The sequence below is a fragment of the Neomonachus schauinslandi genome, chromosome 2 (assembly GCF_002201575.2).
Source record: "Neomonachus schauinslandi chromosome 2, ASM220157v2, whole genome shotgun sequence".
Classification (NCBI taxonomy): domain Eukaryota; kingdom Metazoa; phylum Chordata; class Mammalia; order Carnivora; family Phocidae; genus Neomonachus; species Neomonachus schauinslandi.
This window is the reverse complement of record NC_058404.1, coordinates 14,221,345-14,292,819: the sequence shown is the minus strand read 5'-3', so window position 1 is coordinate 14,292,819 and position 71,475 is coordinate 14,221,345. Positions and strand designations below refer to the sequence as shown.

Here is a 71,475-nt window from a genome sequence, read left to right as displayed (position 1 = left end):
GAGCCTTGATGCTAAAAATATGACCTAGCATATGTCACACTGGTTTTCATGTGATCACTAAGCTCATTATTTTCCCCGACATAATCTTTTATTTGATGACTCGAGTGCTAATGAATTCAATACAATATCTCTTATTGTCAGAGAAAAATCCTGGTAGAATCTTCGTTATTATCTCAGTTGATGATGCAGGTCTGAATTTAAAAATGTAATTCAAATTTTTTTGAAGCTGTGTCAGATCTGTTTGCTTCACCTTCTGTTCAGTGCACGAAGCAATTAGCTTTGGCTATATTAATGTAATACTTTCCTATAACAGCATATGAAAATTTGAGAAGAAAAGTTATTCCAACTTTTTCAAACAAACTTTCAAAAATATTAAAATCATCGACCCAGGAGTATCAAAAATAGTGGAAGGCAGAATCTGGCCAAGAACAAAGCAACAGAGATATTTAAAATTGCTACCCATCAGCCAACTGTTGGTGCTAAATTAGGGGGCGGGAGAGTACATTATGCTCTATCTCTTGATGGAAAGGATCGGTGCCTAATGATGAAGGCTGTGTCTACACAAGGTGAGGAATTGGAATGGATTTTTCACATTATGTAGACCATGGTTTATAATAATCTAGAGTAGTAAAGACATCATTGGTAATGATAGATTACAAAATGACGCTACAATAGCTGAATTGAGATCCATTGCATTAACTGAAATAAAAGTACATTTCCAGGTGGTGGGAGTAGCAAACACGGAGACAGGAGAGTGAGCATGAACACACAGTGGTTGGCCACAGGATGGAACCCCAAGGGGTCAGGACCCCCAGACTGGCATTCCTTATGGGGGGTGCGGGAAGGGAAGGCGTGCTGACAGAGCTCTTCTCTGAAGAGCCCCCTTTGGAGAGTTTAAATGCCCTCACAATAGTGGTCATTGTGCATTTTGTTGACCCTCAGGTCTATGATTTTTATCTGTGAGGTTTTTTCTTTTTTCTCCCTTAAAAAAAAAATCTCAATCGTTCTGTATTTTTTGGTTTCACCTATTTCTTCTATTGTCACAATAGAAGAGGCAGGCTTTACACCCCTTGTACATAGACTATGGATAATGGCTTGTATTTGTATAAATATCTGAAGACTGTTTGCACACAGAACTCACATCAGGTGTTCAGTAAACGTATGTGATGCTTACGCTCTTCAAAGCACATATGCTTTTCCACATCTTGTCTGAGCCTCAGAACAGCCCTGTGAAGAAAGCAGGGCAAATACTTACGCCATTTTTCAAGAGAAGAAATTGGAACAGAAATCGAGAAACAGGAACAGGTCCCCAGAGTTGTTAGGAGTGAGACTAGAATTTGACCCTTGCTGACTTCTCTTTTGGCAGCTTCTCCTCCTTCTGAGGCATCCAAAACACATCAGCAAAAATTCGGAGTACGTCACCCTCTCCCAGACACCGCCAGGTCTTCCTTGCTTCTGAAATAAGATTCACACTAGTGTGGGCTTTGAGTCTCCACAGCAGAAGCTCTTAACCACGAGTCCGTGGATCCCGACAAGGCTTACAGATGGGCTTCTGAGAACACTCTAAAGTGAATGCAAACTGTGTGTTTCTGTGCCTATTTTCAGAGCTATCAGCGAATTCTCAAAGGGCCCATCAAATCATCCATCTGGGTCACTCTTACACCTGAATCTGTTGAGGGTTTCCAGACTTCTAGTCTTTTCTTCAGCAGAAGATGCAGGTTATTAGTGAAGCCCCATTATTTCAAATATATGAGTTGCTTCTTTATGCTGCAACCTTATTAAAATAAATACCTGAGAACCTCCTAGTGAACAGGAATTTGGAGATAAATAAAGCCAATGCTTGGCTTCCTAGAGGTTTAGCGGGAGTTGCTGCTCTGTCTGATAGATGAATCAGATCTCCAGGAAGAGGCTCAGGTCAGTCAGTATTAGTGCTTCTCAAATGTTCCTAAGACCCTTCTAGAGAGCCCATGCAAGCTCCGGTTTCTGAGTGGGCATCCAGACCTACTGACTTAGAACCTTGGACGGATCCTGTCATCTGCATTTTAACTGATGACCCCATTTAATCCTGACGCCTGCCAGTGGTCCACACAAGGAGAAAACAATGCTATGAAGACTGGCACTTTCCCATTTCAGGAATCTCTCTCTCTTACACAGAAAGAAGTTTAATTAAAAGAAAAAGTTATTGAAGCAGAAGCCACACACACTGAGAAAGGCGCACAACGTAAGTGTATTCGTAGCCCATGTGACTTCTCACCTGGGAACACACTCGTGTAAGCACCTTGCAGGTCAGCCGACAGCATGGCCGGCTTCCCGGGAAACACCCCTCCCAGGGACGACTCCCTCCTGTCTCTGTAAAGGTGCCACTAGTTTTGCCTGTTTTTGAACTTCATACAAATTGAATGAGAGACTTTTGTGTTTGGTAGCATCGGATTATAAAAGCCACACCAGTTATTTTAACAGAGATAATCTCATTTACTACACGAACTGTTGGCATGGGGACTGGAGAAGGCAAAAAGGGACACTAAGGTGGCGCGTAGGTAGCAACCAACCTCAGGATGCAATTACCCCTCTAGGACTGGGGAGCGAAGAAAACAAGTTGCTGCTTTTTCTGAGACGAGTGAAAACCAAAAAGTGGAAACCCTTGACGGTGCGTTGGGAGCAGGTCCATTCCCTCTTCTAGCCTTGCGGGATCCCGCTAGTGCCCCCTAGTGGCGGAGCCTGGCGGGGAGCTAGTTTGCTGAGCACAAACGTGCTTCAGAGGCCCAGCCCAGCCCTGGGAGCAGGGAATGGAAGGATGGGCTTGAAGCTGAAAGCCGACAGCTAAATAACCTGCAGAGATCCTTCAGCTCAAGATGATGTTTGTGAGATCCATCCGTGTTATGGGCATCGATTGCACATTGTTGTGCAATAGAACTCTTTCATTATCTGAAATGGAAACTCTATATCCATTAAACACTACCCCCTCCCCTTTGCACCCAGCTCTTGGCAACCACCTTTCTACTGTCTGTTTCTGTGGTTTTGACTTTAGGTACTTCACATGAATGGAATCATCTAGTATTTGTCCTTCGGCGACTGACTGATTTCACTTAGCATAATGTCCCAGAAGTTCTTAATTTTAATTGAGTACGATGTATCACTTTCTCTGTATGGTTAGTACCCTTCATGTCGTATTTCAGACATTTTTTCCTAACACAGGGTTATGAAGGTATTACCTTAAATTATCTTCTAGATCTGTGCTAATATAATAGCCACTGACCATATATGACTATTAAATTAAATTAAATTTAAAATAGTTTCTCAGTCGCACTAACCACATTTCAAGTGCTCAGCAGCCGCATGTGACTAGTGGTTAACGTACTGAACGGTGTAGAAAGTTCTATCGGACAGCACTGATCCAGAAGTTTTATTGTTTACTTTTCACATTTGATTCTGCCATCCACCTGGAATTTATCTTTGCGTATGTGTTTGGTAGTGGTAAATTTTAATTTTTTCCACATGCATCCCCACTTAATCCAGCACTATTTATTTTCCCCCCCCGCTGCTCTGCAGTGGCTTAGTAATTTATGAAGTCTCTATTTATCAGTGAATCTGTTTATGGATTCTCTATTCTGTTCCGTTAACCCACTTATCTCCCCTTGTGCCGATAAGCACCACATGATCTTAATTACCATACTTAAATATGTGTTGACATCTGGTAAAGCAACTCCTCTCAACTTGGTCACCTTCTTCGGCAATGTCTTGACTATTCCCGAACTGTTACATTTCCGTGCATACTTCTATTTTATTTTTTTAATTTAAAATAATCTCAAACTCACAGAAAAGTTTCAAGCACAGAATAATCACTCTTTTTTCTGAACCATTTGAGAGTAAGTTGCCCCATCACCCCTGAACACTTTGGTGTATTTCTACAAAGACACCCCCCTGTAAAATCAATCCTCAAAATCAGGAAATTGACACTAACAGAGTTTTACCATTGAAACCTTAGACCCCTTTCAAGCTGTCCCAAGGATTTAATCTAGAGCCATACCCTGCATTTATGGTATGTCTCTTTAGTCCTTAACCATCTAGAATATTTCTCAGTCTTCCCTTGAATGTTGTGCCCTTGACACTTTTTGAAGATGAGAGATCATTTACTCTGTAGAATGTTCCCCCCGTCTGGGGTGGTTCGTGTTCCATCTTTATTAGATCCAGGTCATATGTCTTTGGCAGAACTATCACAGTGGCGATGCTGTGTTCTTGAATCTTCTCAAGCGGTACATCAATTTGATTTGGGCCATTATCGGTCATATTAACTCTGAACACTTGAGTAAGGTGGTGTCTGCAGACTTTTCCACTATAAAGTTCCTTTTTCCCCCTTTGGATTAAATATCCTTGGGGAAGTTACTTTGAAGTTATGTGAGTACCTTCTATCTCTATAAGCTTTCAATGAATGAATGAATTAATTAATTTATATCAGGATGAACTGATAGTTTCCTGTTGTACTCAATGGGCTGGACTATGTTACTATCATTACTTATTTTGATGCTCAAATTATCGCTGATTTGATTGGATATAGACATTAATATAGATGTAAACGCGAATGTTGTATGTCTGTGTATGCATGTATTCTCAAGTTTTGTCATCTGGGAGGTTCGGGGAGCAGGGACACTCCAATAGTAATAAGCACCAAACTCTAGGCTCCAGTTGTAATAATTTCTTTTTTTTTTAAGATTTTATTTCTTTACTTGTCAGAGAGAGAGAGAGAGGGAGAGAGAGCACAAGCAGGGGGAGCAGCAGGTAAAGGCAGAGGGAGAAGCAGGCTCCCTGCTGAGCAAGGAGCCCGACGTGGGACTTGATCCCAGGACTCTGGGATCATGATCTGAGCTGAAGGCAGACGGTTAACCGACTAAGCCACCCAGGCGTCCTTCCAGTTGTGCTGATTTCTATATTTGTTTATATATTTAAAATAATGAGTTTGGGGTGCCTGGGTGGTTCAGGTCATGATCCCAGGGTCCTGGGATAGAGCCCCACATTGGGCTCCCTGCTCCGCGGGAAGCCTGCTTCTCCCTCTCCCACTCCCCCTGCTTGTGTTCCCTCTCTCGCTGTGTCTCTCTCTGTCAAATAAATAAATAAAATATTAAAAATAAAACAATGAGTTCACAGTGATATCTTTAATTGCTATTCAGGGTCCATCTAGTTTCCCCTTTGCTCATTTGTCATTCCTTTCTCCAACAGTGAGAAACTAGGCTCCTAGTATTTTTTTTTTAAGATTTTATTTATTTATTTGAGAGAGACAGAGAGAGCATGAGTGGAGAGAGGGAGAAGCAGACTCCCTACTGAGCAGAGAGCCTGGTGCCCACATGCTCGATCCCAGGACCTTGAGATCATGACCTGAGCTGAAACCAAAAGTGGAACGCTTAACCGACAGAGCCACCCGGGCGCCCCCACCCCTGTATTTTTAATGTATTTATTTATTTGATCAATCACTCAGTAAATAACCAATCTCCTGTTGTCACTGTCAGCCCCCTCTCCCCTCCTCATGGGCGCATTCCTTACCCCACCTGGGTTTCAACACCTGTGCCGGGGCATGCACACACCTGTCCTCCCCTCGGCTGACACTCGTGTCAGGTGCCCCTCTTCACAAGTGGTGGCTTTCCTTACCTCAATTGAGACCACCCGTCCTCCCAGCCTGCACCCCCTGCATGGCCACGCTCCTCATCCTGCTTGGACTTTGGCACCCCATATGGGGCCCATTCCTCAATGTGGATGCCCTCCTTACCCAGAAATGTTCTTGGTAATATGCCCCATCATTTGTAAATACTTCTTATGCTTACTTGCATATCTATCATGCCGTTCCAAAAGCAACCATCATTCTATAAACAAAGCACATTGGTGGAGCCATCCTTTTCCACTCGGCATTTCCCTCCCTAGGGAAATTTGGCATCCATGTTCATCAGGGATATTGGCCTGTAATTCTCCTCTTTGGTGGGGTCTTTGTCTGGTTGTAGGATCAGTAATGCTGGCCTCATAGAAAGAGTTTGGGAGTTTTCCTTCCATTTCTATTTTTTGAGACATTTTCAGAAGACTAGGTATTAATTCTTCTTTAAATGTTTGGTAGAGTTCCCCTAGGAAGCCATCTGGCCCTGGGCTCTTGTTTGTTGGGAGATTTTTGATTACTGCTTCAATTTCCTCACAGGTTATGGGTCTGTTCAGGTTTTCTATTTCTTCCTGGTTCAGTTTTGGTAGTTTATACGTCTCTAGGAATGCATCTGTTTCTTTCAGATTGCCTAATTTGTTGGCATATGGTTGCTCATAATGTGTTCTTATAATTGTATTTCTCCGGTGGTGGTTGTGATCTCTCCTCTTTCATTCATGATTTTATTTATTTGGGTCCTTTCTCTTTTCTTTTTGATAAGTCTGGCCAGACTTTATCTTTTAAAGAACCAGCTCCTAGTTTCATTGATCTATTCTACTGTTCTTTTGGTTTCTATTTCATTGATTTCTGCTATGATCTTTATTATTTCTCTTGTCCTGCTGGGTTTAGGCTTTATTTGCTGTTCTTTCTCCAGCTCCTTTAAGTGTATGGTTAGGGTGTGTATTTGAGACCTCTCTTGTTTCTTGAGAAAGGCTTGTATTGCTATATACTTCCCTCTTAGGATGTCTTTGCTACATCCCAAAGGTTTTGAACAGTTGTGTTTTCATTTTCATTTGTTTCCATGAATTTTTAAAATTCTTCTTTAATTTCCTGGTTGACCCATTCATTTCTTTAGTAGAATGCTCTTTAGCCTCCATGTATTTGAGTTCTTCCCAAATTTCCTCTTGTGCTTGAGTTCAAATTTCAAAGCACTGTGGTCTGAAAATATGCAGGGAATAATCCCAATCTTTTGGTACCTGTTGAGACCTGATTTATGATCCAGTCTGTGATCTATTCTGGAGAATGTTCCATGTGCACTCAAGCAGAATGTGTATCCTGTTGCTTTAGGATGGAATGCTCTGACTCTATCTGTGAAGTCCATCTGGTCCAGTGAAACACACATCTTTTAAAAAGTCACATTCCCCTTCCCCAGTTATACCTAGACCTGGGACTTCAGACTGTCAGGGCAAGGCTGCTGGGGATGCAGAAAGGGGAAAAAAGGAGATGTGAAGCTTCCAGAGCCAAGATCTTGACCTTGACAATAGATATGGAAGATTTCTCATGAGAGAATTGACATTATCCTCTAGGGGAAAAAACAAAGCTGGGGCAGGTGGGGGTGTGGGCGAACTTCTTGTGGAGGGAAGGTTGAGTGCTGGAGGGGAAGGGAGTGAGCTAGGTGCTGTGAGTTAGTGTCCTTCACCTGTCACCAGTCGTGTGCTTATGCATCCTTAAGTTTGGCAGCTCGGGGATGGTGGAGTCTGTGCCTGCTTTCTGGCGTGGTGCAGGGATGAGAGCAGGGTCCTGGGTTGTCTGGCACAGGGCCAGCACAGTGGGGTCACGCAGTAGGGAGGACGTGGGACTGCCTGATGTGGCTGAGCAAGGAAGCCTGAGCAATGCCTGGTGGGGCGAGGAAGTGGGAGTCACACAGGAAGGACCTCTGCACTGGCATGAGGAAGACCCAGGGCTCCTGGAGGTGGAGGAGACTTGCATCTCCCCTGAGGTGGGGACCTCTGCCCGCAATTGGAGGCAATAGGGGGCCAAGCACCTGCGTGGGCAGATGCCCACCGAGGACCAAACACCTGTACTCTGAGGCTGCAAAGTTACCTTCCACCGATCATTTAGAAGGAAGTTTTGCTTCCTAGACAGGAGAGGGACAGGAAATGCTGATCTGACTGATTTTAAGCCTTCAGTGACCAAGTCTACATTTCTTTCACTAGACAACATGAAAGCTCAAGGTAGATTTTAATCTAAATTCTAGAAATATCAGAAACTGCACCTTTTTGTTTTGTTCACCTGGGTTTTGTGGCTTGCAACTGTTGTTCAGACTATGAATGAGTTAACACCTGACACCTTTGCATGCAGGAGACCTGTCCTATGTTCCCCGGGGGTCTCTCTCCAAGAAGCAACGCTTGCTACGCACATTTAATGGTAAAGATGATTGGATATACACCTGTGAGTTTTTTGTTTATGTTTCCATGAATTTCTAATGTGTTCCCTATATGATATGATGTCTTTTGAATTCAGGAACTGTGCCTTCTTTGTGATTCAGAAATGTCCACAAGGTCTTATATAGAGGTCTTCCAAGAAGGCACCAGACGCATTTCTTCATGCCTACTTGGCTTCCTTTGATGCCAGATTTTATTTATTTATTTGGGAGAGTGAGTGAGCACAAGCAGGGGGAATGGCAGGCAGAGGGAGAAGCAGGCCCCCCACTGAGCAGGGAGCCTGATCCCAGGACCCTGGGATCATAACCCGAGCTGAAGGCAGACGCTTAACCAACTGAGCCACCCGGGGGCCCCTCCCTCAATGCTTTTATTCTTCCTTTCTCAGTCTTTGTCTTGGCGTTTTCTGGAGTTTTCTTTCAATTCTTCTTTTTCTTAAAACAAAACAAAACAAACAATCCCAAGAAAATAAATTTTACTCTGGCATTGATGGCAGGAAGAGGTCTAAGGTAGTAGAAATGGAGGCACAGTTCAGCACAGACTGCAGATAGGCTGGTTTGGCTGCTGACGTCACCACTCACACGCTTGTGGATTGAGACTCAGTTTCCTGATCACGGGACTCAGCAAACTCTGGCCAGTGCACAACGCCACTCGCTGTCTTCGGATGCTACCTATTTTCATATGGCCCGTGAGCTAAGAATGGTTTTTACATTTTTAAATGGCTGAAACGAAACCAAAAGAAAACACGCTATTTTGAGACTTGTGAGAATTACATGAAATTCACATTTCAGCACCCATAAATACGGTTCTATTGGGATACAGCCACTCTCATTTATTTGTATACGGCCCGTGACCACTAACATGCTGTAATAGCAGAATTGTGGGCTTTACTCTCTGGCCCTTTATAAAAATGTTTGTCAACCTCTGCCTTATCTGGGAAAAAAAACGGATAATGATTCCTACATCAGAGAGTTATTTTTGTGTGTGAGGATTGAATGAATACTAGAAATAAAATATGGTGCTGCACCTGGAATCTGCAGGTGCTTGAAAAATGATTCCCTTCCACCAAGCCTGATACTTGAACCTTATCACATTCGGTAAAACGGTGACTTTTGCTTTCGAGATGGTTTTGAAGCATGGTACGGAGCATTTGCATAGCCAGATAGACGGACAAATGAAATGTACTTTGTATTCTGTGTAGAAATACCTTTCACTAATGAACCTCCCAGAAGTGCCCAAGGATTAATTCAAACCTAAATGCTTCCCCATTAATTTGATAAGCCTCTAATACACGGTATACAAATTACACAGTGGAGTTTAATAATTTAGAAGTGTTGTATGGGTTGCCACACAATAGCTGGAAAAGGCAAGTTTGCTTGTAAAACATTCCCTTGGGTCCAAGAGATGCCAATTGCAATAGAAAGGGTCTCTACCTTGCCTTTCCAAGACAACTGCCAATTTTTTTTTTTTTTTTTTTTTTTTTTTTTAAAGATTTTATTTATTTATTTGAGAGAGAGAGAATGAGAGACAGAGAGCACGAGAGGGAGGAGGGTCAGAGGGAGAAGCAGACTCCCCGCCGAGCAGGGAGCCCGATGCGGGACTCGATCCCGGGACTCCAGGATCATGACCTGAGCCGAAGGCAGTCGCTTAACCAACTGAGCCACCCAGGCGCCCGACAACTGCCAATTTCTGAATCCTCTCCCCAAGTGCCTCCAGTGCGTCGGAAATTTTATGTTCATCTGGCCACTAGAGAGCACTTTGAGACTAACAAAGCTGGGGCCGGGCACCCAGGCCTCGCTCTGTTTGCACCCCGGTCTCCCGTGGCGGAGGGGCCGTGTGCTCGCTGCGCCATCTAGCTTAGGCAGTGACTTACAAAGGGCCATCAAGGCTGATGGATGCATTTTGTGAAGCTTAGTGACCTGTGGTAGTGATAATGAAGTATTCTGCAGCCCAGATAACATTTTATTCTGTCACTACGGTTTTCTGCCTCTGGTGACCACCTAATTTGTACTGCTTTACAGGGTATTTTTAAGGCAAGCGTTTTAGCCAAGGTCCCAGTTTCCTTACTGCTCGGTCTCTTCTCTGTCAGACTGAATTTCTCTCCAAGAGAAAATATTGCTTGATATTGATTCCCGTGCAGGAGATAATTTCAGGTTCTCCCTCTGCAGTTCATCCGAAGCCCTGTTTAAAATCTTGAAGAGGTTTTCCAAGGCTAAGGGGCGCAGTTCAAAAGAACAGTTCTTAAATGTGTTTAAAAGACCCTTGGCTACATTTTCTGATGTCTCATCAGCAGTTTGCACTGATACACTTTCCATTGTTATTACAACTGAACCATATCATAGGGAATTGTACCAGCAAGACCATCAAGTTTTCTAAAAAGCTATAAAGCTTTGATGTTTTCTGGCCTATTTCTTACTGTGCTCTTAAAAATGTTTAGCTTCTGCTGAGCCAAATGTGTACCTCTAAAGGCGTATGCAGTGAAAAACTCTTCAAGCATCTCCGGGACTGCTGTAATATCTGTCTCTACAGCAGGAAGAGGAGATTCTGTTTGGTGAAGCAAGGGGGGAGTTCTTTGTGGCGTGCACTGTGAGTGAATACCACCGACCTTCAGCTGTGCTCCGGCCCATCAGCGCTGGGGTCTGGCTGTGGAGATAGAAGAAGAATCTACTCTCCTGGCCACTGCTTATGAGCATTTTGCGAAGACATTCCATTCTGGTATTATTGTTTGCATCAAAGAGAAATCAAAGGCATCAGTTCTAACCCCGTTTCCTAAACCCATTGAGGTGTTTATAAGGATCGGTTTGCAGGGGACTTCTTTGATGTTTTCAAAATTCTAAATAATTTCTCCCTCTTTTGAATGACACTTGACTTTCAAGCAAAGAGTATTTCTGCATGTGAAATGTCGGTTCTAATAATAACCTGCTTAATGCGCCACTGAAATCACTAATAGAATTTGCTACCGTTTTTACAAAAAGAAGTATCTTTGCTCTATCCAGGTGCCTGGCACAGCGCCAGACCGTTGCAAACAAACGGACGGCTTCGTAAGGAAATTACCCTCTAAAATGTAAACTTGCTATCTCCTCTTTTGCCAACACAAACCATTTGCAACGTGCACGCAAAAAGAGCAAAGGAGTGAATAGGCTATTAACAAAGACTTTCAAGAGATAGATTCCTCTGCATTTCACGGGGAGCCATGAATATGACAACATAAAGGAGTGGAAGGCAAAGATAAGGCGTTTACATGGGGGTATAGGCATTATTGTGTAGATATTGTTGGTTCTCTGCAGCCAGACTTTCGTTGTGAGCTCAGTGTTTTCGCCAGATCCAGGCACCTGGCCCGGCAATCCTAGAGGGTCTTCCTTTTGCACACGCTGATTTATTTCACAGAAGCTTTCTGTGTGGGTGAAAGATAGTAGAACTCTATCAAAAAGGTAATGTTATCCCTGGGATTTCAACAAGGATTGAATTAAATAGTACAAAGCAGAAAGATTGTATACTTGTTCCTATGAATCTATTTTCACTTGCCTGAAGCTCCTTGGTTCTCAGGGGCTACGATTCTGTGGGGGATATATTCCCATTGAATATTTAGTGAACGCAAAGAGGTGACATCACTCTTCCTTGTCTGGGCTTCACCACAGCTCTAGAAGGAAATTCGGATTTCTTCAGATGGACTCTTTTCCCTCCGTTGTACGGCACCGTACTTAGGGCAACCTCTTCTACTCGGTGAGATGCAGATGCTTCTCTATGTCTGTCAGACTCTCGTTGTTTTTTTTGTTTTGTTTTTATCTTGTGGATCTTGCACTTCTTCCGGAAAACAAAACAAAACAAAAACCAAACTGGGTTATAAACAGAATATTGTACTAAATGGAAGTAATACTGAGGGGTACAGGGGTACCGCTTTGTCCGTAAACTACATCTTGAGTGGGCAGAAAGGGCTTTTCTTGAAGTAGAAGACACTCACGACAGATCATGTCTTACTTGGGGACAGCTCTTTACTGTTGTTTTACACGCTGTTTCATCAGCGAATGTTGGTTAACCTGTTATGCGGTTTTATCTCCTCCCTGGAAAAGACTCAGAGAAAGCTGGTTTAGCTTTTTATTTTTTAGCAGAGCATCTTCCACAGAAGCTCTCAATAAACACTTGGTGGTTTGATTCATAGGCCCTAAGACTGGGGACAAACAGTGTGGCGTGGAGGAAATCACAGCAGATCAGCTATGTGAATGGGGGCATGCCAAGTAATCTTTCTGGGCCACTATTTAGTTATCTGTAAAAAGAAGGGGTTGGACACAGTGATGGCCAAGGTCACTTCCAGCTCTGTCAATTCTGTTTTTAAAAAATACTTGGATCCTGAAAGAAGAACATCTTCTCGAGTTTCCAGACAAAAGAGCCCAGGGTATGTTTGTGCCCGACCTCCTACCACATCCTGACTTTCTACTTTAATGAATCTGGGTTTATTCTTCAGTGAAATGGCTCAGCTCCAAGAGTTCTCAGTGCGATTCTAACACCATGTCGGTATTGATTTTTCTTGCAAGCTAGTGGTTACTGTAACCACCAAACTATTAAATCTCTCTCCTTCTCATAAGGATGACTTCACGAGTGTCGTTCTACTCTCTTTGTTTGATATTTAACTCAGTCCAGGGCTAATATGAAGATAGCATTACTATCAAACTCTCTCAAAATGCTTCATGGCTGAGAGCTTTCTACCTTTCCTCACCTCTGGGTTGTCGATCGAACACTTGAGCCGATAGAGGTTGATAAAAAATGGGACTTTTGGAGGACTCTGACCTTTTTCCTGCCGTGTTGTTCTCCGTCACCTCGTGCATCAAAGCTTCGAATTTCTTACCGTGAATAATGTCAATACTTATTCAAATAAGATAGGCTTCCTTCCTTATTTTGTTTGTTCGTGAGTGCAGAAGATAATGTTTCGCCTCCTGGCATTGATCGTTGTCATGGTCAGACCCCAGATGTTACCTTCCGTAGACATGTACACAGGGAGCTGCAATACTGAAATATTAATTTAATTCTTAATTTCTCATTTTAGAAGTTTACCCTTCATGAGCTCTCTGGTTAACTGGCGGAAGACACAACATGTCAAGCAGGTTATGATAGCCATTAACTTCCGAAAACAGTTCAACGGTGGCTTTCATTTACAATGGTTCTTGGGCACTCACCTTGTTACATTAGTTAGAACATACACTACAAATTGAGCAGTGACTTTGATGTTAATAAAGAATTCTATATCCAGGACTATAATACCTTGCTGATTACCTTTCAGTAGATTCCATGGTGACCCCCCAGTAGAGGGACAATTTAATGAGGTCATTAATATTTCCATAAAACCAGCAATCTGATAAATTCTCTTTCGGTAGGCACTTTTGCAGAACTAGCGTAAGTGACTGTTCCACATGAAGCATTATCTTTTCTTGTACAACATTGAAAGCTTACATGCTGCTTGACAAATTTGAATTTTAAAAAGTAAGAATGATTGGCACTTGGTAACTTACACAGAAATATAAAGTGGTACAAGAAAATTGCCCATTTCTTTTAGATTTACATTTTATGTATTTTTTTTCTTTTAAGAAGTGATAAGACATGTAATTTCCATCAACTTCAACCAGTTATGTATGAAAGAGGCTACAAGTTCAGCTCTGTAGAGGAGAAGCAAGTCATGGGGAGAGCTGACATAACCACAAAAAAGCAGACAGCCTTCCCAGCTGCCGTTCATTCTGGTTCTAGAGATGGTTATTTGCAGGCAAAGATGAAAATCCTAAGACTGAGATACTACATGTCTTGAAAGCAATTCTGCTTGCCCTTGCTTCTTAATCCACCAGCCCCAAGATGTCACTTATCAAATGTCTTCCCAGGTCCATTAAATGCAAGTGGAAAAAGGAAACAGATAGAGAGGTATAACTAGAGTTTACTGATGAAGACTTCTCTTTATGTGTTGGGTGCTCCAAAATTTTTGGCGTAAAGCAATTATTGTCTATTCCTTAATTTGGTCAACTAACATTTACTGACATACAATAGCAAAGCCCCCGGCTCTGTGCATCTGCTAAATTAACATTTCCTCATTGAGCTTCATCATAATTTTGAAGATGTGTGGCAATAAAGATAATTGGGCCATCAACTTATAACAAAAATCTTGTTTAGGAATCCTGAATTTTTAAAATTTTTTAAAAAAGATTTTATTTATTTATTTGAGAGAGAGAAAGCGACCAGGGGGAGGGGTAGAAGGGGAGGGAGAGGGAGTGTGAAAGAATCTCAAACAGACTCCCTGCTCAGCGTGGAGCCTGATGCAGGGCTTGATCCCATGACCCCCGAGATAATGACCTGAGCCGAAACCAAGAGTCAGATGCTCAACCAACTGAGCCACCCAGGTGCCCCAAGAATCTTGAATTTTTTTGATATTAATATTCTGACAACAGATGAATGGATAAAGAAGATGTGGTATATATATACAATGGAATATTATGCAGCCATCAACAAAAAGAAATCTTGCCATTTGCAACGACATGGATGGAACTAGAGAGTATTATGCTAAGCAAAATAAGTCAATCAGAGAAAGACAAGTATATGATCTCACTGATATGAGGAATTCTTAATCGCAGGAAACAAACTGAGGGTTGCTGGAGTGGGGGGTAGGGTGGGAGGGATGGGGTGACTGGGTGATAGACATTGGGGAGGGTAGGTGCTATGGTGAGTGCTGTGAATTGTGTAAGACTGATGAATCACAGACCTGTACCCCTGAAACAAATAATACATTATGTTAATTTAAAAAAAAATAACATTCTGATATATCAATCTGTGGTCTGTATGTCTTCCATTGTGAACAACTGACCTCATGTTCTAACATACATATAAAAATATATATATATCCAACAACACATATGTAATTTCTTTCCTAGAATTTTCATTGACTTCTTTTCTGGTTAGCAAATATTCTAGTCATCCCCGTACTTAAGGTTTAAACAGTTCTCTCTAGTTTGGATTGCTTCATGGAAATATAAACAATTATTCCTCTGAAAAATAGAAACCGTGGTACTTTGCTTCTAAGTATGGTTGTGGAGCTATGAGAAGCAATTTTTGACCCTGATGACTACTGGATTAAGAACCAACATATTCCAACACGAAACTTTTATCATAACATTAATTGTGTTCACTGAGCCAGCAATGAGGTTCATTTATTTGGCATTTGTTTGAGAGAGGGGGGTAAGCCCTGTGAGGGTAAGGGCTGGCTTATCTTGTTCAATGTTGGTATTCGCAGCACTGAGCACATAGAGAATTAACAAAAAATGACTGAATGTTACTGATTTGGCAGTTGAGGAGACAAACACCCCCAAGAACGTGAGTCCCTTCTGAAGGTCCTTTGGGTAGTAAGAAATGGCACTAGAATTCAAACTCTGGTTCGAGTCCAAGTGTGCCCTTCTCCCATGCCAACCCCTGATGCACACACTGGTTGCTTTCCAGACTCCCTGCCTGTCTCCGGGCTGCAAGTCACATCCTTTTCTGGGCAAGAGGTGGTGGGGGAAGTGGTAAGTGGTCTCTTGGGAGAGCAGCCATCCATGAATGCCATCAAAGCCCCATTTGAGGGAGCCCCCAAAGAATCTCACCTTGATGTTGATTTTTTTATTGGGATCCCCCACCTTCGAGGTCCTGAAATATATTCCAGGTTATGCTACAGATCAGGCAGAGATAACCCACAGTCTCATAAATAGAGAAGCCAGGCCCAGCCTGGGACAATGGTCCTTACAAACGTCTGACTGTGTTCACCCTTAGGTGAAGCCCCCTCTCCTTGCTCTTGATTTGGCTGAAAACCTAGTGAGCCTCTGCATCTGTGGTAGGTGGAGAAAGAGCGTCAATTATAAACCAAAATACAAGGTATTAGCAAGAGAGATTTAACACACTCACACTTGGAGTTACAAGGTGTTAATGAGCAAGATAAACCAAGGAATGCATTTTTCTTCCTCCTTGGCTGCCTGGGTTGGCTGTGGGTGCCGAATAATTGAAACCTCAAGTTCTGAGACTATGAATCAGGAGGGTTTCCTGTATTATGAATGATGTCATCTTGTAAGATGAGAGACTTAGAGTGAAACGCAGGAACATTCAGGGTAATGTGTTTGCAGCAAGCAGGATCCTGAATTTATTGCAGAGGAGAGTGTGTGAGCTGACCAAAATGGAGAATGATGAGAAGTAACTAAATTATGTATGACAGTCTTTACAGAGCAGAGGAAGGAAGAAAGCTTAATGATGTTGTGGTTGAAGGACCAGCAGCAATTGGTGATGTATTGGCTGGAGATTGGTAAGAAGAGAAATGGATCTATGAAGACTCAAAGACTATAGATGAGTGTGACAAAGACCAAGCAGTGGATTTGGGAGGGGGAAGGGAACCAAGGGCTCAGTATATAATACATTTTAGTGGCAACCAGCCAGCCACGCAAAGTTAACTTGACATTAAAAATCATCATCTTAATCTATGTAGCTCTTTGAAACCTGACTCTTATCAAAGCCAAAAAAAAAAAAAAATCTATAGTTAATGATGAAGTATTTTTCTCTTTGCTTTCCCGGCATCCACGAAACGCCATATATAATTTAATTATTGAATCTACAGGCTGGACCTTGGAGATGAAGAATGATGTGTCCGCGGTAGTGAGAAATTAGGTAGAACCAACTGTTTACTCTCATCATTCTTCCCCCTTAGGCTAAATTAATATAGTTAACAAGCTTTTGTTTGGATTAGTGGCTCAGATCTGGGATATGCTGATCAGAACTCATGATTCTTACAGTAGCTATCATTTGTAGGGTGCTGACGATATCCTCAAGCCCTGTGTGTAACACAGAACAGGTTCTTTTGTCATTCTCTGCGCAGGAACCCCTGTTCCGCCAGGATGAGGGGCTACACTTTTGAATAGAATAATGAAGTTCAAGAAAATCTGATTTACTTCCTTGGGGCTTATGGCTTCAGAAATCTCCCTGATGGCCTTTCCTATTGACCCGTGCCCCCTTTCTCTGATCTTTTTTTTTAATCAATTGTAACACAGGGTGCGCAATTTTAGACCCGGCCAACGCATGGGGGAAAGCCCGAGAGGTGTGTAGTCCGCGGTGGGGTTGGCAAGGGGTAGCGTAGCAGGCTTCAGCGCACAGCTCGGGCCCTTCCACACCGTTTGAGTGGAAACTAAGCGGGCCATGCAAAGCGCAAATGCAAATGTAACTTCGAGACATTTGTGCCTCGAGGCATGGCGTCCCGCCCTACCCCTCCTGCAGCAAACTGTGACGCTCCACGCGTCCACATTCCCCACGACACTGTGACCCCGCAGGCCCAGTCCAGAGACCAAAACCAGGTCTCCTTACTTCCTACCCTTTTCAGTTTCATGGCACTAGACTCTTTCGGGTCGTCTTTTATTTACAAATAATAGATTTACAGCGAGAGCTTTAAGTGGATGGTAGATCCGGGGCGGGGGGGGGGTGGTGGTGGTGGTGGTGGTGGTGAATGGTGGTAAAAACAAACTCACCACCACCAACGAAAACTACCCAACCCTCAGATTCAGAGATCTGAAAAACGCAAAGACTATCCAGTCAGAGCCCCGGGAGCAGCCGCGAGCAGTCCCCCGTGGGGCCCAGGCTCGGGACGACGAACGCGGGCAGAGGCTTGGGGAGCCCGGGGCGCAGGTCCGCGGGGCCACTTCCGCGGCGGGGCGCTCCCGCCGGCCCCAGCCCAGGGGCCTCGGGGGCGGCTTCAAGGTTATCCAGGAGCCGGCGCCCGGTCAGGGGCAAATCCCAAACCATCCCCCTCAACAGAAGGAGGCAGCCAGCCCCCGGGAGGGGTCTTTTGGGCGCTGGCCCTGAAGGTCGCCGGCCAGATCGCGGGCTCAGCGAGTTGTGTGTCCGGGACGAGGAAGCGGAGGCGACCTCGCCCAGGAGTTCCCCGCCTGGTGCGCGCCCGCCGGGGCCCCCCTCTCCAGAGCGCGTGGCCGCCTGGCCGCTGTCACCTTCCGGCCCCGCGGCGGCCCCGCCTCTTCTCCCGACTTCCTTTCCTCCGGCGCGCGGCGGCGGGGCGGGGGCGGCGGCGGCGGCGGCGGCGGCCTGCGATCGCGGACCTGGAGCCGAGGACCAGCCGGGCCAGCCCTGCCGTGGGGGTATGCGGCCTGCGCGCCACGCGGCGCGGCCCGAGCGCTGGGCGCGGGGGTGCGGGGCGCCGGGCTCGCGGCGGGGGCTCCGGGCGGGGAAGCCCGAGGTTGCCCCCTCCTCCCCCCACCCCCTGCCGCCCGGGGAAACCTCCTGCCCGGCCAAAGAGTGCGGGCTGGGAGGGCCCGATCCCTTGAGACTTGCTCGGGAGGGTGGGGCTGGGAGGCTGGGAGTGGCAGGCACTTCCTGCGCCCACGTGGGGGCTCGGGGTGCCGGGTTTCGCCGGGGTCGGATGCCGGGAGGGAGTGGTGGGCGGAGGAGCGCGGGTTCTGTCCGGGCACGTTACCAGATGTGTCCCCCTGGAGTAGCATCCCAACTGTTGCTGCCACTGGGTTTCGGGGCTCCCCTGAGCGTTAAAGCAGACGTTGGAGTAATACCCCCTTTCCCTCTCTTCTTCCCCTCCCAACTCCTGTTTAGTGGGCACGTAACTGGCACCCTACAGCGATTATGGATGCCAACTGTTGAGCCGGTGGTAAACCAGTGCAGTTAAGAGGGCTTACAGGCTTCTCAGAAATTTGGGCCACAGATCAGTGGATAATCATGGGTCCCAGTAGCGACTTTTCCCCTGCATCCCAGTTTGAGGCCCTGGCGCGCTGTCCTGCTTAAGCCAAGGGCTGGAGCCTGAAGCCCAAGTGCAAGGAAATGAACACCTGCCTTCCACCCAAATGCTCAAGAATGCTCAGTGATACCCACTCAGTTCTTGTGTTGCCCTCTTCCCTTGTGCTGTTTATTTTCCCTTGAAAGGACCCCACCCACCCCTTACTGGAAGTTTCAGGGGCTCCCCCTGTTGTAGATCAGCTTGTGCCTGCCCATGAGCGAGTAAGTAGAGCCCAGGTTACTAAAACTTAGCCTCAGTCACAGCACTCGACACTTTTGATTGTTTCTTCTCACTTGATTGAGTACTCAGAGTTGATAATTTCTGTTTTCATCTGGGGAAGCTAAGGGGAAAGAAAAGGGACAGATTCTCTGGTTAATATCAGAGCTGGGACAGCTCCAGAGGAATCTGACTGGCATGGATAATAATCCTATGTGATTTAGGGGAGTTTCTGTAAGATGGGATGTTACTACCTTTGCTAGGAATGAGGCTTGAGTGAGATGATGCGTATAACCCTTCACAGTGTCTGAAAGATAGTAGATGATCAATAAATGTTCTCCTTTCTCCCTCCCTCCCTCTTGTGCTGGCTCTATTTCCTAAGGGAGGGAGGTGACGGATGAGAACAATTTGTGGAGCAGGCATTTGTAGTAGGTTGAAAAAAATCCTATGAGAAAGCAGTACATAGATGTAAAATTTGGGGATGTGAAACTCTACGTGCCAAAACCAAACTCCTGAAATAGTAATTTTTTTCTTAAGGCCAGACACGATCTGAGGTCCCATGATCTGTGATTTCTGATGGATAAATGTAACGGAAATTGACTCTGCAGATCCAAAGTTGACATGTGGTTGCATTGGCCTGGCAAGCAGGTGTACCAAAATGCTTTTCTCAACCACTGTTTTCCTTCTAGACCCAGCATGAGTGAAGTTCCCTGCAAAAAACGTGATGACTATTTGGAATGGCCTGAGTATTTCATGGCTGTGGCCTTCTTATCAGCACAGAGAAGCAAAGATCCAAATTCACAGGTAAGTGAGTTTTCTAAGAGAGTGGACACTCACAGATACAGAGATAACCTGGAAATGAACAAATTACAGCAGGAAGCGGATGCTTGGCAACTTAAAGGCAGAGTAAATCTGCCTTTTGTGCCGCATCCCTAGGTGCTTACATTTTTCAGCCACCGTTCACGGCTTCTTGGACATCCTCGGGGGTTAGGGGGTCTGCTTTCTTGGGCTTGTGGGAGCTGCTGCAGAAAGCAAGCGAGGAGATAGAGAGCTCTTCACACACCCCTGCTCGCTTTGGAGCTCTGCAAGCTTCTGGTTTCATGTCTGCCTGTCCAGGGGCAGACCAGCCTCGCCAGGTCACCAAGCCTTTGGGCACGTTTCCCTGTAGGTCGGAGCGTGCATCGTGAATGCAGAAAACAAGATTGTCGGCATCGGGTATAACGGGATGCCAAACGGGTGCAGCGATGACCTGTTGCCTTGGAGGAGGACGGCGGAGAGCAAGCTGGATACCAAATACCCTTACGGTAGGGCCTGGTTTGTGTTTCCTTCTGCTTTAGGGGCCTAGCCTTGGTGGTGCTTAAGTCAGATAGCTGGTCAGAAAGTATCATCTCTTTTTAGTCATCAACAGCTGGACAAAAGAAAAATCCTATTGGACTGCCTCAATTTCCTGCCCCCGACCCCTGTCCGTGAATGGAAAGCATGTTAGTGGTCACCCAGCCTGTCCCTGAGGTCCAGGGGTCCGCTGCCTGTGGAGGGCCTGCCAGGCTCTGCAACCCTAGAGCATGGATGGCGGACTTCTCTGCAGAGGGCCACAGCCCCTGGTGGGGGTAGCAGGGGATGTGCACGGGGGCTCCACGGGTTGTTTCTTGGCCACCTGGAGGCAAAGTCAGCTAACCAAGGACTGGCTAGGGCTTAGCTCTGATGAGAAGCATGGTTCATTCAGCCCCTCTGCCTGCAGAGGAAATCTCAAGCTCATCTCTGAGAAGTAGGAAATGACTGTGGGCTGTGATATGGGAAACAAAGGCAGAAGACGAATTATTAAATTTCCTCACTACTTACAGCCCACCGACGAGTCCTTGAAACAGGCAGAGTGACCTTCCTCCAGGGACTCGGCTGCCTCCATGTTAATGCTTTGCTAAGGGCAAAAGGCAGTCCTAGCCCGGCCCCTAGGATCCTATAAGTCTACTTTAACATATAAAAATTCCTTTGGAAACTTCCTTTGTCTCTAAACCCCCCAAGATCCATGTTGGCAATCATCCTCCAAGCATATGACCCTCCGATATACATCTGAAGGGTCTCATGACTAGGGTTTTATTAGACGGTAGTAAATGACCTTTTCCCAACAATAGCTAGCCCCCTCAAGGTCCTGGAAACGTTGCTTCCAAAATTCCTTAGAGACCGATGCTATCCCTAACCCCTTCCCAACTTGAAAACATATAACGGGCCATTCCTCCTGACCCCAGTACAGCTCCTTCTGCCCACGGGTTCTGTCCCCGGGCTTTAATAAAACCACCTCTTTGCACCTAAGACATCTCAAGAATTCTTTCTTGGCCGTCGGCTTCGAACCCTAACATCTTTCCTACATCAATGTGGATGTCAGAGAATGGATGGTTCGGTGTCTTCTTCCTGTTCTGGGTCTGTATTCCCAGGGCGGCCGGTAGTCAGACCACAAGCCAGACGTGTGGAACCGAAAACCTTTGGCCTGGCCAGCTCTGGTTTTCATGTTTAAATTAGTCAAGGGTGCTCCTTATAATTTGTTGAATATCTGAGCCCCAAGAAGAACCACTTCAGAGATTGGGAGGGATGAGCCACAGCCTCGCTTTAACTTTAATTCCCTGGAGAAGATGCAGCCAATGCCCTAAGGCAAATGGGACTGCGTACGCTGGTTGCTGGTTTTTCATAACGTGAGGGCCTATGTTTCTGTCTGCAAATGAACCGACCGCCTCTGTTGGGAGTACAGCACATGAAGGCCATCCAAATGGGAAAGATTGGGCCTTTAGGAAACGCGAGTGGAGGAGTGATGTAAGACCTTTCTCCTTTGTTGACTCTTCCACAGTAGACTGGCCTCTGGGGTTTTCTATAGAATTCCAAGTCTACTCTTAGTGGCATTTATGTATTTTATATATTTTTACTGATGTTCCTGGACCTTAATCATGTTAAATAAACCCCTTGTGTTTCTTTTTAAATTTCTCTTTGCTTCAGGGCAACCGCTCTGTTTTCCAAAGAAAAAGAATGTTCCTGGAGGCGGGGAAGGCACTGAGGAAAGCGGGCGGGGTGGGGGTGGGGGGCTGCAAAACACTCTGGGTTTCCCAGGAATAAAACATAGTTCAGTGATTAGGGGGATTTAATTGTCAGTCCTTTTAACTCCATCCCTGGCAGGGGAAGGAAGAACCGGGTCCCAGACAGGAGAAGGTAGAACCATCTTCTTTTTTTTTTTGCAGTTTTTTTCTTCTTTTTTTTATTCTTATGTTAATCCCCATACAATACATCATTAGTTTTAGATGAAGTGTTCCATGATTCATTGTTTGTGCATAACACCCAGTGCTCCATGCAGAATGTGCCCTCCTCAATACCCACCACCAGGCTAACCCATCCTCCCACCCCCCTCCCCTCTAGAACCCTGTTTGTTTTTCAGAGTCCATCGTCTCTCATGGTTCGTCTACCCCTCCGATTTCCCCCGCTTCATTCTTCCCCTCCTGCTACCTTCTTCTTCTTCTTTTTTTTTTCTTAACATATATTGCATTATTTGTTTCAGAGGTACAGATCTGAGATTCAACAGTCTTGCACAATTCACAGCGCTTACCAGAGCACATACCCTCCCCAGTGTCTATCACCCAGTCACCCCATCCCTCCCACCCCACCCCCCACTCCAGCAACCCTCAGTTTGTTTCCTGAGATTAAGAATTCCTCATATCAGTGAGATCATATGATACATGTCTTTCTCTGTTTGACTTATTTCGCTCAACATAATACCCTCCAGTTCCATCCACGTCGTTGCAAATGGCAAGATCTCATTCCTTTTGATGGCTGCATAATATTCCATTGTGTATATATACCACATCGGTAGAACCATCTTCTAGCCTTAGCGTTCCTTGTAGCTGAGTGGAGCTCCTGAAATGAATAACGTGCTAACGTATTGTAGAAACTTTTTTCATCCTGACTGTGATTCTGTCAGCTTTCCATGGTAAGGAAGAAGGGAAAGGATCCGTTGTTCGTAGGTACGTGGTGAGGGTAATTTTTCACGGGGCAATGTCCCACGTAGAAACAGCGAGAGTGAGAAGGTCGATGTGTTTCAGGTCTACACTGAGATGCAGGACAATCACGGTGTTATTTCACCCAGTCCACACGGTGGAGCCTTGGGCCTCCTGCTGAATGGAGGAGTTTGTAGGTGTCAGTCTTGTAAAAAGCGAAGGCTTCTTGTAAAAAGATGCCAGTGGTCAGACCGTCGTAGAAGGGTCCTCCTTGGTTCCTTAGCGGCTCTCCAGGCGGGACCTGCCCCTTCTTCTTCGGTCACTGTGAGCCCCGGGCAGATCGGGGCAGTGACCTAGAGGCCAAAGGCTTTGCCACCCACTGGCCACCCCTGACTTCGCTGTGCTCCAAAACCTGTCCAGTAGCTTTGCCTAACTTTGAGGCAGTACCTTACAGAGCTTCTTTCCAAAAGGAATTAAAAAGAAAACCAAAACCCATGTAGGCATTTGTCCAACTTCACTGATTTTTTTTTTTTTTTAAATTGACTAGTTGCTGGGTTTCAGGACGCTGGTTGTCTGTGCATTATTTTGTACTCTCCATACGCTACCTCTAGGTTTTCAAAGCTCTTTGCCTTTGCTTATCAATTATTCATTTTACATGTGGCTATGCTAGAATGTAGACAGTTTTCTTTCACAAGAGTAGACTTGTACTTTGATGTACCATAAAAGTCGTAGACGGTATTAAATGCTTTTTAAAAGGCATTTAGTGTTAGTACCATCATAATACATGTAAAGGTGGGCTTTAAGTCTAAATAATGATGACTAGCTACAAACTGTACACTCAGTCTTCTTTTATAAGGGATTTTGGGCCACAGAGAAATACATGTTTGGATCTCTTTGGAGGTGATAGAAATGTTTGGTGATAATTGGCCAAAATGCAAGTTCTTTGTTTTTTTTTTTTTTTACTTACATTTTCAGATTAAATTAATTTGAAAAATCAGTGATCATGTCTGGGATGGGGTAGGCTTAATTTTTTTTTTTTTAAAGATTTTATTTATTTGTGAGAGAGAGAATGAGAGACAGAGAGCATGAGAGGGAAGAGGGTCAGAGGGAGAAGCAGACTCCCTGCTGAAAAGGGAGCCTGATGTGGGACTCGATCCCAGGACTCCAGGATCGTGACCTGAGCCGAAGGCAGTCGCCTAACCAACTGAGCCACCCAGGCGCCCCCGGGGTAGGCTTAATTTGAACCCTTTCTTTCCTCACCAACATTATCGGCAGCCAAGCTGCTGAGGAAGGATAGATGATGTGCTAATCCCTATAAAGGAGCATTAGGGATCATCCAGAGTTCTAGACCAGCAATTTCTTTGTTCTTTTGAATATATGAGGATCCTCTTTCAAATGTCAACACTTCCAGGACCCCTATATAATGCTAGTTAAACTCTCCCTATCTTTCTTTGAGTTATAATTGACATGTAATGTTATATTAGATTTCAGGTGTACAATCTAATGACTTGTTATTTGTATACATGGCAAAATGATCGCCATAAGAAGTCCAGTCAATGTCTGTCACCCTACATCATTACAAAACATTGTGTGTGCGATGAGAACTTTGAAGATCTGCTTTCCTAGCAACCTTCAAATATGCAATACAGTGTTCTTCACTGCAGTCACCATGCGGTATGTCACATCCCCAGGACTTACTGATTTTATACCTGGAAGTTTGACCCCCTTCACTCATTTCATCCACTCCCACCCCCTACCTCTGGCAACCACCAATCAGTACGCTGCATTAATGAGCTTTTTTTTTTTTTTTAAGTTTCCACACGTAAGTGAGATCATTAGCATTTTTTTTTTTTTTGAGAGAGAGAGAGTGCCTGTGGGGGGAGAGGGGGAGAGAGAACCTAAAGCAGGCTCCATAGCCAGCACAGAGCCCCATGGGGGGCTCGGTCTCATGACCCTGAGATCATGACCTGAGACGAAATCAAGAGTCTGAGGCCTCAACGACTGAACCACCCAGGTGGCCCCGTTAGCATCTTTTGAGTAACAAAATCCATGGATGACAAAAGCAACTTGCTCAGATACCAGTAACGCTTTGCATTACTCTGAGCTTTATTAAGCAGCACTTGTGTGTGTTTAGAGAAAGGGGATGATGTTCCCGCAGTCTGTGGACCATGCTTGGAGTAGTGCCTCGGAGTCCTGTGCCCACAGGGTCTGAGCCTGCGCATTTCTTTTATGGATGGGAAAAGAAAGGCCCAGAAACATTAAGTATCCTTTGTAATGCCACATAGGTAGGGAGACGTCTCCTAACTCTGAGGTCAGTGCCCTCCACTACCCAGCTGCCTCTCCCATGGGGCCAGGGAATTCAGCTTTGCTGAAAGATTGCTTAGGTCGGAGCCCAGTGGACCACCTGTTCTCTCTTTGCACCATGCCCTTGAGCACGCAGAGGCTTAGGCGAAGTAACACCCCGGAGGTCAGGGGCTCACATGGTGGTGCCCTCCCCTAGGGCATGAGGCTTGGGAGCCGTGTAAGTTTGGGTTTACCAACAACATATACAACTTAATTTTCCTTATTAATTCTGTAAATTTAGAGTCATTAGTCTTGATTGACACTTTGTGGAAAGGAGAGAAGCGCAGAATACTTGTAACATAATAGGAAGATGGAGGTTTTTCTGGGCTGTGTCTCTGGAGAGGCATTTTTAAAGGGTGTTTTTGTTCTTCCAACCTTAGGATCAAAACTTCATGAAACTATTTGATTATAATGTAGTATTAATATGGAAAATGAAAATTCCCTCTGCCACAGAAACTGCTTTTTATCTCATTCTTTTCCTAAAAAATCCAAAAGATAGTATGATGTCAGTAACATTAAGTGGCAGGAAGAAGTCAGCGTTAAAAGTGACACCTTTTCACATGAGTGACAATTAAAAAACCGGGAAGCAGCAGATTGATCTAATTTAACTATATGAAAAAGCTTTGGAAGACTTTTATTTTTAGGCGGGGGTGGTTGCTAACCCCGGGATGAAGTATTCAGGTGACATATTTAGTTCCTTTCTCTTTGTGAAGCTCATTAGAATGAAGCACATTTAATCAAAATACCAATTTTATAAAATGGAGGTAAAAATACTCGTGGTAATTCAGATATCACACTTTCCTTGGGGTTTCATAACGAATTTTGATGACATGGTTTACAGACCAGAGAGCTGGAGTGGAGTCAACATCCTTCATCCTTGAGAGCCAACTTTGCATTTTTTAAATCGTGTTCCCTCTGCTCACCAATCTCGCCTGTGTTTCCCTGTCATGCTGTTTCCTGTTGGTGAGGGATGTGTGGGTGAGCATGCTTCTTTGCCCGGCCTCCTCTTCTGTCCCATCAGACCAGAAGCCAGGATTGCTTTGCCTGCTGCCTCACACTTGTTCATCATGGAAGGACCATTGTTCTGATGCCCCGAGGGGGGTTGGTTGCCATGCTCTAGATGCATCAGGCAGAAATGGAGACGTGGGGCTCCTTCCAGGGTCAGTTCCTATTTCTGCAGGAAAACTTGAGAAAGGATCTAGTGCTGGGGAGGACAGTGCTGGAATTCAATAAGACATTGTGCAGCCTGGCAACTTCCAACAGCTTGCTAGTGTGTGGTGGTACTTCTTTAAATTTTACCTTTAAGGGCGCCTGGGTGGCTCAGTTGGTTAAGCGACTGCCTTCGGCTCAGGCCATGATCCTGGAGTCCCGGGATCAAGTCCCGCATCGGGCTCCCTGCTTGGCAGGGAGTCTGCTTCTCCCTCTGACCCTCTTCCCTCTCGTGCTCTCTGTCTCTCATTCTCTCTCTCTCAAATAAATAAATAAAATCTTTAAAAAAAAAAATTTACCTTTAAATCTAATCCTTATTTTTTAGATTTAGCATATTGTTAAGCATGCAAAGATGTCATTTTAGTGATGACTTAGCCATTTACCTTACCCCCTTGAACACTGACATTTTCCTGACTGCCGTGCATGTGATATATTTCTTTGGCATCCAAAAGGTTAGTCTTGAGAAACTAATTTATCAAGAAGTTAGGCGGCTGATCCTTCTTAAGCTGTGACTTCCTCAAAACTTGGAAGAGCTTCTTCGTAGTTAAGATCAAATTTGTTCCTTCAGCCAGCTGAAATTGAACGCCCTCCGGTTTTGTTAGGCAGATCCGTGGATTTGATGACTTGCTGTTTGTTTTGCTCCAGAATTCTAGTTTCACTTGCAGATTCCCACCGTCCCTCCCTTGCTCTGCCTCCTAGCAGTGGTGGCCCTGACAGTGTGCCTAAGGAGGACCTTTTGTACAAAATGACGAATATAATCAATGGGAAACCTTCGAGCAAGTTTACCCCGGGAAAGAAAGAAAGTGCATTATTTTTATGAATCAAGGGACAAACTCAGGTTTCATTGTGTGATGCTTTAGACAACACAGTACAACAGTGTATGTGTGAGGGTCCCCCTGGAAATGAACCAGCTTATTTTAAGGATATTTCATGTTCAGGTATAACTGTTCATAAATAGACTTAAGAATAAATCATGATTTGGGAGGGTTTAATGTATTTGATTTTTATCTGTGTGTTTTATTATTTTATTTTATTATTGATTATTATTTTTTAAGTAATTTCTACGCCCAGTGTGGGGCTCGAACTCGTGACCCCTAGATCAAGAGTCACATGCTCCACGAACTTACCCAGGCAGGCGCCCTTTTGTCTATGTATTTTAATCTATAGATTCAGGGTTAATTATTTTTGAAGAGCCACAGATTACTGTTTCACTAGGAATATCTACAAAGCATGTATAGATAGTAACAAGTTCTGAGGAGTATACGTAGAAAAGCATATGTAAGAAAACCTAAAATGCTCATCTGTGGGGATCCAACCTACTCATAAAAATACACACATTTGTCAGTGTTTTAGAGCCGGTTTACTTCATGCTAATTTGCAGTAAAACCTTATTAAATAATCCAAGGATAGTGGTTTCCAAATTAACGAACAGGAAGTGAGCTCAAGTTTATCTTTGTATTGTCTCTCAAAATAAAAGGTCTGTTGAGAAACTTAATAGTATCAATAAAATTCCAGGGTCACATTCAACCCATTTTAGGTTTTAAGTTTGTGAGCACGTTAATTTTCTGAGTGCAAGTGGATATTCCTTGTGGTAAATAGAACTTCTTTAATTTTTTAATTTCGGTAAGTCTTTGGCCTAGAACTTTGGGCTACCACACAGTGGGGGTCTGGGGAGCAGCTGACAATGATGGGCTTCCTTTCTTTGTTCTGTTGATCTATATCTGTTTTTGCTGATTTGGGCTGATCTTCTCTGAAATCAGCCTGAATGACTAGGGTCTTACTTTGCATTATTTTTCGACATTCAACATTTTCAACATGTCAACATTAACTTCGTTAATACTGGTATAAAGGTAGAATATGTATATATTGTTTGCTCCTGGAAATATGCAATCAGACCCAGTTCCTAGAGATTTTTGCAGATATTTATATTGCATTTTGCTTTTACTTCTTAGGACCTTTTTTAATATTTGGGTGAGATCATATATATGTCTTTGATATGCATATTAGCTAAGAAATCCCCCACGGTGCTTAAAACCTCAAGGACCAGATTCCAGTGGCAGAATCCCAGACAGGCTTCCGGAGTCTAGGGTCCAGGTGTGGAGTGTTTATACCCAGTGATTGTGGGCTTGTTAAACATAACTTGACATTTACTTCTCAATATCTTTATGAAATAAATGATCACCGAGGACTCCATCAGAGCTAGAATTCTAAGGAAAAATTAAACAGTATAGCTTTGATTGCATTCAATTAGGGCGCCATTTCTCTACTTACGGGGCTTGAAGGGGGTTCCGAAGCCATCCTGGGCGAAAGCTGCCGAGCTATAACAAGCTGGTGGTGGCAGTGACACGGAGAGGACGTGCATCTGTGTGTGTGTGGACAAATTAATAAGGAGAGAAGCAGGTTTTATTCGTTCTGTCCTTCCAGCGGTCGAACCCTGCGCCAGCTCTAAGATGACTCTAAGTCGGACAGAGACGGAACGTACAAGCATGAGGGGGCTGTTGAAGATTACGGTTACGCCACAAACGTGGAGATTGGAAGACACTGGATGTAAAGAGGTTGGAGGGTAGAAAAAGACCCCACATCGAAGTCCAAGAAAATATCTGAATAGAGGAGGCGGTTTTAGAACTCTGTGAGACAAGGGGGTATTCTTTTTTTTTTTTTTTTTAAGATTTTATTTATTTTTTAGAGAGCGAGCGAGAGAGAAACAGCATGAGAGGGGAGAGGGTCGGAGGGAGAAGCAGGCTCCCCGCTGAGCCGGGAGCCCGATGTGGGACTCCATCCCAGGACCCCGGGATCACGACCTGAGCCGAAGGCAGACGCTTAACCATCTGAGCCACCCAAGTGCCCGAGACAAGGGGGTATTTTAAGACCAAATGGAGAAGAAGCACTTCAGAAATCCTTTTGTGGATCAGTCAATGTGACAATGTTTATTGAAACACGGCATTGGGAAATCCCGGGACGAATGGAGAATATTAGTGAAAGCAAGGGAGTTAGAACTCCAGGGAGCACACTCTCTGGAGGGTCGGTCCTAGCCAGTTAACGGACGTGTAAATTTTATCTCTGTGCTTCTTCCAAATGATAGATGCCATAGTAAATTTAAAATATTGAATATGATAACTGAGCATGAATTTTTTAATTCTGCAATTAAAAGACTTTGTTCAAAACGCCATTAATTTTGAGTTTAGGTGAAAAAGGGAAGCGGGATTCCTCACTGTCGTTCTTCCTTCTGCAAGTGAGTTAACAACTTTTTAGGAATTGAAGTAAAGACTCATGAGTCTTCTCTTCTTTTATCAGTTATGAGTTGTCTGTCGGTGATGGGGGAGTTCTCGAGTCACTTGCTTCCTTTTTAAAAATCACGACTTTATTTTATATCACAATATGTTTTTCAGAGGCTGTTCACCTGTGGTCATTCATTCACTCAGCACATCCCATGTCAGGCACTCTGCAGGAGTAAATAAAGTGTACAAGGTCTGTGTTTTCAAGGACTTTGCAGACTCACAGTGATGGAGGTAGACATGAATGAAATAAACAGATGCTGTTAAATATTCCTTTCTGAGGAAGTGACTTTTAGGCTGAGAGCTGAAGGATTTGATGGGTTCCCAGAGGTCAAGGTGGGCTAGTCAGTGTTTGGGGATGGGAAGGACATTCCTTGCTGAGAGAGTGCTTGGTGCAAGCCCTTGGGCAGGAAGGCACTTGGAGCATTATGTGGGAGGGAAAGAATTTGGCCCACGCTTAGCGGTTAAGGTTAAGGTCTGAGTAATGAGATGCGGTTGGGGGCTGTGGGATAAGGAGTTTGGATTAACAAGATTAAGTTGGTGTGTGGGGGATGTGTGGATGGTTCGGGGCAGGAGTGGAAACAAGGATGGCAGCCCTGAAGTGACTTTGGCACGCGTGTCTCTCTGGTGACGGGTGGGGGTGTCGGAGATGGAGAGGAATGGATGGATCTGGGGTATATCTTGGAGGCAGCGTCAAGAGGGCTGGGTGACAGGGTGTCTGAGAGGGAGACTGACTGTCCTCGGTGTTTAGTGACCTGGAGGTCATTATTGACGCTGTCACGGGCAGCTCTGATGGAGTGGTGGTGGTGTTGGAAGGCCAAAGGAGAGCCAGCTGAAGGAAGAACGGCAGGTGAGGGAATGGGGACAGCTTGGAGAGATGGGTTTGGGCTGTGTGTGAGGACAGCTGGACGGGAGGGTGATGGGACCAAGAGAAGGGTTTCTATGTCCGAACGAGACCGATGAATCCAGAAAGGGAGAAAGAGGAAGGTCTGGGAGGGTGTGAGGAGACGGCCTCCCAGGCACATTCATTAGTGGTAGAAGAGGATCACTGACTGGTGGGGTAGGGGTGGGGGGGGGGGGGCGGATGGCAGCCGACGCACAGTCTGCCTAGTTGCAGGGGGGATGTGATCCATTGCAGCCTCTCAGTGAAGGATAAGGCAAGGCTGTCCGCCGCAGGGAGGGAGGAGGAGCGTGAGCGGGCTCAGGCACGGGGGACACGGGGAGGAGATTGCAGTGCGGAGTGGAGAAGGCCTGCCAGAGTCATGTCCTAGAAAAGTAGGGCAGGGTCACCAGCTCCTGTCTCATCTCAGAAGCCTGAGTCAGGTCAGTTAAACCCCATTTTGTGCAGGCCGGAACAGGATCAGTGAGTTGCCCAAGGCGGGCCTCGTAGAGCCGGAATTAATTAGAACACACACATCCTGACTCTTCTTCCAGTGCTTGCTGCTCAGTCCCAGTTTATCCTTTGAAAGCTATTAACGCGAGAGGGAAGCTTGGAATCTTTATTGTGTGTATTTGCATTACAAAGCTGTCAAGCAGCGATGAGTGTTCTGTTTCTATTCATGTTTCTTGAGTACATTTTAGGCATCAAACATGTATTTCACGTGAACAGTGGGGAGGGAGTTGGGCATGGCTTACCCATCGATGAAATGCAGCATTTCCACGCCCTTCTCCCTCCGACCTGATTGTGTACCCTTTGCACACGGGCAAGCAATGTGATTAGAGTTCTGGGGGCTTTATTGACAGTAATGGAAACACCACAGTCAGAAATCTCTTTAGCCCTACGCACTGCCCCTGGGGCTAAGTGGCCCCCGGGCGCCGCGCTGTGCTGCCGGCAGCCTTAGCAAGAGGCAGGGGACGGGGACCAGCGTAGAAGGGAGAGGAAAGGAACGTGTGCTCTCCCGTGTCCGACCGGAGCAGCCCGGGGCTGCCGGGTCTCAGGTGGGCAGCCCGGGCAGGAGAGCTTGGGGAGCACAAGCGTGTACCAGGTTGCAACTCGGTGCCGTGCCTTCACGGACCTTAGTCACTATCGTGGGTCTCTCTGTCCATTTCACAGGCCGGGAGGCTGAGGCTCCACAAGCGGTGGGGATAGGGTCCTGGAACCAGTGGATGGAGGAGGCAGAGCCTGTGAGGAGTGGCCGCGGGGATGCGCAGGGAGGAAGCAAGGGGAAGGCAGAGCCATCAGCTGGCTCCAGGGCCCGGGCGCCTTTCGTCGGGCCCCAGGGCACATTGGAGGAGTGGAGATGGGAAGGTCCCGCTGCCCCCGGTGGGGCGCCCCAGGATTTGGTGCTTCACCCAGAGCCTGGAGGATTTGGCTGCCTTCTGAGTGAGTGACTCATCTCCATCTTCCTGGGCCTGGCCAGGATGCCTCTCTGCTGTCATTTTCTTCTGCTAGAGGCTTCTCGGGGCACCGGGCAGTAACGGAACAGACACCAGACATTTTCCAGGCTGGGGACTAGCTTCTGTCTTCTCGCTGTTACCTGTTTTTATTTTCACCCGCAGACTTAACGCTGTCCTAATCATCGTCTCTCTGCTGGAATTGTGTGTCCCTCAAAGCCAGAAGGCTGTGAGGCCCAGTTGCTTCCATCTTCTGGATAGAAAGACCCCTAACTGCGTGGGGTGGGGCCAGGGGGCAGTGGTGTCTGATTCTGAGCAGGTGGATGCGGTCAGGTGAGGCAGAAGGGCACCATGGCACCTGTCACCCTTCACCTGTCGGCCCGTTTCCTGCCCCTTCCCACTCCTTTTCGGTGCTCTTCTCTGGTGTCTCTAGCCTTTTGCTTGGGGCTCCGGCATCTCCCGCCCGGCGGGGCCTGAGCCCCTCCAGGACTGGGCTTACTTGCTCCTACAGCCCCGGTGCCCAGCCCTGTGAGCGCTCTGCCTGCGACCAGAACCCATCACTGCACGTCCGAGGGAAGTGCCTACGGTTTAAAACTGGTTCCTCTCCCTGCTGCCGTGCAGTCCAGAGGGATGCTCCTCTGGTTAGGGGTGGCAGAGCTGTCTGAGAAACCCTAAGAGTGAGATATGCTTTGGAGCACGCCAGGAAGTGTCAGAGAGGAAGACTTTGGGGAGGGGGGCCTTGGGGGAGTTGGGGAGCAGAGCAGCATGAGGTCCACGGGCCTGTGTAGTTGGGGCTGGCTTCAGGACGTGATGCAACTGTTGTTTCCAAGTTGTTTGTCCCTCTCCCCTTCCCCACCTGTAGCTTTGAAAACTCTGATCCTGAGTCTGGTTGCTGCTTTACAGATATGGCAACTTCATGAAGGGGAGATAAGGTACTTGAGCTTTGACCTTGCCCGGGGGCTAAATTCTAGCAATGTTTTGGATTTCGGGGTAGCGGGAATAGTGAACATGGATAACATTTGGGGTGGTACCCTAGAGGTGGTGGTCAGGGGCTTAAATGCAGAGGCTCCTCTGTTGTTAAATTATTGACTTGAAGGATCGGTACTTGGAGGCTGGCAGTGATGTATGAGGCCCTGTCAGGATATCTTTCAATAATTAAGAAATAAGTAGTTGAAACTCCATTTTAGCTCCAGAAGCCCCAGTTCCCTAAATGGATCTGTTAGAGGGGCAAGTACACGCCCCACCCCTCAGTGGACTTTTCGCATCTGTGGGGCTTCGAGCACAGGAAAGAGGGTGCCTGAGCCCCGACAGAGAGACGCGCCAGGGTGCAATGACTGACAGCTATAGGACCCTTGAAGTAAAAGCACTTAGATCCTTATTTCAAAAGGTAATGATAAAAAGGATAGAATAGAAGTGGAATATCTTGTAAAAATTAACAGTTATTTTTAAAAATGCACAGGGTCAACTTTGAACTCGGGTACCCCATGTCATGTCAATTATTAATTGCAGGGTGAAACCTCCCACCTTTTCATTCTGGAAGGCCATGAGCAGATGCTTCTTGGCCCTTGAGTGCTGTCCCTCTGGCTTGTCAGTGAGCGAACTGTCCATGCTATTCACGTGGGTGGCTGCACAGCCCGAGAACCTTTGAGGTCAGGGGCAGAGGCACATTTCCCCAGAGACTTATCGAGGCTCGTAGAGTGTCCAGCCTGGAGGGTGTTGGCGGAAGGTGGGGCAGGAACCGGCCGGGTGGCAGCAGGTGCTCCAAGTGTGACCCTCGGAGCCGCCCCTCCCTGAGCTGCCACACCAGGCTGCCCCTCGCTTCAGGGCCTCCTTGGCAGAACACCCCTCAGGCCCGAGGAAGTCATTTTCTTCAGGTAAAATTCTGTACCACTAAAAATGGGGGAGTTTTAACCAACCCGGAGAGTTTCTTTCTTTTTTTTTTTTTAATTAATTAATTTATTTGACAGAGAGAGATACAGCGAGAGAGGAAACACGAGCAGGGGGAGTGGGAGAGGGAGAAACAGGCCTCCCGCGGAGCAGGGAGCCCGATGCGGGGCTCGATCCCAGGACCCTGGGATCATGACCTGAGCCGAAGGCAGACGCTTAACGACTGAGCCACCCAGGCGCCCCTGGAGAGTTTCTTTAACTAGAAGAGAAGCTTAGTTTTCCTGACTCCAAATTTTATCAGGCCCAGTATTTCCCATCCTGGCCCAGGAGCCCACGGGAGGTGAGGGTGGAGCCTCGCTATTACCGCTGAATTCTTTGTACTGCAATTAACGTTTGTTTAGCATTATTCAGGTTTTTTTTTTTTCTTAAAAAAAAACCTATTTAAGTAACCTTAATAATAGTACTATCTAAAATAGATGTTGTCTTAGTCTTGTATCAAATGAGATGAAAGTCAAATCTGTAAAATGTTGAATCTCTTAAATCTAGCCAGGATGGAATATATCCTGTTAATTTGTCAAACTTCTAGAGAACCACCTACCTGAGACAGTAAGGATTAATCAAGCCCTAGTAAGAGGGAATTTGAAAAATACAGTTTTCTAATTATACAATCTCTTCTCAGTGGTCCAAGGTTAATGCAGTTCTGAATTCTGACAGTTAGTAATAGAAAAGGAAAAAAAAAAACGACCAAAGCATATGAATTGTCTTAAAATTACCTGAAGCAGAGGCTCTCCTTTATAAGCATTAATCTGATATTTTCACCATCTGATTCTTTTCCTTTTAAACAGTGGTGAGAATAATTGAAAGGTTTTGTGTCAGTCTTTGTGCTTATCAAATATACTTGTAGTATTTGGAGATTTCTTTTGCTTATTGCTTAGTCACAGATGCATAATTCCAGGTAGGTAGTTGGCAAATGTGTCTTTTTTGGGGACAATTTAGCTATCTTATGAATACTTCCTAGGGACTGTGTATGTTTGGGATACCCGGTCCTGTTCCTACTACAAATATAAAAATTGTGTGCATCTCAAGGTCATGAACAGAACCCCTCCTCGTTGGTTGGTTTTTGCTTTCATATATTTGTAGCTCTTGTAGTTCTTCCCGGGTGACACAATAAAAATGCTAGCACTAGAAAAAGATGAATTTATTCTTTCATTTGTTGCTGTCAGTTAACTATGGAGTATTTATCATGGAGAGAAAAGTCACAGAGAAGCCTCAGACCATCCAAAACCAAGGCTTGAGGAGAAGGTGGGACACTGGGTCTGACTAAATCAACCTGCTCCCGGAGAATCGACAAATGCATGAATACTTAGTGACTACAGGGGAAAAATGGAAGACCAGGATCGAACCTTGGAAAATGACCTGAAGGGCGAGAGAAAGAAAAGACCCCACAGAAAAGTAGGAGACTCCACAAGGCCTGGTGCCTGAGAAGGTTTTGAGTGGAGAGCTGTCACTAACCGAGGGCCTGGTGGGCAGGCGAATCCAGAGATTGCATCCAGAGAGGCACTGGGTTTGGGTGAAGATAAGGCCATCCAGGGGTGTATGTGAGAGTTAGCTCGTACCAGCTCACCTGAGCAGAGCTGCTTCTCTCTTCCCAACTCTGGGTCATGCCAGGACTTGGAAATTGGCCATGTGGGAGTAGTCACCCCACTGAAATCGGCAGATTCTGCAAATCAGGGCCTTTTTTTTCCCCCAGTGGTTGTAAATATTAACATATTACAGAGTCAACAGGTTTCCGTAGTCACACACTTTAAAAAAAAAAAGATTTACTTATTTATTTTGAGAGAGAGAGAATGAGAGAGAGCGCACAGGCGGGGAGGGGCAGAGGGAGAGGGAGTCTTAAGCAGACTCCATGCTGAGCATGGAGCCCCACATGGGGCTGGATCCCACGACCCTGAGATCACGATCTGAGCCAAAACCAAGAGTCGGAGGCTTAACCGACTGAGCCGCCCAGGCGCCCCCATAGTTACACACTTTTTACATGGCGACCCAGCAAACATAGTTCACACCTGAAACACACACACACACACACACCTCAGATAGTTTTTAGAAACGGCACTTAACCTTTGCCATGTGGGACGCGTTCTGATCTCTTCTCTTTTCATCCATTCCATTGAAAAGGGGGGGAAAGCTGTTTGTAACTCATTAAACTGATTTCTTGACCTACAGTTTGGAAAGTATTGGTTTAGCAAAAACTAGAGGTTGTATATGCGTGGTGAAGTCAAGAGATGATTATTTAAAAAATTAGTCTTGCAGTTGTAGGCAGGACAATTTCATCTCAAAAGGAAGAAGGAAAGAGATCTGAAATGCTGAGAAGATGGCCTCTTGAGAGTAGAGACCAAGGACACACAGAATGGAGAAAACCTGAGTTGCGGGGAGCTGGTGCCCCCTGGGGGAGCTGGGCCAAGGCTTCCACTTGCCCTTGGCCTTGGGAGAGAAGGCTCATGATTTGCTGTCGAGAGCCTGTCTTGAAGAAGATCCCGCTGTTCTAGAGGAAGGTGGGAGGAAACTGGACACACAATAGGAAAAAGCTAGAAATCAGATTACTTGGTATTTCAAAACTCACTTTTATGTCGTTAGCCGGAAATGCACTTTCTCAGAGTCTCTTCTTCCTGCCCACCCGAAGGACACGACTTGTCAAGGGTCACACAGCTTTAAGTGGCAACTGGGCCTTGAATACACTGTTTGTTAATTAATTGAATTTAAATAAAAAAATAAAGATCAAAAGGAAAAACTTAAAACTTGAAAAAAACCAAACAGGGGCGCCTGGGTGGCTCAGTTGGTTAAGCGACTGCCTTCGGCTCAGGTCATGATCCTGGAGTCCCGGGATCGAGTCCCGCATCGGGCTCCCTGCTCAGCAGGGAGTCTGCTTCTCCTCTGACCCTCCCCCCGTGCTCTCTCTCTCTCTCTCTCATTCTCTCTCTCAAATAAATAAATTAAAAAAAATCTTTAAAAAAACAAAAAATAGGGTCTCCTGCGTGCCCGACACTCAGTTGTTCATACAGCCCAGTAGACCTCATGTTTCTAACAAGAAGCTTTGTATTTTTTTCCCGTGATTTTGTAGCTAAGAGAAGGGAATTCTGTTGATGACCCCAAGTATTATTTCTATCAGCCACCCTTTATACGGGGATATTGGATGCAGCTCAAGAGAATCTGTTTCATGTGGTAATTTTCATTAATGAATCCAGACCATACAATGTTCAGTTTTATCCCCAAACTGCCTCCGATGAATAGGAAGACGGTTGCAGTCAATGTGACCTTTTTTTAGAGATTCAGAAGAAGACGGTTATTAACAGTGTTTCCGTACAGACTCAGAAACTGTAGTTCTGAAGATTAATACCAACACCATCCAAAAATATTTATTAGATGGGAAAGCATCTTCTTGCTATTTGAATTTAAGAGGACTTTCTGTATTTCCCAACATCACCATCAATAATTGGAATCTGCATTTCCTCCTTTATTCATTTAATAAATATTTAACACCCATTATGTTCCTGGCATCGCATTAGACTCTGGGGGAGTTAGAAAGAACCTCGAAGACCGGTCTCTGCCCTCAAGGGGGAAATAAAAGAAACAATTACATCTAATTGTTTTTTTTAACACCGAGCAGTGTTAATCCCTGCTTGGGAACATCTTGGTCACCAGGGAAGTAGATGGGGCTGAAGGGCCTCTCTGAGGCCAGTGTCCTCAAGGCCACTGAGCCAGGGAGACTTTCTTCTCTCTCCTGTCGTCCCCGGGAGAGTGGCTCAGGTCCTTCTGTGGCCGGCCGGCGGGGGATTAATCTCCGATGGGCTGTGATCTTAAAAAAAAGGCTCATTGACTAAGTGAGTAGTCAGGGCTAAAATGTCCAAGACTCTGAGTGTAGACTACTCTTCATTTAAGGCTCCCATGCTCCCAGAAGAAGGTGTTCAGTGCAGAAGTTTGGTGAGTTGGAGAGGGCAGGGGGTGGGGGCCCCCTTGAGGGTCCCCATATTTATAATTCCGGCAGTTTTGTGTGATTTGGACCATGGCCAGATTGTCATTAATTTGTTCAACAAACATTTACTTTAGCACTTGTGTGCTTAGTATGTGTTAGGTCTCCTAGGAGTTACCAGAGGATTCTGCAACGCAGTGTTTCTGCAAGGCCTCTGCTCGTTAGAATCAGGCCGGGAGTCTCTTAATCCCAGGCCGCACCCCAGGTGAGTGCAGACCGGTTTGCAAATCACTGCCCCAGGGAGATGATAATAGAGTTTTAGCAACACACCCAGAAACTTAAATAACAATATAAGAGCAATAGGGTGACCTCACAGCGCAGGTAGGGGATTCTCAACTCAATCAGAGGGGTGAGGACTACTTCCTAGAGAGGAGGAGCGCCCTTGTGGGTTAGATGGTGGGACACCTCGCCAACGCCTGGGGAGACGGCTGGGTTTACAGGTTTGCGGGAGAAGAGAGGAGGGTGCTCTCTCTAACTCTGAATTCAGGCAGGTCTGCGAATGACCTTGGATCACTGTTTGGGGATCGTTGGTGGAATGGGCCATAATAGCAAGAACTTGACTTTTCATTAAGTGGATGAAGGCTTTTCTAACGTAAGTCAAACCACTGGTTATCTGCCAGCATCTTTCTCGTGTGTATGGGGGCTGAGAGCCGTGAGGTGAAGGAAATCCGTCAGGATAGAAATGCTCAGCTTCACTTCCTGATTCTCTTGCTCTTAAAATTGCACCCTGCCCTCTTCACGGTCGCAGCAAATATCCCTGCATGTGCATATCAACACACAAATGAGCCATTTTATGTGCGCAGTCCCATACCCCAGGGTCTTGTGGAGCCGTGAGCTATTGCTGTGCTGAGGGTGGATGAAGATACTTGACCTTGGCCTCTCTTGGCTGCTCGAGGCGCTTACAGACCCAAGGCCGCAACAGCGAATGGTTTTGCTGCTAATCGCCAACCTGTCGGACCACGTGGCCCTCATTTGGTATTCTCAGTACTTTCCGTTTCTAATCAATTTTTAAGAAATCGAGTCTGTTATATATGTTTTTTCAAAGGGGCGAGTGGAATGCTTTAGCAGCGTTAGTAAATTCCTCATGAGTCGCAATGAAAGTTTTTCTTTCCTTGTCTTTCAAACCCACAGTGTGCCATGCCGAGCTGAATGCCATCATGAACAAAAACTCAGCCGATGTGAAAGGCTGCACTATGTATGTCGCCTTGTTCCCGTGTAATGAATGTGCGAAGCTCATCATCCAGGCAGGTAGGAGCTGGGCCCGTTCCATTTGTCACATTTGCATTGTTGCCTGCTCATCAGCAGCTCATTGCAGAAGCGCTTGATCTGAAATTGCTATTGTTTAGATCAAAATTAATTGCACTATCAACTTTGCAAGGTATTTCCTGTGTTTTGTTTTTGAATGGTGCCAGGTATTCTAAGACTAATTGCATCCTTTGTGATTCTTAGCATGTTTTTAATTTAGTTTGCAACTTCTTAAACTGCAAGCTGCCAAAAAACAACACAGGCATTGCATATAATTACTGCCAATTTACTGTTCTCTGACATGTCGTGCATAGATTAGGGGGAGGGAGAGAAATGAACTTCTGTCAGAAGCAAGGTCAGCTGGTAGTCTGTATATGAAATTTTAATTTGTATTAATATATGGTAGATGTTTTAGGATCTAAACATATCTTTGCATATAAATGTCATCAGACTCGAATGGTACTACTGTTAAGTTTTCCTTACATTACAGTTGCCATAAATCTACACCATTGTATTCTGATTATTTCACCTTTTTCATACTGTCACATCTGAGATTCGGCTACACTATGTCGCCATAAAACTCTCAGCTTGAGATTTAAAGACTTATCATGTTAGCCAGATGTGTGGTTTAAAGGGGCTGTTTATCACGAGCCCATGGGTCTCTGAAAAGAGATCCGGTGGTATCAGAATCAGAGGCTGGCCCCTGGTAAAGGATGTTGTGGGCTCCCTCCCTGGTGGTGCGTGACCCTCCGGGAGTTCTCCTTACCCAGCACGTAGTCCCTTCGGAGGCTGGTGGAGGAGCAGGGTGGTGTCTCAGATGCCCCCCAGACTCTTGACCCTCCAGTTAGCACTGCCCTGGGGGACAGGAAAAGAAAACAGATCTGCTGTTGGTGGAGCTGGCTGGAATCAGTTCTTGGAGCCATTTTTGGAAGCATGGTGGCACTTCCCCCACACCACCCACCTCCCCCACCGCCTCCCCCACCCCTCGCAACCATCAGCCTCTTGTGTTAAGAGTAGTCGCCTTGTGAATAAAGAAATTTGATTGCCCGCAGTAAAGAAAATTTGTTAATCAGATCAAGGCTTGACTACTTGACATGTTTTCACTTTGCATTTGTTAAAAAAAAGAAAAATCCATAAAGACTGGAGGGCAGATTAAATATAATCCATTGTCTGCTGTATTGGAACGGGGTAGATGTGTATTTCAGTAAGTGGACATTGTGGGCAAGCCTGCCCGGGAATGGTGATTCATCACAGACACTACGGGTCGCCGTCTGTCCCTGTGTTATGTGTATATACTAAGGGGGCTTCTCCTGTTGTTGCCTTTGAAGGTATAAAAGAAGTTATTTTCATATCTGATAAATACCATGATAGTGATGAGATGACGGCAGCGAGGCGCCTGTTTGATATGGCTGGGGTGGCCTTCAGGTAAGCGGGAAGAGCTTGGGGGCAAGGGGGTGGAAGGCCGAATGAAGAAACGTATTTGACCGTGGCTGACGTTTAATTTCTGCTTGTGATGCCTGACTTCCACACTCGGAAGCATCTTTTTAAATGTGATGGGCTGAGGATCTCAAGATGATGTGGGGGGTGGATTTTTAAGAGCAGTGACAGAAGTATCTGAAGACAATCGGACTGATGATCCTGCATTTAAATATTAGGAGCTTTCCGGGGCTTGGACTAAATTACTCCAGTAGCGAGACATTGTAAAAATCACAAGTTTCGTAATATTAACATTAAACCTTTGTAAATTTTGCAAATGTAACAATTCTGGCATCGAAAATTTAGGATGAAAGTAACCTGCTAGGTTGAAACACCAGGAATTCTTCTGATAGCAACATTTTAAATTGAGATTTGAAGTCATTTTGACTTTTATGATTATCTGTGCTAGGCAAAGATTGGGAGGTATGCTTTACTTGCAGGCAGGTTCAACCACCTTCGATTCATGATGGAAACTTCATTTGGGACTGAAAGCTTTCAAAGCAATTCCTTTACAGTGTCTGTGGTCAGCAGTGGGGTTCTGTAATTAGTAATGTACCTAACCCCTTGTGTTCATTACTGGGGATAGAGGTTATACGTAATGAATCTCTTGAACTGTTGTGCCTTATGAGACTTTAAATCCAAATTATTTACATAATAATAATAATTAGATATTAACTGTTTACTGGTTTTAAAAGAATACGATTAGTCCCCAAATATTTTCCTTTGAACTGTTTTAGAAGGTACACTAATGAGTAAAACTACATGGTGGGTTTATTTTACATCTGCATTTTTAGAACGGGACTTTAAAAATTACTCCTCACTAAAGCTAGTTGGTTGCTTTTTTTTCTTGCTGTGTGTACAAGAGGCAAAAGAAGATTTACCCTTTTTTGCTTTCGAGCGATTCCAGGTTGGCTGCAGAAATATCCTAAGAAGGAAGATAAATCTGTTGGGAAAACTAGAAATCGGGTGTCATGTTGTGCAGCTAACTTGTTAGAAATCCTTTGACTCCCTGATAATTCATGAACTCAGCTAGCTGGAGAACATACAGACCGAGCCACCCCATGCATCTTTTTTTTGTCTTAGTCCTTTCTGGCTCATGTTCCTCTCGGTATGGTGCACTATAATTGGCTCCTTTAGAGATAAGATACCAAGCGACTCCCTGGAAATTTTTTTCCTCGCCCACAGAAAGTGTAGGTTAAGCCAAAGTAAACAAATTGCTTTAACTACTTGCTGGATAATATCTTGATATATTTTGTTTCTTGTGTTTAGGAAATTCACACCAAAGTGCAGCACGATTGTCATTGACTTTGATTCAATTAACAGCAAACCGAGCCAGAAGCTTCAGTGAGTTACATCTCATTACAACTCCAAAAGATTGGGATTATCCTCTTCTAAGAAGCTGCTAATGCCTTTCATCTTGAAGTTACACATAACTTTTTAATAGCCAGTCCAGCAAAAGTAGACATCTAAAGAATGTAGAGCCTCAAATCTTCCCGACTGTCTCTCTTGTCACATGGAATGTGCATCTGTTTAAACTACTGATTTAGGGTTTAAAATCAAGGAGCCTGTAGATGGCCTGTCGCACGGGGCTGGCGTGTGTCCTGGTTTGCTGGGACGCTGGCGGCGTGAAACGGCTGCTCCTCGCTGCTAAGGTGCTGGAAGGACAAATAAATAATTGTTGTTGTGCTCCTGGCAGGATGAACAGATGCATTGATTTGAACATCCGGCCCAAGTGAAGCATAACGTGTAGTGCCCTTGGGGAAAAAAAATAGGACCCCCATGACAGGTGCCAATGCAGACGTATTGGCTTTAGGGCGTGGAGGGAAACCGCCACCGACCCACCCCAAAATCCTAGACAGGATGGCACAGCTTTCCTGAGGAATGATGAGCACCGCTGAGCCCGGAGCACTTTCTCTCCTTCTGCTGTCCTGCTGCCTACAGGGGTGGTGGCACTTTCTGCTTCCGGAAGTGGGGACCCCCGTTGGTTTGTGCCCCACGCGGAGCTCTTACGTTACTTTATCTGAATAATGAGTTGTTCCCGGCGGAGACAGCCTGTCTCCCCTCGTCGCCCCCAAGACCACGGCTGCTGGGGCAGCAGGGTCGTGTGGATGGCGGTGGCGCGTGCACCTGCCCCTTCTACCACGTGGAAGAGTCACTGCTCCTCCGCGTGCCCACACGGTGCATGTCCAAGGCCGCTCAACCAGGGAGTCGATTAATTCCTACCCTGTAAGTGAGATGTGAGAAGTTCAGCCTGCCTTGCGGTGTTTTATTCCAGGTCTGTTGGTAACGGGAGCTCATCTGTGCTCCTGGCGCCGTGTCTTCAGCAGCACAGAACTCGCCTTCCCAGTCACTGCGGCTCGGGGATGTGGCTCAGTGCGCCTCGTCTTTAATCTCCCTTAATTTTTATTAAACGTGCTCAGTAGCTTTGTTGAGAAAGTGGGTTCTTTATCCTAAAGATTATTACCGTTCTCAAGTGCTCTTATGTTTTCATGAGCTTTTATTTTGTCTCTGAGGTTTTGTACTCCGTATTCTAGGGCATTTTGTAATTTGGCTCCTTACCAATCTTATTAAAATCTACCACACGGAAGTATGTTCAGTTTTTATGTTTTCATTGTATGCTTAGCTCTCCGTTTCTGTCATTTCTGTATGGTCTGTGGAACACATCACATATGTTTCATGCTCAGAGAACAGTTTGAGGGATGGGTGCTGGGTGCTTTCCCCGGGGTTGATGGGGGGCGATGCGTGTTTATGGACAGGGTTGAAGGTGTTAAGGAAGTCTCACGTGCGGGCCATCTGATGGGTCATCCCGGCCCTCTGATGGGCCCCAGGCTTCCCCCTCCTGTGACACTTCTGTCGCCTTATTCTCTTTCTAACTCTCTCTCTCTCTCTTTTTTTTTGGGTCTCTTCTCTCCCCCCAGCCACTTGTTCCCAGCTCTAAAATGCATAAAACAAAAGGTACATAGAAGAAAGAAATCAGTAAAGATACTTAAAGATAGAAAATATATTAGATTTTTATGTGGCTGCACATTACGAGTCATGAGCCCTGTTGCGAGGAGTGTGTAATTTTTATGTCACATTCGTAAGTATGTCTAGGGGCTAATAAGCCAGGAGGGCATCTAATTTAGTTCATGTTGGTACTATCTTACATTGTGTCCCATTGGTTACATGGAATTTTAGTGGGAAAAAAGGTTATTTTTTTTTCCCCGTTGGGAGATGTTTAAGGACAGATCCTTGCTCAGAAGGAAGTACATCCACCAACAGTCTGTGGTTGGGTTGTTTATGGAGTGGTGATTCTCTCGGTGTGGGTAGGTAAGGCTTCCACACACAGAACGGTTGCTGAACTTGATTTCCTGGTGACGGGAGTGTAAGTAATTATGTCTTGGTTTCTGCTATCACTGCAGGAGTGGTGGGATCTTCCTGTCCAGAGAATTCTGCAGATGTCAGTGTTCCAGTTAATAGAGGTTTGCTTTGAGCTGTTGCCTTTGGGAAAAGCATTCCAGAAGGAAGGGGTTTTGAGCAGTCTTCTGCCTCGCAGGCATTACTAGATAATTGTGGCAAAGGGAGACTCTATCTGAGAATAGTGTTGCTACCTGTCACAGCTAATAAATAACAATAAGGAAACCATCTTTCACCGAATGGTTGGCAGGAGAACTACATTTAAAAGGCAAAATTTATCGACTTCAGTAATTTGGCAAAAAAGGCCAAAAAATGCCCTCCATTTCCCTGACACATTTCATGCTTTTCTTCTTCTTCTTTTTTTTTTTTTTTTTACAAGTCTGTCCTTAAAGACTTCTGAAGCCCAACAAGACCCATGTATTAGCCATCTTTTCCTAAATTACAAATGAAGAAAATAAAGAACAAGCATATAAAGAAAAATTGAGAAGAGCTTGAATAAAAATATAGGCTTGGATGACCAGTGATCTAAACTTCCCATGGGCCAGGCATAATTTCTGATCTTCCGATGTCCATACCCACCTGAGGATTAAAATTATTTAGGTCGAAGAATGGATTGTTGCAGAAGGACCCAAGGATGCAGAGGAGGTAGTTCTCCTATTTGTGACACTGGTAAGAAGTTTTAATATTCATAGTTCAGTTGTTTCTGTTCTTTAAAGTAAGGCCACTTAAAGAAATGGCGGTTTCAGCAAGTCATGGGCCGGGAGGCCTTGCCTAAGACTCAGTGTGAGGACTGGAGCTCCAGCAGCCAGTGACCCCTGATGAGTTGAATTACAGATCATCATTGGCAGAGGCAGGCACAATATCCCGGGGCCCGGGGCTTTTTGGATCCAGGATCACACTTACAGGAAAAAGCTTGTCACATTTAGACCAATTGATGGGTGCCCATGAATTCTGAAAAGACCTAGAGCTAGCCCAATTTTTCCTTCCTAACTGTTGGAGGGGTCTAAAGCCATTTCACCATGAGAGTATATGCATCTCCAAATAGTTATTGAATGTCTGCTGTGCATCAGGTGGATTCCCTGGTGGTTCCTAGTTTTCAGTTAAAGGTGACCTCGATGGCTACGTAATAGAATCGTTCATTTGATGAAGCTCAACTTTGCCAACTTTTTTTTTTTTTTGGTCTGATAATTGGATTCATCATTACTTTCTGACTTACCAAAATGGCACCTCTAGAAGAAAACAGTATTTGAGCTCATTTTATTTTGAGTAATAAAGTAGTTCTACATCCATCAAAGACTATTTTGATTAGAAATTAAGAGTTGGTATAAGGAGTAAATCCTTAAGCAGTGATTGAAAAAAAATCTGTCTCCTAAACAAGTTTTCTTATCAATGTGTCCTTAATTACGACTGACCCTGTTACCAGATGGTAACTTCCACATTGAAATATTTCTCATAATGAGCCTTAGAATTGACATTTTCTACACCTTGTCACAGTATACATAATCTGAAGAATACAGAACTATTTTGATTTTTTCATGTAATGATGAGAAACACAAATGCTGACCTGACATACATTCACATACAATTTTTTCCTTTCTCATTTAACTCAACATATTGGTAAATCCAAAGGAACTGCTATCATCACTTGATGGAACATACTGTATTAGTATTTCCAAAGTTTGTTCCAACCCATTTCTTCTTATATACTCTAAACATCTTCATTATGTTGTTTGATGAGATGGATCCACAAGAAGACAGAGAGGTGCCCAAGATCAGTCCAACTTCCAGCCAGTCGGGTTTGTCATGTGGTGGTTCTCAAACACAGGACTTCGCCCTCCCTGAGGAGCCGCTCGGGAGCCTGGCCAGGCCAACAGCCCGACCAGGTGCAACGATGCAGATGGTGCCATCTTGCCGAGCTGGCTCTGGCTACCTCTTTGCTAAGCTAGAGAAAACACTGCCCATGTTCCTGTGCACTTTCTCTGGGGTTGAGTTGTCTACTTTTAGTGTCCACATCCTCTGAGTAAGGCCAGTGGGAAACGGACAGGGGGCAGAAGTGAATGTCTGCAGGTGTCCGGCTCTTACTCCATTTCCAGGGTCAGAGATTTTAAAAGATTTTAAAGGTCTTTTGTTAAATTGAGTTCAGTATTTCCAAAGAAAATGGGGGGAGGGGTTCTCTATACCACGTGCTCACCACTCAGTGGTGGAATTCCTAGGTGGAGCCCATGGGGCTCACAGGCCTGGGGCCTAGGAAAAGGTGCTGCCCCTGTTTGTTGTAGCCAACTGCTGAACCTCTTCTCTCCCACCCTGCGCTCCCTGAACCCCAGTCTCTACCTTCTCTTGCCTGCTGCTATTCTCTCTCTGTGTTTTGTTTTGTTTTGTTTTTTTAAGATTTTATTTCTTTATTTGACAGAGAGAGAGCACAAGCAGGGCAAGCGGAAGAGGGAGAAGCAGGCTTCCCGCTGAGCAGGGAGCCCGATGCGGGGCTCGATCCCAGGACCCTGGGATCACGACCTGAGCCAAAGGCAGATGCTTAACCAACTGAGCCACCCAGCCGCCCCACTCTCTCTCTGTTTTTAAATATACTTTTTAATGTGGTATAATGCACGTAAACGTTATCATCTTCAGTGGTATTAAGTACATTCATATCTTGCAACCATCACCACCATCCATCTCCAGAATTCGTTTCATCTTGCAACATTGAAGTTCTGTCCCCATTAGGAGCTAACTCCCCATTCCCCCTTCCTCTCAGCCCCTGGCAACCATCATTTTGCTTTCTGTCTCTGAATTCAACTACCTTAGGTACATCATAAAAGTGGAATCATATAGAATTTTCTCTTTGTGACTGGCTTATTTCACTTAGCCAGTAATGCCTCCAGGGTTCATCCACGTTGTAGCATGTGCCAGAACTTTCCTTTTGAAGGCTGAGTAATATTCCACTGTATACCATATTTGGTTTATCCATTCATTTGTTGGTGGACACTTGGACTTTTTCCAGCTTTTGGCCAAATTTTCTCTTGAATGTCCCAGTGTTTCTTTAGAACCTGGCATCATCCACTTGGGCCCCTGAGTGCCTTCCTTCCTACACTAGTCACCTGAACATCCTGGATGGAGGAGTTTATGTATATATATGTGTATATGTGTGTATATATATGTGCATGTATATGTGTATATACGTACATTTAAAAAACAAAACAGCCTTTCCAAGATGTGTTTCCTTTGCCCACCCACAGGCTCCTCTACATCTCTCGGAGTGAGCTGGATCCTTCCTTCTCTGTAAAGTCTCCCCAGGCCTTTCTCAGCTCAAAATGACCTTTTTCTTTGAAATCCTGCAGCAGTTATTGTCAGCAATGATCTTTTTGGCAATGAATCATGCACTGTTTTATGACATCTCTTCTACTGTCTAGAACTGTTATTAAAACACTTCCTTTAACTTTCCGCATTGCTCTCTTACTGCGCTAACTAGATGATTAACTCCACTAGAGCAGGTGCTGTGTCCTGTGTATCTTTGGGCCCCACTGGCTCCCATCCCACGCACGTGTTTGCCCTGTACCTCACACACAGGTATTTAATACAAACGTTTAATATTTCTATTTAAAAGTTATGAACCTCATTGCACTTTAATTCAGTGAAGTAGCTGATCAGGAGCCAACTTCCTAAATTATTTTTTTCTGTACTGATTTCCTTGTGAATGTCTTGAAAAAAATGGTCAAATAGAGTGTAAGAAATCTTCCTGTTAGCATCCAGGGTTAATGGGCACATATATCTTTTGAGAGAGAAGGGAGATTACTATTTGAATGTCTTATTTTTAACTTCAGTGTTTCAGATAAAGCATTCTTATATATGGTTTTGAATTAGGAATTTGGCAATAATATACACTCTTGGCAGAACACCCAGAGATGGTGTTTCCATTTAAACCCATCTGAGTAGAGGATGTCTTGACCTTTTTAGGTCTTAAATCACGATAGAATGCTTACTGTTGCAGGGGTTCTTTATGTTAACTTTTGTTAATGAAACTTGTTACATCTTCGGTATTGTTAAAAATGCCATTTCGCCCACTTTTTTTTTTTAAAGATTTTATTTATTTATTTGAGAGAGAGAGAATGAGAGACAGAGAGCATGAGAGGGAGGAGGGTCAGAGGGAGAAGCAGACTCCCCGCCAAGCAGGGAGCCTGATGCGGGACTCGATCCCGGGACTCCAGGATCATGACCTGAGCTGAAGGCAGTCGCTTAACCAACTGAGCCACCCAGGCGCCCCTCGCCCACGTTTTTAATGGGCATTTTGTTATGGGATTGCTTTCTCTGCACAGTGGTGCACGGTATACACCCTTTCTATTTATTCTCCTGCCTCTTCCCATTTTCTCCTGAATAAGCAAGCATCGGTGGTATGCGCGGCTGTAAGTAACAAACACCTGACTCTCAGTGGCTTAAACAAATAGTGTATTTTTTCCTCACATAATAAGAAATAACAGAGGTAAGCGTTTGGTGGAGTTGGTTCAGCCGCTCAGCAAGGACCTAGGCTTTTTAAATTTTCACTTGGCTCTTCTTAGCATTATGGCTTTCGGTTTGTTTTGTCAAGCTCCGGGCGTCTCCACGCGACGCGAGTACAAGGAGATGGGAGGTGGGGGTGGGCGGGTCCTTTTATAAGGAAAGCAGAGCCTTTCCCAGAAGCCTCGGCAGCCTCATCAGGCGTTCGCTTCTGTCTCATTGGTCCCGCGCAGATCACGTGACCACCCTCGGCTGCAAGGGGAGGCTGGCCGAGTACTTGCGTTCCAGGGTCTGTAGGGGAGGCTGCAAGGGAGAAGGGGCTTAGTAGCGGCTGTTAGTAATGACGTTGGCTGTAATATACACCTGGCTTGGGAAATTGCATCTCAAATTACGCACTTTACTTAGCTGTTTTTCACATAGTAGGTGTTAAAATATCTGCTTAGTTGGAGAGTGACATCTGCTTCATGGAATTTTGTGGACCTTTGTGCTTTCAAAACTCCTGTGTAAAAAATTCTTCATTTCTTAGTTGGGCAAAACTACAAAAAACACATGTGCACCCGTGTGCACACACACACACCATTTGAGGGCAAGTTATATAATGGACTTTGCACCCTAAATACTGTGTGTCTTTCTTAAGAATGGGGATATCTTCGTCTATAGCCATAGCATATTTATCGACTTCAGTAAACTTAACACTGTTACAGTACTTTACCATTCACATTCCAATTTTGGCAGTTGGCTTAAAATTTTTCTTTATAGCGCGGAAGTACAGGATCCAGTCCAGAGGTTGTAATTCCATTTAGTTTCGTGTGGCTTTAGCTTCTTTGACCCGGAACATTTGCGCGGTGGCCCTGCTTATCTTCGGAGAGCCCTTTTCTCCTGCTGTCTTAGATTCCTTAGAAGCAGCAGTTTTCAAACTTTTTGGTCTTAAGGCCCCTTTCCATTTTTTTTTTTTTAAGATTTTATTTATTTTTTGACAGAGAGAGACACAGCGAGAAAGGGAACACAAGCAGGGGGAGGGGCAGAGGGAGAGGGAGAAGCTGGCCTCCTATTGAGCAGGGAGCCCGATGCGGGGCTCGATCCCAGGACCCTGGGATCATGACCTGAGCCAAAGGCAGACTTAACGACTGAGCCACCCAGGCGCCCCCCCCCCCCCCTTTCCATTCTTAAAAGGCCCTTTTCCACTCCCTTTATTAGGCAAGATAAAAAAACAACTACCGGGCAAGATAAAGAAGTACTAAGGATATAACGCACAGCATGATAACTACAGGTAACACTGCTGTATGATATATAGGAAAGTTGCTAAGAGAGTATATCCTAAGAGTTCTCATCAGAAGGGAAGAAAATTAGATTATTCCTTGTTAAAAAAAAGAAAATTGACCCCAAAGCACTTTTGTTTATGTGGGTTATAGCTATCGATATGTACCATGTTAGAGATTAAAACGAGTTTTAAAAATGTTTTAATTCATTTCAAATAACAATAATAAACCCTTTGTATGTTAACACAAATACTGCTTTGAAAAACTATTTTCCAAAACAATAAATGGTATTTAGTGAAAAGAGTAACATTGTCTTACAACTTTTTTAATGAGTTTTAATAGAAAACAGATTCTCATTTCTGTGAGTGCTTGCTGTCTGGTGATATTTTAGTTGAAGTATGTGAAGAAAATCCAGCTACTCATAGATATGTAGCTGGAAAAGGGAGGAGTATTTTAATAGCCTTTTCAGAAAATTGTAAATATTTTTCTTGTCTTTTAAAGATTTTCTTTGGTTTTTTGAGAGAGAGTGAGAGAGATCACAGAGTGGGAGGGAGAGGGAGAAGCAGACTTGCCACTGAGCAGAGAATCTGATGCAGGGCTCCATCCCAGGAACCTGAGATCATGACCTGAGCTGAAGGCAGACATTTAACTGACTGAGCCACCTAGGCACCCCATAAATATTCTCTGATAACCACACCACAATTTGATAAATGGTACTTTTCTTAAGATGAGTTGCTATGTGAAATCCGAAACCATATCAGTGAACATTTCCTGTTACCTTACATTAAAATCCAGTCGTCTATCTTCTACATTGAATTGATGTTTTACCGATGCATGATATAACATTGGTCATTTGGAGAATGCTGGTTCACTAAGTTAGGTAGATCTTCCAAATGTTAATACATTTCATTATACCGTATCCCCAAATCACGCTTATATAAATATCACAGCTGATCTTGTTAGAAAAGTCTTTTAAGTATTGGGAAACAGTCAATGGACTCATCTGGCTCACAGTGCCAGATAACAAGTTTTCCAAAACTCTAATTTCATTTTATCTTCAAAGCTTGAGTTTTATCATTTCATTTTCCTTAAAGTGATAGGCTTACTTTGTTTATTTTCAAGAAAACTTTTGTCATATACCCAAACCTGGATAACCGTGGTCTGTCAGTCTTTCTGGTGAACATGTTCCATGAGCTAAGAGGCTAGTTTGGCTTGCAACTCAAACAACCGAGCATGTGCTTTCCCTGGCGACAATCACTGACCACCACAGGTACTTTGTGCCCGATTCCCATCTCATCCAGGGAATGTTAGAAAGACTCAAGGGTTAAGATTTAGTGCAAATAATACCTTTTTCAGGCATCACCAAGGACATTCTTAGGTGAAATGGGCCTGTTTTCTTCTTTCTTCGTGTCTGTCCCCAGTGTGTAGTGATGATCCATAGGAGCACAAGTTGGTACCCCGCTTTGATTCAGCAGCACTTTACCCACCACTGCTTTGTCTCATCCATGCAAATATCAACACAGTGAAAAGGGCAAATCCCATTTCATGTCAGTAGTATAATGAAAATAGTTGTGACAGTGTGGAACCCCTGAAAGTCTGCAGGACCATGCTTTGAGAACTGCTGCCCTCGATGACAGTGTGGTGCCAGCCTGACGGGCACTTGGAACTGTCTGTTCGCTGTCGGCTTGGCCCTTTGTATTTATGCATTTCTTGGCCTGGTGACATGGTCTGAGATTTTTTTTTTTTTTTAAGAGTTGATCCTCCCCAGCTGCCCCCCGCCATAATTTTTATCTCCTCTAATATCATAGTGAGTATGCAAGGTATGATTAATATCTTCACTTTAAGGGAAGAAAAAATAGACCAAACCTTGATACATACCAGGCTAGCTTGGTTTGCTGCAGCTCAACAAATGAAACAGTCCATTATGGTTTTGCAAATTAGAATATCACAGACTAGGGGCACCTGGGTGGCTCAGTCGTTAAGCGTCTGCCTTCGGCTCAGGTCCTGATCCCAGGGTCCTGGGATCGAGCTCCGCATCAGGCTCTCTGCTCAGCGGGAAGCCTGCTTCTCCCTCTCCCGAACTCCCCCTGCTTGTGTTCCCTCTCTCGCTGTGTCTCTCTCTGTCAAATAAATAAATAAAATCTTAAAAAAAAAAATATCACAGACTCTCTTCTTATTTAATGCCCCTGTGTTCAAATGTTAATAAAAGACAGTGCATTGAATCAAGTTAACAGCATTGTATTTCAAGAGGATGGAGGGTTCCGCTGGAGCCTGTCAGCCACCCAGGCAGGCTACTGGAAAGGTGGGCTCTGAGTTCTAATGAAAACTCGGTCCCCCTACTGGGGCCTTCTTCTTTCCTGCTTCCTTTTCACTGAGTAGGGACAATAGTTTCTTTCTAACTCCAGATGAGTCTTATTTGGCCATCTTCGAGGTAGAGTTAGAGCTTTTAATTATCTCTGGCAGCCCGAGAAGAGGCGATAAGCAACAGAGCCATCAACACTTGAATAACACATGTTGGCGCTGATTAGCGCGGCTGGTTAGAGCAAGGACTAATGAGGCCGAGGTCACGGACGCGGCCCCGCAGCCCAGGTAGCCTGGCCACCCTCCGAACTGCAGCCCCCGCCCAGGCAGCTGCCTCGCAGATGCTCATGGCCTTCTGGAAGGGGGCCAGGGAGCCATGAGCCAGCAGTCAGCACGGGCTCCTTTTGTTTAAAACCAAACAAAATAAAAACAGGTTCTCTAATGTACCACCCCCTGTGATCCCTCTCTAGGAATATCGGACTTAATTATTCAAATTTAATTTGTTAGCTATTTGGTGGTTAATTTTTTAAAAACCTAATGATTTATTAGCATTTTTATAAGCAACATTTAGTATCTATTAATGAGAGTTCAAATGGATCAACTATTTAATTTCTTAATGAAATGAATCAGGAAAGTATTACTTAGAAGAAACTCCATACTGTGAGCGTGTTCTCCGCATGCTTTGTGACCTTGATTCCTTCGTCCTAGTCGAGGAGTCAGAAATGGGGGGGGAAGCAGGGAGTTGATGGAGTGCCCCCGCCCGCAGCGCTGGCTTCTGAGAGGGGAGCACGGGCTGGGGAAGGGGCCACAGTGCAGCTCTCCTTTAGCCCCCAGATTTCACAGAGTGATGCCCAGGACTCTGTGTCCGCTCACCTCCCTATACCATATCCCCGGGGAAGGTGCCGCCAGCTGTAAGGAAAGTGCCTGCCTGAAATACGCATGCGCGTCACTCCAGCTCTGTGCAGCCCTCGGATGCACCTCCATCCGCCCTGGCATATTTTGATGAAGCAACTACTACTATCTTTAAAAGCGGGAGGAAGCAGGAGCTGGGGTTGGAAATGCAGCTGCAGCTTGTGGCAGAGAGGAAAGAGGTACTGAGCTGCACTGGGACAGGGACGCCCCCTCCCTCCCCGGTATAGGGTTCTTCATCGAACAGCAGCGGCACCCTGAGTTCAGAGCAGTACTGAGGGCTAGGTGCGTGGCTACAGAAAGGACTCAGTGTGGAGCGTGTCTCCCCCATCACAGAACACTCAGGTTAATCTCGTCCGCGGCGGTGTGAAGAGAGGGGCAGAGCACCCAGGCTAGGCGGGTGGAGGCCCGGGCGCGACCTCCAGGCCCCGCCCCTTCCGGTTTGCAGCCCGGATGTGGGTCTCCAGGCCAGAGCAGATTTTGAGAGTCAGTCCCTGGCCCCTCCGGGGAAGGGCAACATGCTGCCTTGGAAGCCCAGTTTAGTTGAGTAAAGGATTAGTTGTTTCAGCCCCCAGTGGCGGCGGTTGGCGGTGAACTCTGGGCTCGGAACACTCTCGAGGTGCTTTGGCCCAATTAGGAAGTCAGCGGGAACCTCTGGCGCGGGCAGCCATGTTACCTACTGTCTGATGTGCCAGCCTGCTGTAGTGCAGTCACTCCGCCCAACTGGGATGATGTTTCAATTTAGAGTCCTGCTCAGTCAGGACTCTTTAAGAGGCTCATTGTCGGGGAGTGGGCTTCCTGCCTGTCTGCTCTCTCCTCCTGCCTGTCCTCTCTTGGACACGACGGTGACATTGCTCACCGGCCAAGTGAGTTAGTGTCCCTGGACTACGCTTGGCAGGGTTCCACCCTCTCAGGAATGGCAGCAGCTTTGCAGGGGAGATCTGAGGCTCTCGAAATGCAAGCTGGGCGCCTGGACAGAGCGCCGTTTGCCGAATCCGCGCTGGGGGCTGAGCAGCGGGGCACAGTTGTCCCCAGAGGGTATTAGGGTTTCCAAGCATCTGGTCTCGCACTTTTTCTTTGTGGGAAAGGAGTGTGCAGTTAAGGGGCTTCTCCGGGGTTCCACAGTTTGAGAGGTAGAACCAGGAGAAGAATACAGCCTTCCCAACTCGGAGGCCAGTGCCCTGGCGGGGAAACTGGGCTAAGTATCATGCCTTGAAGCTGGCTCTGCGGCTGAAGCAGGCACGAGGGAGCCACTCTAGGGCTTTCCATCATGGCTGCATGTCCCACCTCCCCTCTACCCTCCTGGTCTTGATGCTCCGGCCTTGCTGTGTTGTTTCTTGAGCACTCCTTCCCAGGTCAAAGCTGCCGCACTTGCTATTTCTCTTTCCTGGACGGAAGTTCCCTCCCCGGCCCTTCCCATCTCCGCAGTTAGCTCAGTCCTCCTCCTCCAAGACGCCTACCCTGCCTCCCTGCCCTCCCAGCAGCCCCACCCCTCAGTTTCTACTAGAGCACCCAGTTGCCTTCCATCCTCATTATTCTGTCTGTTGGCTTTTTTTGTTTTCTACTTGTCTCCCCCCAAGACAGCAGGGGCAAAGTCTCTCTTCTTCTCTGTCGACTCCCTAGTGCGTAGAACAGGGCCTGGGTGGGGAGCAGTTCTGAATAAATAGGTTTTTGTTTCATTTTGGGTTTTTTTAAAAGATTTTATTTATTTGTCAGAGAGCACAAGCAGGGGGAGTGGCAGGCAGAGGGAGAAGCAGGCCCCCTGCTGAGCAGGGAGCCCCATGTGAGGCTCCCTCCCAGGACCCTGGGATCATGACCTGAGCCGAAGGCAGATGCTTAACTCACTGAGCCACCCAGGCGTCCCTGAACAAATAGGTATTAAATGACTAATGGAGTGAAGGGATGAACTTATCTCTGGAAGTCTTGGTCAGAAACGCTCCCTGTAGTTCAGGCAGACTCTCTTTTCCCCCTCCAAGGGCGGAGGGGAAACGTCATAGCGGGAGGGGTGGTGTAAAGAGATTCTGCTTGCCATACACAAGGTGCTTCCCAGAGAGGTATTTATGATTCTACCCTTGGTGGCTGCTTGGCATCTACCCGGCAGGCACCCCGTTGTACAGCTCCTGGGAGCACCGCCCTCTGGTTTCTCTATGAATGATGCCCCTGCTGTGTTCCTCAGAGGCTTTCTTACCTTAGAGTAGGGCTGACTGAGGTCAGGCCAATGACAGCAGAGGCAGACTGAAGTTCTGGACCCTGGCCTCAGATCTTGTCCTGGAGTGGGACAGCTGGAGGCGGGGACAGGTCAGCTAGAGCTTTGAGATAGGCTCAGAGGAGTTAGAATCAAATAGTGAGTGAGGAGTCTCAGTAATTGGGTTCAGGGATGATGGACGTAGGGAGAGCCATCGATTGTCCGAGACACAGTGGGCAAGAGAGGGGAGAAGCCCAGAGTGAGGATGACTGGAGGCCCACGGGAGCCAGTGAGGGGCACCCAGGAGCGGGCCATCTAAATGGGCAGTGGGGAGAGGTTGTCAGCAGGTGACGGGGCCCCGGCCACTAGGGCAGGGCCTGGAGAGGAGAACTGCCCGAGCGAGGCAGGGCTACCTGTTCTCCAGGGGCTGGGTTATCAGGCAGGTAACCTGATTGCCAGGACTGGGAACGGGCAGGCTGTAACCCAAACTTGGAGCCCAGAGCTGGGACTGGTCCTAAGACAGCAGGGTAGAGACACCTGCCAGTGTGTCTTGGAGCTGCTGCTCAGGGGAAGGAAGCCAGAAGTTCTTGGACTCAGGACCCAGTCCCAAGAAGGCCTGGAGAGAGCTGATCACAACTGAGAACTGTAGGAGAAAAAAAAATTCTGATCATCTAATAACTTAAATACAACCATTGTCCATGTAATGAACATTTATTTCATTACATTCTTTTGGAATGGTGTTTCAGAAGAATACATAACCCGCCTCACTTTTTTTTTTTTTTTTTGCAATGAACTATTTTTTCTCAATGACATAGAAGAAAGGATTTGTAAATCAGCTTTCTGCTCCAATCTCCTGGTGTGTGGCCTCTCGGGCAGAAACCTTGGCAGGAGAACTAGAGTTCACTGCATCCTATCAATGCCCCCTCCCTTCCTTTGGATTTAAGCAAGGACACATGAGGCCAAACATATGAGAGACTCCCAGTAGAAAGTCTCATGAAAATTGGTCTAAAGTGATTTTAAATATGGCTGCCGCCTGGGTTCCAGGGGAGGGAGGGACGAATAGGTGGAGCACAGGGGATTTTTAGGGCAGCGAAACTATTCCATGTGATACTGTGGGATACATGTCATTATACATATGTCAAAACATATAGAATGTACAACATAGAGTGAGCCGTAAGGTAAACTATAGACTTCGGTTCGTAATAATATATCAGTATTGGATCATCAGTTGTAACAAATGCGCCACACTAATGCAAGATGTTAATAATAGGAGAATTTCTGGGGGTGTGGGGTAGAGAATTGAGAGGGTAATGTGGGTACTTTCCGTACTGTCTGCAAACCTAAAACTGCTCTGAACACTTAAGTCTGCTAATTTTTTTTAAAAATCTGAAAAAAAAATTGTGGCTGGTGCCATGATTAACAATTTGAGTGAGGAGCCACTCAGAAAAGGTTTGAAGGGGCCAGCGAGAGAGAGCACCTGCTCCTCACTTTCTTTGCTACTTTTCATTGTTAGGGAGGACACACGGTTAGGATGAAATTTGCTCAGGTGAGAAGGTCTCTGTGTTTTTGCAGGATGGCAGCGGCAAGAATTATGAGCTTTCCAAGGTGGATAGGTGTACACATGTCTGAACAAAAAAAAACCCTAAATCACAGAAATAAATATCAGGAGCACCAGAAACTCTGTTGTCTGTTGGGATCTGTCCCTGGGTATGAAATAGATAAAAGTTAGACAAGTCTACCTTTCTAGTATATTTAGGAGAGGATCTTGCAGTTGAGAACATTTGACAAAAAATCGGGGAGAGGCAAGGCCAGTGCTTGGTGAAATACAGCAGAAGGGCTTGGGAGTGAAACAAGCTAAGGGTGGTGAGTAGTTTTAAGGTTGAGGAAGAAGTGGAAAAAAAGATAGTGATTCTTGAAGGCGAGAAGGGGGGGGGGAATGGGGACATTTGGAGAGATAGGAGCCATGGAAAGTAAGAAGTCAGGACAGCGTGGATCAGGGTGTAGGGAGCTTGGTGCCAAGGGCAGGAAATCTTAGGAGAAGAGAGTGCTAGTTTTTCAGGAGGAACCAGATGGGGCCGATGGACTCCCCTGAGTGCTGCTATAATGTCTGACTTGTGTCCTCTGTAAAGAGAGACACGTGCTTGTCACAATAGCCAAGAAATGGAAGCAACCCAAGACTCCATCACGAAGAGACAAAATGTAGAATATTTATATACAGTGGAATATTATTCAGCCCTAAAAAGGAAGGAAACCCTTACGTGTGTTACAACGGATGAACCTTGAGAGTATTTTGCTAGGTGAAGTAAGCCAGTCACTAAGGGACAAATACTGTATGGCTGCCCTTATAGAAGCTATCTGGGGTAGTTAAACGTCATAGAGACAGAAAGTAGAAAGTGGTTACTAGGGACTGGGGGGGGGTGGGGATTCAATAGATACAGAATTTCAGTTTTGCAAAATGGAAAGTTCTGGAGATTGGATTCAGTAACGTGAATGTACTACTGAATTGCATACTCAGAAATGATTAAGGTGGTAAATTTTATGTTATGTGTGTTTTAACACAATAAAGAACAAAAACAAAACCAGTTACCGCTCCCCCCCCCCCGTGTAGTCACCAGGGGCTAATTTTGCCTTAGCGTTCTCTCTGGTACCTGAACTGCAGAGAAGCTCTCAGAGAGGGTGAAATTTCTCCTCAGTTTGGGTGTAGGTCTGAGCTGCCCCACCTGACTGTATCCCCGTCTTTCTCCACACTCACTTGCTCCCTGGACATCCTTGCCCCCAACTTGAGAATTCAAAGATGCACACGTTCAGCATCCTGCTTTATGCCTCGGCCCCTCCAGATGCCACTTCTCTGCCTCAGTGCCTTGGACTGTGTCAAGGGCACCTTTCCTGTTTCGCCCAGCTTCCTAGGACCCTGCGGGGCAGACACCTGCTATGAATACCGCGCCCCCACCGCCCTGGGGCCTTCCACCCAGGGCTTGGCCAGATGTCTCGCTCTCATGGCAACCCTATGATCGTCATGGGGCTGTGCATGGAACCTGGGCCAGCTCTGGACCCCCACTCTCCAGAGAATTCGAGGCAGAGCAGCATTTCTATTATCACTTGGTAATTGGAGTTTTGCAGGCTTGGAATTACTGCTAATGGAAAGCAAATGGGCTAAGAATCAAGAAATAAGCACTTGAACAGCCAGCACCACTCAGTAAAGCGAAGAGGCTATTATGCCACTTTATGTGGATAGAGATCATCATTTGTAGAAAGATTTTGCAAAAACCTCACCAGCCCATAGAGGCGACGCCCCACTAAGCTTTTCAGTGGCCGCGCCCTCCCTGCCCAGAGCAGCTAAGTGGCTGCCCAGGTAGGAAGCCTCCTCTGTAGCACGATTGCTGCCTAAGATCCAGTCCCTCCTCCTTGGCAAGAGAGAGATTTAATTTTGCCTTAGCTTTCTCTCTGGTACCCGAACTGCAGAGAAGCTCTCAGAACACAAAGCACTTCCCTACACTCCCCCATAGACTTCCTCGGCCTTGTCGCCAGCCATGGCCCCAAGATCAGGCGGTGACAGGCCTGCGATGGGGATGCTGGGGGCCAGAAACCCAGGACAGTGGCTCTTGACTCAAGGAGAGCGAAGTGACTGTAAAGAGTGACGTTTCCCGGGGTTTGCTGACCTCCGGTCTCCAAGCTCATCTTGCCCTTTCTCCTCCGTGGGGGGGTGTGTGTGTGTCAGCCATCATACATTTATATGAGGAGCTTTTTCTCCACGGATCACGCCACCCCCTTCCCGGTGGCTAAGAGGCAATTTAATATGCAGAAGCTCTGCTCCCACAGCATTAGGTTATGACACGAGGAAATGGAAAAAAACCTAAGCCCAATCTCTGCCCTTCAGGTGTCCTCCGGAGAGAGCGTGCTGCCCGTGGCCAAGGACAGAGGGCTGTGGGGTGGTTCTTGGGCTCAGCCAACAGGAGGAAAACTGAGCCAACCTTGCAGTTTGCAAAAGCCCGTGGAGACTCACACGAGTTCTCAAGTTCAAGTTGGTCTGAGGGCTCGAGGGGCTCTGGGGTTCACTCCCTGGCACTGGCGGGTGCTGGGGCATCTCCAGACAGCCTCTGGGAGGGGACACAGGAGGGAACGCCAGCTCTGTGACTTAGTCCCTCGGAAAGGTGCCTCCACTCACCGGTGAATACCTCACTTAGCCGTTAAATGTCATCAGCCCGTTCGCACAGGGGAGAGAATCTACATCGAGCAGTAAAAAAGGTGATGGAATGGAAGAAGTTGTGAAATGACATTTTTTTTTTTCCAGCAGGTTTGTCATATCTCCTGCATGGAGGAAAATTGCTTTCTGTAAATCTTGGTCCAACAGAACAAAACACCTATTTCTTTCCAGTTGGGGAGACAGCCATTCTCATCGGCATAATGAAGGTATTGTAAGCTGTGACTTTTACAAAGTCTGAGGGAAACCAATCTGCAATCTTGACAGATATGATCTTTCCAGGATGCACTGTTCGTTTACAGCGGCAAGAGACCTCAATTAATTTATGAGTGAGGACAGCAGGATGTGACCCCTTGTGTGTAGTCTAGGTGGAGCTGTCCCTGTCTGAATTTATGTTCTGGTAATTTAAAAAGATTTATATTAAGCTTTTCTTTCATTTTGAGAGTAGATTAAAATTCTAATGGAAACCATTTGTATGCATTTGTTGAACTGAATAGTATTTATGGCTGTGTTAAAAAAAATGCTGCAAAAATCTGCCGATAATAAAGTCAGTGAAGCAAGAATAAGTGTAAAAACAGGAAGGAAAGACTCAGTAGAAACCATACTGTATTATACAAGTGTAATGAGGGAGAGAAGCCGAGCAGAACGGGGCCGGGATTAGGCCCCCGAATGGGATAGTTTTCCTTATTTAGTGTAAGGTTTTTATAGTCCTTTTATGACTTAAAACCAAATTTAAATTTCTAAATAAGCCAGATTGGTCCTCGCAGACCCTATGGCCATTTGCCCTTTCCCATCATTCTTGTTGAACCCCAGCCAGGGGCCGGTACCCATGGGCAGGAAAGAAAATCTAAGCAGTATCGCAGAGAAGATGCTGATCCCAGGCAAAGGAGAGAGAGGGTAGCAAGTAAGGCACAAATCTGAGCTCAGGTGCGTCGTGCAGGTGGAGAGGGAGCCCCGAACGATCTGGGCAAGACCAGGAACGCCCTACTGTGCAGATCTGTCAGTGTCCCCAGGACCCACCTTCATCACCACGGCCACTGGACCGGTGGCTGGATTGGAGGGCCACTGAGGTCACCTCCCCTGCAAAGGGCGAGGTGCACGTGCCTCAGCTCTGCCAGTGGCCTTTCTCTGGCCATCTGGGGAAGGAGTGCCAATGATACAATGATCTTGGAACACAACTGCCCAAGAGGACAGTGTCCACACAGAGGCAGTCAGAGAAGGCTCTCTCGTGTTACCTTTCCCAGGGAGGGAAGCGGGAGACACCCGGAGCCCCCCTTACCTTCTTACCTTGTGGAAGGGCAGAGAAACTCGGCATTCCCTCAACCTCCATCTCAGAGCCCAGAGAGAGCTGCAAGGGGTGGGGGGGATGCACGTTCTCTCACAAAGGGCAGCCCCGATAGCATCTTGGAGTCAGGGAACCCCAAGCACGGTGGTTAACAGCGCTAAGTGAGGAGAAGATGGAACTTTCCTGAGAGCCTGCCCCACGCTCTTCCTGGCTTGTTGTTCATTCTCCCAGCTGTAAGCATGTTCTTTAACAGCGCTGCACGAATGTCATACAATGCCTTACGATGCATTAGAACAGAACTGTGCATTAGCAAATTTCACAGATGCAAAGTGGGATTGCTGTCAACAGAAACCTGCATGGAAAAATCCGGAGTGTCTTAAGAAAGTTCTGTCTTTTCTCAAAATTGCACCAAAGCTGGAAATGCAGGACTTCTGGCCGAGGCATTTTCGGAGGCCAGTAACATCCCCATACCGCCCAAAGCACAGGCCCTCCAGGCGCAGGAGTCTCCTGAGCCTCGGAGTCTGGCTTCTGTGCTAGTTAGTGCATGTCCTGTTTGTGAGCCAGGAAATGGGTCTGTCTCTCAGGTCAACTGTGTACTCTCCGCAGCTAGCACAGTTCCTGGCACACGGGCAGCACCTTCCATACTCGGTGGGCTGAACAAGTATGTTCTAGGCCCCATGGGAGATACAACATGAGACCAGGTTCCTGCTTAGGCCGGGGAGGGAAGTGTCTGCGCTCAGCTTAGAGCCTCAGCTTAAGTTCAAGCAACTGGTCACAAGTTGTCAAAATGTACTTTTCCCTTGGCTGCTCTTCGCCTCCAGTTTTACGACACAGCTTTTATATAATTTAATGGGACTCCTTCAAGCCAATCACTAGAAGTTTTACATACTTCGTCCTCACTGGATTCCCGGATTCATCCTGGAAAGCAGGTGACATTGTCATCTCATTCACAGATGAGAAGAGAGAGATGGGGAGGTGTCATAACTTGCCATGGGCTGCTGGGGGGGGGGCAGCAGAATTGGGGGTCACATTTGATTCCAAGTCGAGTTCTCTCTCATTTCTTCACCTGCTCTACACTCATTCAGTGGACATCTGTGCCTAGTGCTGTGCTGAATGGAGGTGGGGGAGGACGGTCACAGTACATTGACTCTGCCCTAAAGAAGCTCATAAAGAAGCTGTTAGGGAAAGCCCAAAAATGATCACCCAGGATGCCAAGCGTTATGATAGTGGGACATATGGAAATACCCTTGGTCACACTAACCCACCAGGGAGGTGGTCGATGGAGTCATCGACCTCTGGTTTCCAGAGGAGGGATCCTTGAACGAGTTCTTGGAAAATGAATGTTTTTTTGCCAGGACAACCACGGGCATGCCAAGAGTCTTGGGGTCTGTGCGCGAACCTCACCTGATGAGTGAGGCTGTGCCTGACTCCCCCCTATAAAGAGCAAACTCATTACCTTTCCTCCACAGCACTTTCAGCCTTTTATTTATTTTTTTTGTTTTCCATAGCATTCAACACATACGACACACCACATATGTTAGGCTGAGTACTGGCCCCCCAAAATGTTCATGTGACTATTTAGCTCATATGGCAAAACAGACTTTGCCGCTGTGATTAAAGTAAGGATCTTGAGATGGGGAGATGATCCTGGATTATCTGGGTGTGTCAGATGCAATCACAAGAGTCCTTGTCAGAGGGACACAGATACACAGATGTTCAAAGACAAGAGAACATGCTGCCCAGCTGGCTTTGGAAATGGAGGAATCCACTAGAACATGGGAGGCCACTGGTCACCAGTAGATGCTAAAAAGTGCAGGGAAATGGACTCCTGCCTGGAGCCTCCAGAAGGAACCAGTCCTGCTGACACCTTGATTTCAGTCTTTTTTTTCCTTTTAAAGATTTTATTTATTTATGAGAGAGGGAGAGAGAGAGAGAAAGAGAGAGCACGCTAGCAGGGGGAGGGTCAGAGGGACAGGGAGAGAGAAGAATCTCAAGCAGACTCTTTGCTGATCATGGAGCCTGATGCGGGGCTCGATCTCACAACCTGGAGATCATGACCTGAGCCGAAACCGAGAGTTGGATGCTTAACTGACTGAGCCAGCCAGGCACTCCTTTACCATTATATTCTTAGTGCCTAAGACAGAGGCTGGCCCAGGAATGGCCCCCCATGAGTGTTTGTTGAATGAGCAAAGACACAGAGGCAGTGCAGGAAAAGGGACCAAAGGGGTGGGGATGTAGGGAAGGCCCCGAGGTGTGAAAGGTCATGGTGTGCCCTGCAGTGGTGGGTGAGCTGAAATGGGACAGGTGGGGGGCTTGGAGACATTGGAAGAGCTAATTCTGTATCATTTACTCTGCAGGGGGAGAACTGTTGATGGGTTTTATATAGAATGGGAGCATGATCATATTTGCTTATTGCTTTTTAAGTAATTTTTGCAGTAATTTTCCCTGTTTATTGTTAATAATTGGAAATATATAAAAACATGGACCAAAAAAAAAAATCACTCATAATCTCACTTCCTAGAAATAGCCATTGTTAACATTTTGGTGGGTACTGTGTGTGTGTGTGTGTGTGTGTGTGTGTGTGTGTGTGTGTGTGTTTCTCTCTTCAAACTTGAGATTATACTTTATACACTATTTTGGAACTGGGTTTTTTTCCTTTACTGTGAATTTCCCATGTCATTATTCTTCTAAAAATATGGTATTTAATGACTATATAGTGTTCTTTTTTTAATTCTATCATACAACCATAACTGATTTCCACTAACTGAACAATTCTTTTTTGTTATTAAAAGTAATACTAATAGTGGCTGGCATAGAGTGGGCATTCAATATTATGGTTGAATAAACGGATGGATGAATGATTCAGAGAACACTGTCATGCATACATCTATATCTCTCTGTTTCTTTAGGAAAAAGATTCTTGCAAGTGAAAGTGTTGGGTCAGAGGATGTATTATTTTTTTAAATGGCTCTCAATACATATGGCCAAATTGCCTTTCAAAAAGGTTATAAAAATTACAACCCCACTAGTAATATATGAATGCATCATTTCACTGCATTGATGGTGGTATTGTCATTTTTTAAACCCTTACTTGCATGTTAGAAAAGTTTCCATGGGGACAGGAAGGTAGTAGTTAGGGGGTTTTGTGAAGTTCAGGTGGACAATGGTGGGAACCTCAACATCAGCCATGGAGGTTCTATTAGCAAAGAGACAGATCTGAGCACTCCGTAAGACACAGAATCAATAGGACTTGAATGCAGAACGTTGAAAGGATGTTGGAATGAGCCTCAGGCTTCTGCCTCTGGTAGAGTATTGGTTGGGATTCTTTGTTGCCAGCGACAAGAAACAACTCTGATTTAGTTAACAAGCCTTATTGTAGGGCTACAGAGCAAACGACAGAGTCAGAGCTGACACACAAGGCTCCCAAAACACCAGGATCTCAGCACCATTCAGGAATCCAAGAAGAAAAGAATGCACAATACCTCCTCAGGATCCCACCCTCAGGGGGTGTCCGTTTTTGTGTCACATTGCTGAAGGTTCCAGTTCCATGGAGAAGGGTTAACCTGGTCTACTTTGGGTCAATGATCCATCCTCTGGCCAGAGGCGGTGGGACCCCTCCCTGGACAGTCCTACCAGAAGACAGAGGGGTCTATAGTGCTCCCAGCAGAAGACCATTTAAATGAATGCCAGGCACCTAGAAGTTCATGGCTGACCTCTCCATATGGGGGTGCATTCATGGCAGCTAGCTTCCTATGTTTAACAATTCCTGCTCCTATTTCAGTGTCTCATTGAACACAGGCACAACTCCCTTCTAAGAAGATGCAATGGGCAGAGAGATTGAGAGAGAGAGAAATCCCCTTTCTTGACCTTGTTGAGATCCTGGCTCAAATCTTTTGCCCTGTGCCCTCTGGCTGCCAACAAATAGCCTTTCCTGAACCCCGGTGTGGCAGTCTGTCAGCTGACCACCAATAGTTCATGCTCCTTCTGTCACAGCACAAAGCTGTTTCTGAGAACCAGCAGCTGCCCCGCTGGAGACCTCTCTCCCAGTGCCACTTGCATTGGGATGGAGTTATGGGACTAGTTCTCATCAATGGAAAAACCTGAAATAGTGGTTTTTAGAAGCAGATGTTCCTTCTCCATGCCCCCTGACCCCTTTTCTTTAGCTTGAAGCGGAGGGGATGTTTGAGCCACAAGATACAAGGAGCCTGGGACACTGAGTGACTTCACGGGGCAACTGGCTGCTGACCAGGAGCACCCACATTAGACTGTTATGTGAGTGAGTAGTAAATGTTGAGAATGTTATAACATTGAAAATTCGGGGTTTATTGTTGCTACTGCTAATTAACAACCTCATAAACACCTCTGGATACTTGTTTAATAAAAGCCTGAAAAGAATTAAATGAGTAATGGGGCGAAAGAGTAGCATGATTCTTAAAAACATTGGAAATAACCCAGCAATTCTATTTCTGGGTAAGTACCCAAGAGAAAGGAAAACATGTGTCCACACGAAAGCGTGTGCATGAATGTTCAGAGCAGCATTATACACAATAGCCCCAAAGTGGAAACAACCCAATGTCCATCAACTGGTTGAATGGATAAATAAAATGCAGTCTCCCCATATAATACGATTCAGCAATAAAAAGAAATTAAGTATTGATCCATGCTATAATATGGATAAACCTTGAAAACACTATGCTAAGTGAAAGAAGCCAGTTACAGAAGACCACATATTGTAGGAGTCCATTGTTACGAATGTCCAAAATAGGCAAATCTACAGACAGAAATAGATTAGCGGTTGCTGGGGTGGGGGTCGGGGGGGCTGGGTTGGGAGGAAACAGGGAGTGACTGCTAGTGGGTATGGAGTTCTTTCTGGAGTGATGAAACAGTGATGAAGATGTACGAAAATTGATGGCAGGGATGTTTGCACTACTCTGTGAATATACTCCGAGGCACGGAATTGGACGCTTCAAATAGGCGAGTTGTGTGGTATGCGACTGTATCTCACTAAAGCTCTTACATTTGTAAAAAGAGAGAAACATAGGAAATAACCACACAATGAGGCCACGATGAGAAGAAACAGCTCCAGAGCCAAGCACCAGTTTCCAGAAGACCACAGAGCCATCTCGCAGCTCCCTGTGAATAAGCCCAGGGCTCGCTTCACATAGAGGGTGAAGACTGTGGTTTCCATAGGGTAGCAAAGCTTTGTTTCCGAGTGATGTATGAATATGAAAATCAAAGATGAGCTGACCGAAGGCCAATCCCGAAAGGGTTCAAGGGGACTGTTGATGTTTGCTGGCAAAAGTATTACAAATAAAAGAGCACCACCAGAGACACTTGGGAAGGAGCGGCAATGTCAAGGATGAGTTGGGTTTGGCGATATCCAGGGCGCTGTGTTGGCTCACGGAAGTGTGTAACCAGGTTAGGGACAGTTGAGCTGAGAGCAACTCAGACGCCCGTCAGAGGCTCTGAACGCAAAACCATTCTGAAAAGCATAAAGCACTCTCGGATGTGAGCTATTACTGGGATGGGTGAATGTTATTTTCATTTGAATGGAAAGAGAAAAATAAACAAACAAAAAGAAGCCAAAAGGCTTTTCAAGTATTTTACTGTGAATTTGGACTTTGAAAGGAAAGTAAGAAAACTGAATTCATAAATGAATGATTAAAAACATATCATTGTTTGCCAACAGAGATCAAAACCTGGCAAAATTGTGGTGCTTTAATCTGTGGGTGCTTTAATCTGAGGGGGGACGCACTTCTGGCACCAATCAACAAGTCAATCCCGGACTCTTCAATCCGCGGCTGTCAAGTGCGCATGGAGCCCTGAGCCTCAGTTTCCCTCCTGGGCAGCCTGCCCCTCCACCCCTCCCGGTTTCTGAAGCCCAGGGGAGAACCCTGCTGAACACCGGCTTGTTTAACAGAATTTTTGCTCTGAAGAGAAGAAAGACTGGCTTTGTTCTAAAAAGCATACGATTTTACTAATTTTGTAGCCTTCTCTTGAGGAAATACGCCCTGCTGCCTTTCTTGGGGAAGAATTTCTCTATTTTATTATGAAAGAAGGAAAGAGCACGAGATTGGTGGGCCTTCCTGTCCTCCTGCAACCTGGCAGGTCAGCATTATTTTATAGACGAGGAGACTGGGGCACGGAAATGTTTATTAGCTCTCCCTGGGCCCCAAGTCAAACGCAGCTCTGACCTCCAAGTTCATTCTCTTCCCATCACTCCCCCACTTTCCCAAGAAAAATGGCTTCCCCTTGTCCCCCTTGTCCAGAAAAAATGAGTTTCCTTGTTTCCTCTGGGTGGGAAATGGTGGGAATAAAATTACTGTTCTAGCAGGTAGTTCATGCTGCCGGCTACACTGAACTATTATTTTTTTAAATTTTATTTATTTATTTTTTTAGTAATATCTCCGCCCAATGTGGGGCTCAAACTCAGAACCCCGAGATCAGGAGTTGCATGCCCCTTCACTGAATTATTTTAATCCAGTTTCTCAGTCTCAGGGCAGTCTGACTTCCGGATACTCTTCTTTCTGGCTTCCTTACTGGTATGAACTCGGAGTGAGGTTGGTGTCTGTCTTCTGTGGTGATCTCAGACACTGAACCCAGCAAAAGCTGGAGCGAGGCTGTGGCATGGGATTCAAGCTCGACTTTTGCCATCCTAGGTCCTTGCTGGGATCGAAAGCCAAGCAGCACTTGAGATTTTTGCGGGAAACCAGGAGTCCTGAGATGACTTTTCTCCAGTGGCTTTTCCAGGTCTCGAATATGTGTTAGAAGAACACGGGGCACTGGGTGCTTAGTCACCAGGTTTGAACTGGTCCATGTGCTAAACACAGGAAAGGCTTTTCGTGCACTGAGACCCAGAGTGTGACCAGCAGGTCCCTCGGGGTCCCTCGGCCTGTCCTCACGCCATTTCTCCAGTGTGGCTGCTACTTTGTGTCCCTCCTGAGCCACTGCAGCCTGCTGTCACCATAAACACTAAAAAGTGGTGTTTTTTTTTTTTTTTCTTTTTTTGGAGCGTGGTTTTAAAGCAGGAGCTATTCAACATTTTGGGGGGCCAAGGCACCCCTCTGGCAGCCTGTGGACCCTTTTTCAGAATAATATTTTTAAATGCATAAAATAAAATCCACGGGATTACAAAGGAAACCAGTCATATGGATAGACAGTTACCAAAATATTTTTTACAACTCTTTTGTGATAGAGTAAATACTGGTTTTTAATTAATGAGTTAGATAAGATCCAGCACAGGTTTAAAAACCACCATCATTTTGAGGTCATGAGAAGGATAAATAATATTTCAAGATATCTGTAGCAACTCACAACGGAATATGAACGTGTCTGTGATTTGTGTTGGGATCGAATCATAGCAACTGTCAATACTCCCGTGGCTCAGGGCCCAGATTTGTCGTGAAAGGAAATGGTGAGTTGCAGCTGGGGGCTAGTGACAAGAAAGATGGTTTTCCTGCCCAAGTTGAGGGGTCCCCCTGAATTCATGGACTTCCTTTCAGAAAAGGGAAAGCCTAGCTTTTTTCCCCTCAAGATTCTTTAGGGAAACAGTAATTGATGATTGTTGTTCTTGGTTTTTGTTTTCTTTCTTTCTTTTTTCTTTTTTGCCTTTTTAGTTCTTTTAATTTCCCAATCACTTTGATTGCTCTTGTTCATCTTCTGTGCAGTCTCAGAATTCCTTCCTCAGTCTTTTGGTCACCTTCTTTTTAAAAACAATCTTGAATTGAGGTGTAATGGACATTGTATTAGTTTCAGATGCACAACATCATGATTTGATACTTGTATACCTTTCCTTTAAAAAAAAAAAGCCTTTTACTTCTCTTGGTTCTGTAAACACAATAGGAAATCCAAAGAAATGTCTTGGAAATACAAAAGAGGCAGAAGGTGGGAGGGAGGAGGACCCACGGGGTGCGTGTTAGATAATCTCTCAGTAACAGGGTGTCCCGCCCTACTGTGCGCCTCTCGCCAGTGTATCCTCCTGGGCTTTCGGCTGCGCATGGTTCCTCCTGGTCCCAGACACCTGGGGTGTGGGCTCCTTCTGCCCTCTCGAGCCCCTTGTCCGGGAAATCAGGCAGTGGCCTCAACCTTTTTGCCTGTAGAGCCCCTCAGAGATTTTTATTTATTTATTTATTTAAACATTTTATTTTATTTTATTTTTTAAAATTTTATTGTGTTATGTTAGTCACCATACAATACATCATTAGTTTTTGATGTGGTGATCCACGATCCACTGTTTTCGTATAACACCCAGTGCTCCATGCCGTACGTGCCCTCCTTAATACCCATCCCCGGGCTAACCAATCCCCGCCCCCTCCTCCCCTCTAAAACCCTGTTTGTTTCTCAGAGCCCATAGTCTCTCATGGTTCATCTCCCCTTCCGATTTACCCCCCTTCATTTTTCCCTTCCGTCTCCTAATGTCCTCCATGCTATTCCTTATGTTCCACAAATAAGTGAAACCATATGATAATTGACTTTCTCTGCTTGACTTATTTCACTTAGCATAATCTCCTCCAGTCCCATCCATGTTGATGTAATCAAAGATTTTTGAAACACTATGTAATCTCTTTTGGGGATACACATTTTTAGATAAACAGCTCCAAATTTTCATGATATGTTTAAATTGTTCTGAAAGATTTATTTTCCTGCATCTTGTGTATTGTCTACCTGGCCTAAAGACCTATTTTGTTAAAACCTTGGAGTTGCACATTTTAGCTCATCCAGTTCATGTAACTGAATGACAAAGCCCGTCCTCGGTGTCACACCAATCAGGTAAATCACACTTATTATTATTGATGACCATCTCAGTTCTGAATTCGAATCCTGACGTGGCCAGGACTCAGAGAGAGGCGGGCGGTATAGACGGTAGGTGGAGACGGATGGCGGGTGGAAGTGTGAGGCTGTTGCCAGGGGTCCTTGCCCCGGGGGGAGCTGCTCCCTTCAAAGTCTGTCTCAAACTCTCTTTACTGTGCCCCCGGGTGTCCTCGGAAACAGCGTATTCTACAATTGTCCCCTTTTTTGGTGTCCTGGAGGTGTATACACTCCAGGGCAATCCAGAATAACTGAAAGGAAAGCCTTACTTAATTTATTTTTTTTAAAGATTGTATTTATTTATTTGACAGAGAGAGAGAGACAGCGAAGCCTTACTTTTGCTCACAGCGAGGACAATTGTGTGAGGGGAAGGAGCAGGGAAAGCCCGTATAATATGGGCGGGCACAGCCTGGGACGCATCAAGTTTAGGAAGCTGAGAACCTAGAAACGGACTCCCTGAAAGCAATCCACGTCCACTGAAAAGACCCTGTGGGCTTTGGTTTCTTTGAAGACTCGTGAAATAAAGGAAAGGCTTAGTCCTGCGTTGGGTAACCTCTTTCTAGCAGTCATGATGCAAGCCCTTTGCACTTCTTCATCACTGGGAACCTCCTCTGCGCCAGCAATGTTGTGGCTGTTGGGGGAAACTGAGTGACAGTTTCTGCCCTGCCTGCGGAGCCTGCAGAAGGAGGCACACGCAGTGTCGTGGGGAGGACGCGGACCACGGAGCAGAGGGACTCAGTGCAGGCTGGTGGCAGGCAGGGTGTGCTGAGTGGGGACACGGCGTCCCTGCTGAGACCTGAGGCGCAGGATGAGCAAACCAGAAGAGATGAGGGGGAGCTGGGGGCCTGAGAGCGGGGAAGGGCCCCGCGGCCGGAGGAAGGGGCCTAAGCGAAGGATCGGGGCTGGAGCGCCCACACTAAGGAGCTGTGCCGCCATCAGCCCGTCACACAAAGAGCAGGAAATCATAGGGCAGGTTTAGTCAGACGCCCGCATCACAGGGAAACAGGAAGATCGAGGCCACACACTAAAATTAGTGGCGAGGCTTGAATTACGATCCAGACATCCAGGCCAGAGCTGTGACCTCTCCACACGAGAGGTGCTGTTTATTCTAGCAGTTTTTGATGTCAAGGTATTTAATCACCGTCAGTTAATGAAGAATCTAAAGGGTCGTGAGTGCAAGGTAGAATGATCTCCAAATCGGGGAGGGGGAGCGGAAGTCGGGCTCCAATAAAACAAGGCAGTCTGTCTCAGATTAGCTCCAACTCGGGGCACCAGGGAGCCCTGGATTTCTGCCTCTCGGTGGGCGACAATAGCCACACCCTTTTACCCCCTTCTCAGGTCCTGCCCCATAGAGTTGGCAGGTGCAGTCCTGCCTCCACTTCATTAGCCCCGGGCGGCTGCAGCCTGGTGCTTTTATTCTTGCGTTTGCTTTTCCTTCCTGAACTTGGCACAACAAAGCCAGTCCCAGGAGGAGAACTCTTTCCCAAGAGGAGGTTAAGCTTTTTGGCTTTAGTTTTAAATACTGACTTGCTTTGCCTCCCCAACCCCCCTTTACAGAGATAAGTGAAAATCCCACAGGTGGGATTAGCTTTTGCCAAGAGGACAGAGTGCCCAGGTCTTGCAGAGAAGGCAGGGAGGGAGCTGACCAAGTGGCCAGTTTACAAGTGGCGAGGCTGCCCGAGCCCGAGCCTCTCGTCAAGGGCACAAACAGAGCCCAGGGCAGCTGGGGTCCACAGGAAACGCTAGGAGGGCACCTGGAGAGTTGTTTGAACGGAGCATCTCCGGAGCAAAAGGAGCAGCCGTGGCTCTTGCCATTTTGTCTTATAAA

General features: G+C 45.8%; 1 protein-coding gene and 1 pseudogene across 1 annotated transcript; one reads left to right on the top strand and one right to left on the bottom strand.

Moving 5' to 3' along the window:
• The first annotated feature begins 18,149 nt into the window (after positions 1 to 18,149).
• Positions 18,150 to 43,399, top strand: DCTD (dCMP deaminase). Its single transcript, XM_021694215.1, has 6 exons — positions 18,150 to 18,188; positions 19,741 to 19,855; positions 20,220 to 20,355; positions 39,229 to 39,345; positions 40,671 to 40,767; positions 42,088 to 43,399. The coding sequence occupies exons 2-6, from the start codon at positions 19,748 to 19,750 to the stop codon at positions 42,164 to 42,166; spliced, it is 537 nt and encodes a 178-aa protein (XP_021549890.1). The 5' UTR covers positions 18,150 to 18,188; positions 19,741 to 19,747; the 3' UTR covers positions 42,167 to 43,399.
• Positions 43,400 to 45,815: 2,416 nt separating this feature from the next.
• On the bottom strand, positions 45,816 to 54,440 carry LOC110584121 (annotated as a pseudogene).
• Between the last annotated feature and the right edge of the window lie 17,035 nt (positions 54,441 to 71,475).

Excerpts from the sequence above, each read along its gene's own strand:
- DCTD (XM_021694215.1), top strand. The coding sequence starts at position 19,748 with ATGAGTGAAGTTCCCTGCAAAAAACGTGATGACTATTTGGAATGGCCT. Across the intron at positions 20,356-39,228 it reads GGATACCAAATACCCTTACG|TGTGCCATGCCGAGCTGAAT; the intron begins GTAGGGCCTGGT and ends TCAAACCCACAG. Across the intron at positions 39,346-40,670 it reads GAAGCTCATCATCCAGGCAG|GTATAAAAGAAGTTATTTTC; the intron begins GTAGGAGCTGGG and ends TTGCCTTTGAAG.